At 36.5% G+C, this 72,089-nt stretch overlaps 2 protein-coding genes and 1 long non-coding RNA gene across 3 annotated transcripts in view; 2 read left to right on the plus strand and 1 right to left on the minus strand.

Moving 5' to 3' along the window:
- Positions 1–654, minus strand: part of LOC133796775 (uncharacterized) — a 5,465-nt gene extending 4,811 nt beyond the window's left edge. The window contains exon 1 of the long non-coding RNA XR_009875534.1: positions 1–654. This exon is cut by the window's left edge and continues 9 nt beyond it. This is a non-coding gene — a long non-coding RNA (uncharacterized LOC133796775).
- A 30,560-nt stretch (positions 655–31,214) lies between these two features.
- LOC133796776 (uncharacterized) lies at positions 31,215–35,270 on the plus strand. Its single transcript, XM_062234425.1, has 10 exons — positions 31,215–31,581; positions 32,027–32,163; positions 32,249–32,422; positions 32,748–32,984; positions 33,068–33,168; positions 33,268–33,340; positions 33,426–33,494; positions 33,624–33,731; positions 34,711–34,836; positions 34,986–35,270. The coding sequence occupies exons 1-10, from the start codon at positions 31,266–31,268 to the stop codon at positions 35,178–35,180; spliced, it is 1,536 nt and encodes a 511-aa protein (XP_062090409.1). The 5' UTR covers positions 31,215–31,265; the 3' UTR covers positions 35,181–35,270.
- A 2,799-nt stretch (positions 35,271–38,069) lies between these two features.
- LOC133796777 (uncharacterized) lies at positions 38,070–49,792 on the plus strand (the record flags this gene model as incomplete). Its single annotated transcript, XM_062234427.1, has 10 exons — positions 38,070–38,466; positions 38,553–38,689; positions 38,803–38,970; positions 39,223–39,459; positions 39,547–39,647; positions 39,731–39,801; positions 39,890–39,960; positions 40,116–40,223; positions 49,129–49,254; positions 49,395–49,792. Coding segments are annotated over 10 exons (1,611 nt in total), but the record flags the coding sequence as incomplete, so codon positions are not given.
- Between the last annotated feature and the right edge of the window lie 22,297 nt (positions 49,793–72,089).

The following is a 72,089-nucleotide window of genomic DNA, read 5'->3' on the forward strand; positions in this document are numbered from 1 at the left end:
CGGGTTCCACAATAAGTCAAACGATGATTTTCTGAGACTCAAAACGTACTTCGGAACCTCGAACACTAAGTTTCGACCGTCGGTCTACGGTGGATCGCGGTGGCTCGTGGTGGGCCCACCACCCAACTATGGTAGATGTAGGAACAAGTTATTGGGTTTTGAAGCCCACAACACGAGGAGCACGATGGTGGTGACGGATCGGCAAACGGATGCCCGAGGTGGCCGAATCGCAACTTTGAAGTCGCGGGGTGGCCGAACTTAAATCGAGTGGTTGAGGCGTTTAATCGGCGAGTGAGCTCTAGATTCCCGCGTGGGTCGATAGTTCGGAGGCCTCTGAATCCAACGGTCCGGCGCGTGGCTAAAAATGGTGGCCGGAAAGTACTCCTGCGTCGTCGGCAACAGTAATACGCAGAGGAGAGAGAGAGAGAGAGAGAGAGGGAGAGAGAGAGAGGTTTTCTGAGGAGAGAGAGAGAGAGGGGGGGCTCGGGTAAAATGAAAGGCTGAAGCCTTTTATTTTATTTTATTTTATTTATTTATTTATTTATTTATTTTTAAAAATTACACTTGGACCCAAAATACTAAAATTCTTTTCAAATAAGCCCTTTAGCCAAACTTTCTTAATTTTTATAAAAATCCCCAATTAAAATTATATGACATTTGGGTCCAATACTTGACTACTCAAATTTCTCTTTCTTTAATCTCATTAAAAACATAAAATCATATTTTAAACACTATTTTTCCATTACTATTTCTTAAATTTGTAAAGTTGTACATTTTATGTATTAAAACTCTGATTTATTATAAATAAATGTATTATGAAAATGTTGGATATTACAAAAAGTGTTCCTTCAAACTTTTGTACATCTTTGTTGAGCCTAGGTGTACCGTGTATGGAGTGTTATGAGCTTCATTCATAATCTTATTCTTAATGTCCTCTCTTGCAGCAAATTCTTCCGTGAAATTTTAATATTCCTGAGTCAGAAACATTAAAATTCTTCACTTTTTCTTCTTTGACTTTTGCTTTGACCTCGGCTAGGTGAGGATCTGATTCTTGACCTTCTTTTATTTCCTCCAGCAGAGTCAACTGCAACGTCAATTTGGACAATCCTCCGACTGCTACTTCTATGCCCGATCTTACTGCTTCCTCTTGTAGCGGTTTGGACAAGGCTTGAAGGAACATCAAGCTTGTCGACATCTTTCTACTTAATGCATCCGCTACTTTGTTAGCTTTACCAGTGTGGTATAAAATTTCACAGTCGTAGTCTTTGACTAATTCTAACTATAACGCCCTGGTTACCCTAGAACAGTTACGGTGATCGGTGAACCGGAAATTTGACCCGCTACCCGAGTCATTTGGTTAAAAACGTGCTCTAAGTGTGATTAACAGGTTAAGGTGGAAAATTAATAAAAAAGAATGGATACTTTTCATTACAAACTGCTCTGCAAAGCTAATCAAAATATTTACAAGTTGTTCTCAGTACAAAATGGTCATTACTGTTTCAAATTTACAATCCCGCCGACCTAAGCGGCAAAAATAGGGTAAACCCCTTAGTTCCTCTGAGAACGCCTTGGCCGTGGTGGTCAAGCGGCCGCATATGTACACATCACCACCTAAGCTCTCCACTCAAGGTTGGGTGAGCTTTTCTTTCCCTTTACCTGCACCACATAACACCCATGAGCCAAGGCCCAGCAAGAAAACACAATATAGCATGATATAATATCAACAATGATCATAATAATCATTCAGGACTATCAGTCCAAAACAGATAGGTGATAGTCGCAAAAGTCACAAAAATGGGTACAGCCCCCTCTAGCCATGTGACGATAGGGTCACCAGGGCTTAACTGATAAGTGAGCCTTTCATAAGTTTGACCAGGATAGGTGTATGGTGAATAGTCACCAACATAACCCTCCTCATGACCATATAGTCATAACCCTGGAACATCGTTCCTTAGCCATGTGACAACAGTCACTGGGCCATATGCCCTGGCTCTGAATAACTAGTCTTAGACTAGCCAAGCGCTTATAAGTTATCGACCTTAGGGTCGGTCCAGTGTTAATGCCTTAGAGCCATTCAACACTGATATCGATTAGATCCAATCTTCATTCGGCCCTGCGTTCAAGACGCTCATGTCGTTTTTGACTCTTAGGTCAGTGTCCCTGACTAGTCAGTGCCATATACAAGTAAACAACATTCACTAGCATTTAATATGCAATCCATGTCCACATTGTCAATCAACATGCCTCTATAACAATTATGCATGTCATATATACACAGGGTGCAGCTTTCTTACCTTAGGTTCGAGCGAGAAATATAATAAGGACGACCCCTGAGATCGATCGATCTTTTAGTTCCTTAGTGGTTACCTAACACAACCATTTATCTTCTACATTAATAAGAATCCACAATACTAGGGTCTTAACATAAGCACCACTCTCGGGATCTCGAAACATGCCCACACGGTGAGTAGATTTGATCCCAGGCCTTAAGGATTGAAACCCCAAGTCAAAAACCCTTACAAACACTCAAAACGGGACTTTGAAGGAACAGGGTAGCACTACAGTGCTCAACCCCTAGCACCCCAACGCTATACTCAGAACCACCAACATGCCAAAAAGCCTCCTGAGGAGCGCTGTAGCGCCCTAGGGTGGGCGCTATAGCGCTACCTCCAGACCAAAACTCCCCTAAACCGACTTTCTTCATCTCCTTCGATTCCAACCTGATTCCCAAGCTTCCAAATCCCATTCTTAATGCCAAATGAACCTAAAAACCATCCTAACACATACCAAATATCACAAGCATAGGAACCCTAGCCAAAACTCCCAACAAAACCAAGTATTCACCTTAGAAATCTCAGCTGCAAAACAAAGCTAAAACAGGACAAACCAGAGAATTCTATGGTTAGAAACTTACCCAATGCTCAGCTTATGATGCTCTTCAATGGAGGAACACATTCCCAAACTCCCAAGGCTTGCTTCCTAAGCTTGAATCCTCAAGAATGGTTCAAAAATTACAAAGAAAACTGAAGGAGAAAATGGTACGGGAGAACTTTAAAACTTGCTCTGTTTTACTCTCTTCTTCAGCCAACAATGGTTTTATCTATCCTAGGGGTGAAATGACCATTTTACCCCTAGGTCAATTTAAGATTTCTAAAGGCTCCCAAGGGCATATTTGGTACTTTCCTCCTATCTCGTTAATCATAATTAACGCTCTCCAATTCCCGCTATTCTCAATAATCTCAAACATCATTAAATCACATCCCGTTACCCTTTAATTCCCGGTAACACTCTAATCATTAACATCACCCCGGAGCTCAACCCGAGCCCCGCACTTAAACTTGTTGTGACTAGACCGCTAATCAATAATCCAAGATCGTCTCATGCCGAATAGCTGTAACAAACCCATATTATAATGTGGTCTCAACACATATCATCGACATGTTGGAAAAAACTTATACAGGATCTTTATTTATTTTCATGTATATCTAATATTAAACAAATTAATACGAGATAGCCTAAAACATGTTTCTAAAATTGAATTCAAAGAGAAACAAAAATAGAATACTTACAGTATACGCAGCAGAATTAAGAGTCCTTCCTTCAGTTTCTCTAACTCTTGAATCCTCTCTGTCGCAGAGTATTATCAAGAAACTGAACCGATTTTCTATTTTCTTCACGATCTTCCAATGTATCCTTAGAACCACCTAGACTAGTGTGGGCAATTCTCAACACATGAGATAGATATAGAGAGAAGAAGAGAAAATAAGAAAGTGGCTTAGAAAAGGACTTGTGTTTAGAGAGAATATAAAACTATCAGAAAATCTGACTTATCAAAAACCCTTGTTTTGACTTCTCTATAAGCACTCATTTTATAGACTCAATTAGGCCATTTAATTTAATTAAAAAATAATAAAATAACAGCCATTTTGAAGCCCTAGGTCGAAATTATCATGGGCTATAGGCCCGTGAAATTTCCCATTTGATTATAAGCCCATTGGACTTAAAATCAAGGCCTGTATTATTTTCTATTGATTTAATTAATTAAATAATTATTTAAATCCTTTATCAAATTAATTATTTATAATTTGAACATTGATTTAAACTTATTTATTAATTTAGATACTGATTTATCTTAATTAATAAATTTTCCATAATTTCTCTTTTCTTCTCAAAATTACACAACTCTGTGAAACTATCCAAAATTGACCTGATCAACTTTGATAATTCTAATTGATGATTAAATCAATTAATTGAGACTATCTAGATGATTTTATCCAAGGTACAATGGGGACCATGGGCCTATGAAATCAAGCTCCAATAAGTTATCATAAATCTAACAAATAAATTTACTAACTTATTAATTCCTCGTGACTCCACTATAGACTTGGAATTGCACTCTTGAATTCATAGAACGCTCTATAACAAATATAGGTACGCTATTAATTATCCATTGTTACAACCATAATTGTCACTCAATCCTCTATAGACGGTCTACAATGAGATAGGACTAAAATACCGTTTTACCCCTCATTGTATTTTATCCTTAAAACACTTAGTTCCTTGTAAATGATATTTCAGTAAACTAATTTAATTACTGAAATGAGATCTCTATCATTTAACACCTTGAACCAAACTAAAAGGAAACCATCGTTTCACTTCTTCATCAGAAGCTATAGATGTTCATATCTATGATTAACACTCCCACTCAATTATACTACCGAGTTCCCAAGATGTAAGTATGGGCTAGTCCGTAGGGTAAGCTGGTAACGAACAAGTCAAAGAACTCAAATAATACAATCAGTTTGAATACTAACCACTCAGAATTGAGATTGAATTGACCTATGGTCAACTATATGATATGACTAGAATAGATAATAACGGTATGTTTACTTATCTTATCAACTGTCAATATCGGTCCTGTCCGATGTAACAAATACATCCGATCTTATCTACTTTGCTAATGTTCTGGAAAGAACATAACACTGTAATGTGTAAGTAGATCATATCGTAGATTGGCAAGTCAGTGTAAATCCGGTGCACTGACTAATCTTAGGACTAACTTATTTTGAACATATAATCATATTTATATTCCACTGTGATTACGTCACTATAAATAAGATTAGCTATATGCTCGGGATTTAATAGAAGTTTATATTAAATAAATAATCATGAAAATAAAACATGTGAGCAAAGTGATTGACCAAGTCAAAAAATGATTTCTATTCTTTTATTGATAATAAAATGAGATTACAAAGAATTTGGGTTTTAATTAGGGCATAAAACCCCAACACGACATGCATACAAATATACAATTATACCCTCAACAGGCCAAATTACCATCACACCCCTGTAATTAAAATGTGGACTTACATGCATGCATTTAACATCATATTATAATATAATTCACATATACATGCATAATATCATTTAATGGCTTAATTAAACAAGTATGTCCCTCCCGGCCTACTAATCTCGCTATTAAACCACATCGGAGAATTCAGGGCATTACACTAACCACCTTCTTTGTCTCATATTAAGTTCCTTTTGGGTAAAGAAGTACTTCAAACTCTTGTGATCAATAAAATTTTTACACCTTACTCCGTAGAGATAATGTCTCCAAATTTTCAAGGCAAAAACTACTACAGCTAACTCCAAATCATGTGTGGGGTAGTTTTTCTCGTAATCCTTTAATTGTCTGGAGGCGTAAGCTACTACTCTCTCTTCTTGTATCAACACCGCTCCTAATCCCATCTTTGAAGCATCACAGAAAATTTCAAACCCGTCTGTACTATTCGGGATGGTGAGGATTGGAGCATTAGTTAGTCGATTCTTTAATTCCATAAAGCTCTCCTCACAAGCTTCCGTCCATATGAATTGACTATTCATTCTAGTGAGCGCCGTAAGTGGGGTTGCAATTTTGGAAAATCCTTCTATGAATCGTCGATAATATCCAGCTAAGCCCAGAAAACTTCTTACTTCAGTTGCATTCCTTGGCTGGGACCATCCTTTTACTGCTTCTACCTTAGCTAGATCCACCAAAATCCCACTTTTTGACACAACTTGTCCCAAAAAGTTAATTTTATCAAGCCAAAATTCACACTTCTTGAATAGTTGTTCCTTTTTGAGAGTTTCCAACGTACATCTTAGATGTTCCTCATGTTCTTTTTCTGACTTTGAGTATATAAGGATATCATCGATAGAAACAACGACAAATTTATCCAAGAAATCCTTAAATACTCTATTCATGAGGTCCATGAAAGCTGTAGGAGCATTAGTTAGTCCAAATGGCATCACCAGGAATTCGTAATGTCCATAACGAGTTCGAAACGCCATTTTGGGAATATCTTGTTCCTTCATCTTGAGCTGGTGGTATCCCGAACGAATGTCTACCTTTGAAAATACTGCCGCTCCTTGTAGTTGGTTGAATAAATCATCAATCCTGGGTAGCGGGTACTTATTTTTAATTGTCACTTTGTTAAGTTCCCTATAATCAATGCACATTCTCATTGTACCATCCTTCTTCTTCACGAATAGTACTGGGGCTCCCCACGATGAATGACTGGGTCTTATAAACTTCTTTTCCAAAAGTTCCTCCAGTTGAGTCTTTAGTTCCTTCAGTTCGGCAAGTGCCATGCGGTAAGGGGCCTTTGAAATTGGAGTTGTACTAGGTAACAACTCGATCTCAAACTCAATTTCACGATCGGGAGGAATTCCCTGAAGATCTTCTAGAAATACTTCCATAAATTCGCGTACAATATGAACGTCTTCAGGTCTCGCAAGATTCTCTTTCGAGATGTCACAAATCGTTGCTAGATATCCGGTGCATCCGTTTGCTAATAATTTCCTTGCCTTTGCTACATAAATCATTGGTGAAGGGGTTCGTTTCACTTTCCCTTGAAAATGAACTTCGTCTTCTCCTTCCGGTGCAAAAATGACTTCTTTCTTACTACATTCGATTCTAGCGTTATACGTTGTTAGGAAATCCATTCCTAAAATGACGTCATAGTCCTTCATGTCGATAAGGATTAGGTTAACATATAGTTCCCTGTCATTGATTGTAATTGGTATAGTCTTATACCAATGAGTTGAGTATAGCACTTCCCCGGAGGGTAGTGCTATACTAAAAATTGTATCCATCGTAACAGGTAATCCATTCAGTACCAACAAAATGCACTGATGCGAATGAGTGTGTAGCTCCAGAATCAACTAATATTGATGCAGGGATGTTATTGAAAAGGAGTTGACCTGAGTTTACTGTGGATGGACTTGCTTTCGCTTCTTCCCAAGTCAAGGCAAAGACTCTGCCATTTGTTTTCTTTTCTTCTCCTCCTTTATATTGTTAGTTACAGTTGTAACATTCCCTTGCAAAGTGCCCTGGCTTCCCACATATGTAACAAGTGTTAGTCCCAACCCGACATTCACCAGGATGATATTTGTTTCATTTTGGGCATTGAGGAAATATTTGATTTTCTTGGGACTGATCCTTTCCTCTCTTGTTGTTGTTGTTGAAACTCCACTGGTTAGGCCGCTTCTTGTCGCTATTTTTCTGACTTGGACCACCTTTCATGAAATGGTTATTTTGCCGATTTCGGATGTTCCTTGCGCCCTGTCTTTTGAATTCAGCTTCTTTCTCCCGTTCTTGCATCAATATCGCCCTTTCGATCTTCAAGGCTTTGTCAGCTACTTTGGAAAAAGAAGCTCCCTCCAAGTCTGCTACTTCAAGGTCTTTACGAATGTCAGGATGAATAGCATTTTTGAAATGCTTGATTTTTAATTCATTCGTACAGACCATGTGGGGTGCATATCTTGAGAGTTCATTAAATTTCCAAATAAACTCCTCCATCAGCATCTTTTTCTGCCTTAGGTAAGTGAATTCTCTTGCTTTTTCATCTTTCAAGGCAGTTGCAAGGTATCTCTCTTCCAATAAGTTTCGAAATTGTTCCCAAGTCATTGTGTCTACTCCATGGATGGCTGCCATAGTATCCCACCAATAGCTAGCATCCTCCCTCAACAAGTATATTGCTAGCCGCACTTTGTCTACTTGTGGGACTCGAGCTAGATCAAAAAGTCTTTCCATCGTGCGAATCCAATTCTCTGTTACTTTCGAATTAATGCTTCCATAGAATTCTGGGGGGTGGAATTTCATAAAGGTCTCCGGAGAGTAATTGGCTGTTGCATTTCTGACTTCTATTGGCGGAGTCGGAGGTGGTGCGTGTTGTTGTGCTCCATTTGTTGGTGGGTGGTCTGCGCTATCTTGTGGTGATTCTTCATTACCTTGTGATCGTCATTAATTTCTTTTTTGCCTTAGGAATTGTTCTAGTAAATCTTCTAACCGTTGGTTTTTCTCCCTTTCTTCTTGAAATTTCCGCATTAGCTCAGCAACATTTGGAGTAGTTTGCTCTGCAGTAGGCTCTCCAGCTGCATGCCCTTCCATTCTTCAACTCTAAAATGTCACGAGTTGGGATGATTACCATGAATAAAACTTTCTTGAAAATAAATGACCATATCACTTAACTACATGTCAAGTAGCGCTAGATATAACTTTGCTAAGGGATTAAGTTTAACGCCAATATATATATATTTATAAGGACTTACTTGATGAGTACCACGCTTACCATCATGCTTGTACATATGGGATTGTCTTCAAAACCAATCCGCTATGATACCACTCTGTAACGACCTCCTTTCTTAGCATACATATATAGTGTAAAAACAAAGTTTAACCTGAATACGACAATACTGAAATTCTGAATTTACAAAAAACTTTATTAAACAATACATAAACTAATGTTCATAACTTCAAACCATACAATACCCACAAACTAAATACAAACTTTATCTTACATACAAATCTTAATACTTTTATAAATAATTTTCGTGGCGTTACTACACCTTAACACAGAATTAGAGATGTATCCAATTGATAAATTTAAAAGCTTTATGTAAATTACAACGTTCATGAAATACTTTTAAAGCTTTATGTAAATTATAAAGTTCACAAAATACTTTTTATGAAATATAAATTGTTACACCCAGATTTCGAGCCATAAGGATTGTGATCTCGAAAGCTGGATTCGCAATGTATGGGCTCGTAATGTTTGGAACGTGTCCGCAACCTAGGTATCGAGCCTGCGAAGCAGAGACGACTTCGAAGATGGTAGCCTCGAGATCCTCACAAGCTCGAAAGACAGACATCGAAGTACGTCTGTTCTTGGGATGACCTCGGATCAGGGGGTCCGAGCCTGACACAAGTATGAGCTCGAAGTCGCATGATCTCGGGAAGATGCTATAGCTCAAAAGTCAATAAGAGACTTGGGTGAATATGGCATTGGCGATATAAGATAATAACTTTGAATATCTTAGTGAATCATCAATGAGAGACACGGTCTACATTGATTGCTATAAATCCCCTATAATCAAGGGATATTAATTGTTCAGTTATACGCCCCCTGATCTTCAGGGGACGTTTCCTTGTATATAGGATTGCATGCTTTTAATGCCATTTAATTTATTTGCATACACAGAATAACTTCCCGAAAGATGTGGGATAGTATTCTGAAATCTTCTCTATAAATAGAGAGGTCATGCACCATTGTAAGGGACGAAATTTTTGTGATCTTGAGAGAAACTCTGGAGAATTCATTCTTAAAGAATTTCCAGAAATCATCTTAAGTTGAATAACAAAGACTCGTGGACTAGGCAGAGTTAACTGTTGAACCACGTAAAAAATCGCACTTGTGTTATCATTTTATTTTTATTGGCCATAACCGATTATTGTTTTCGTGCTCTTATTTCACTGTTGACGAAAAACGGCGTTAACAGTTTGGTGCTTTCATTGAGATCCTTAAGCATTCAGTCACTGAACAAGTTATGGCCGCTAATAATCAGAATGTTCCTGAAGAAAATTATCCAAGACGTCCTGGGAAACAACCGATGGAAAACCCAGATGTCGAAGAGAGAAGCGGATCCTCCGACTCTCGGGGACCACCCGCTCCACCAAGAGATGAGGATATGTATTACAATCCTCAGTGATATGTTCCCATTGTGGAACTTGAGAACCGGCAGCTGAAACAACAGTTGGCAGAAGCCAACAAGCGGAATGAGGAGTTAGCAAGGATAGCCACAGAGGCGCAGGTGGCTCAGCCCTCGCCTCTGCGTGAAAACCAAGCTCCTCCTCCTAGGGACGTGCATGTTCCTCCCCGCAGGCCTCGTGGGCGTCCACGAAAGAATGTTGCCACAAGAAGGCTGGCACAACCTCCGGTACCAGCAGAGCCATCCGCTCCCCCTAGGCCCCAGAGAAGTACCCGGGCTAGGGCCCCAGTTAATCCACCTGTGGAAGTAACTGCGGGAACTGAGAACAACCGAGCCCCTGCAGAGGCTTGGACTCAAGTCCCTGGGAGCGCACCAAATGCAACCAACCCATCTCGGGCAAACTCCGGACTATCTAGGCCGCGAAGTGGGTGGCAGCCACCGTCACCCATACGGTTCCCTCCATCGCCTATAAGATATCCTTCACCTCCTCGCAGGAATACTCAACCAGTTCGAGATCAGGACGAAAGGCGTGCGGAGAAGAGACAAGGAAACATGGGAGCTTTTCAGGAGCGGAGAGGTGCCCTATCTGAAAGAAGTCAAACGTCTCGGTCTCGCACGGTGGATACGAGGCGGCATGAAAAAGACCCATCTCGAAATAACCATGCGACAAGTTTTACTAGTGACGACTCTGGAGATACCAGATCGGTCAACATGCACGATCGAGGTCGAAAGAATACTGGGAGCCGCAGGAATCGCTCCGACCTACGAGAACACTTGAATCAAAGTCGAGGTAATGTTAACCCGATAAACCCAGACCTGAGGGATCGCTTGAATAGGCGTAAAGACCCCCTACGGAGGTGCGAGCCTGGAATTGTGATCGACGACAAATGATTCCAGACAGTACCCCTCGCGGACCCAGTCCAGGAAAGAATTGATCAGTTGGAAAAGGCCTTTAGGCTTTTGAAAAATGAACAAGGTCAGGATCGATACGAAGATTCTGATGAGGAGCTTGAACCGTTTGCTCCCCATATTTCTAACACTCCATTTCCCCAAGGATTTCGGATCCCCTCACGTCCCAACGTTTGAGGGAAAGTCTGACCCTTACAACCATTTAAGTACGTTCAACACCATAATGAGAGCAAGCAACATGGGTTACGAGCTCAGATGCATGTTATTTCCAGCATCATCAGCTGTCTAAAGACTTCAAGAAGCAGTACAGAGCCATGATGGGGGTTAGACCTGAGGCGTCAACCCTAACTAATGTTCGGCAGCAGCCAGGAGAAACATTGAAAATTTACCTTACAAGGTTCAATTTGGAAGTTGCCCGAGCTCGGAACGTGGATGACAACGGTCACCTAATGGCTATCCAGGCTGGAGTTATGCCAGGGAGTGCTCTCTGGGACGACATGCAGAGGAAACCTGTGAGGTCCCTAACCGAGTTTAACAAGCGGGCACAGAGGTTTGTCAATGTAGAGGAATAGAGGTCGACACTTAATGTGACTTCCCAGCCTGCAACTATAACGATAAACATAAACTCTGCCTCAACCTCGGCGGACCCACCAGCCTCAAAGACTGCTGCGGAAAACCCTTCCAAGAGAAAAAAGAACGAAGGGAGTAACCCCGAGGCCGAATGAGGAAAGAAAAAGAAGAGGGAGAGATATTTCTCCGTGTACAAAGTGTACACCGAGCTAAACGAGTCTCGGGAAAACATATACCTGGCTAATGAATACCAGGTCCCTTTCAGGCGTCCGGACCCAATGAGAAATCAGAAGTCCAAGAGGGACTCCAGCAAGTATTGCCAATTTCACAGAGACACCGGGCATACTACCGATGAATGTCGACAGTTGAAAGACGAGATCGAAGGATTGATCTCGAGGGGTTACTTCAGACAATATGTCAAGAACCAGAGTACTAATCAAGCAGCTGCGAGCCAGAGAGCAGCCACGTCGCAGCCCACACAAAACGATAATTCCCGAGCCAGGGAAAAGGATAGGCCTCCGCCGATAGATGGAGAAGAAGTGATAACCATCTCGGGAGGGCCTCATCCCGCAGGCACGGGCAAAAATTCCCAAAAGAGATACGTTAACGAGCTGAAGACTAGGGACGGGTCTCCCTATGAACCTGAACCTAGAGCTCCAAAATGGCAGAGGATTGAATCCCAACCAATAACCTTCACTGAGGAAGACGCGTCCCATGTTCAGTTTCCTCACCATGATCCACTGGTCATCACTCTCCAGCTGGCAAATAAAAGGGTCCACCGAGTTCTCATAGACAATGGGAGCTCAGTTAACATTCTATATAGAGCAACCCTCGAAAAGATGGGACTCTCCCTTCACGACCTGAAAGCGTGTGCGACTACTTTATACGGCTTTTCAGGAGAAGGGACCGCCTGCATGGGATCCATCAAGCTCCCCGTAACCTTGGGAGACTACCCGGTCTTAGCAACCAAGATGATGGAATTCGTGGTAGTGGATCTACCTTCAGCCTACAATGTGCTGCTCGAGAGACCCGCCCTGGTTGGGCTGGGGGCAGTCTCATCAGTAAGGCATTTGGCCATTAAGTTCTCGACCCCTAGCGACATCGGGACATTGTAGGGAGATCAGTTAGCTGGGAGGGAATGCTACAGCATTTCCTTAAGAGGAAAGAAACAAACGAGCGCACAAGCACTCGTCATTATTCAAAGTAAAGACGGGACGGTCTTAGAGATTGATGAAGAGATTGATCCACGGGTTGAGGAGAAAGCTAACCTCAAACCCTTGGAAGAGCTCAAAGAAATTCAGCTCGAGGAAACCGATCCCTCAAAAAAGGTAAAGGATGGGAAGTACCTCCAGGAAGAGACAAAATAGCAACTAATTTGCTTTTTAAAGAAAAACTAGGATGTCTTCGCATGGTCACATTCGGACATGGTAGGGATAAGTCCGAATATAGCAAGCCACGCGCTAAATATAGACAAAAGCTTCCCTCCGAAGCAACAAAAGCGAAGACAGCTGGATGACGACAGAAAGAAGGCACTGAAGGAGGAGGTTGACAGGTTAAAAGCAAACCGATTCATTAGGGATGCCTTTTACCCTGACTGGGTAGCCAATCCGGTGTTGGTCCCAAAATCTAATGGGACGTGGCAGACCTGTATTGACTATTCGGACCTCAACAAAGCTTGCCCGAAAGACTGTTTTCCATTACCAAGGATTGACCAGCTCGTGGATGCCACGGCGGGGCATGGCCTGATGTCGTTCATGGATGCCTATTCTGGATATAACCAGATTCCCATGCATGCCCCCGACCAGGAACATACGAGCTTCATAACGGATAAGGGGCTATACTGTTATAATGTCATGCCATTCAGGCTCAAAAATGCTGGGGCCACGTACCAGCGGCTCGTGAACATGATGTTTTCAGAACAGATAGGAAACAACATGGAAGTTTATGTTGACGACATGCTTGTCAAGTCTCAACTTAACAATAACCATGTTGATGACCTCGAAGAGTGCTTTGGTGTGCTCCGAAAGTATAACATGAAACTAAATCCTCAGAAGTGCACTTTTGGAGTATCTTCGGGAAAATTCCTGGGCTTTATTGTGAACGCTCATGGAATAGAAGCCAACCTCGACAAGATCCAGGCCCTGATTGACATGCCCTCACCTCGAAGACACAAGGATGTCCAAAGTTTGACCAGCAGGATGGCGGCCCTAAGTAGGTTCATTTCAAAATCTACGGACCGTTGTCTTCCGTTTTTCAACCTTTTAAGGGGAGGTAAGAAATTTGAATGGACGGAGGAGTGCGAGCTGGCTTTCCAGGAGCTTAAAAAGCACCTCGCAGAACCCCCCATCTTATCAAAACCTGTTACGGGAGAAGTGCTGTACCTATACCTTTCCACCACTGAACACGCGATAAGTGCAGTGCTCGTGCGAGAAGAAGAGAAGGTACAGAGACCCGTGTATTACATCAGCAAAAGGTTACTGGGGGCAGAGTCGAGATACCCATTGATGGAGAAGCTAGCTCTCAGCTTAATTCATTCATCTCGTAAACTTCGACCCTACTTTCAGGCGCGCCCCATCCATGTGTTGACTGATCAACCACTTAGGCAAGTCCTGTCTAAACCAGAGGCTTCAGGTCGACTTCTTAAATGGGTGGTTGAACTCGGACAGTTCGAGACCACCTACCACCCGAGGACGACCATTTGGGCACAGTCATTGGTAGACTTTATAGTGGAATGTACTGGCATGACTAATGATGAAGTTATTGTTATATTATTTCATATAATATAATATTAAATTAAATAATGTGACAAAATGTGATTTGTCACACCTTGTAACATATTATTGAGAGTCACAAAATTAGACACATGTGTGTGCCCAAATGGGACATATTTTGGAGTTACAAATTTGTAACTCCCAAATATTACCCAATAATGTGTATATTATATGTTACACATTTGAGATTGGATTTCACAAAGTCATGATGATATATGACTGTTGGAGACATGTTTTTAACTCTCAATAGGTTTTTGGAGGTTACAAAATCATGTGGGAAAGGATTTGGGACGTTTTGGAACGTTTTGGAAAAATGAATTTTTTGTGCTGAAAATGGCCTGTGGCCGCGGCCACTGAAAAGTCATGGCCGTAGCCAGTGAGGCTGACAGCCTATGTGAATTTTCAGTTTTTTCCAAATTGAACGGTTCTAACATCCCAAATAACTCCCAAATCTCCATTTTAATTCCATAAACATCCAATTAAACATTGGTAACAGTCATGGGGGTTGGTGGAATTTGAAATTCAAAGGGGTATCTCAAACTCTATAAATAGGAGCCTAATGCTCACTTGTATGACACTACCTTTTTTCATCCAAAAAGCACTTGGCTGAAAAATACACCTTGAGGCTTGATAATTCCAGAGAGCTATTTCCTTGAGAGATCCCTTAGTGCTTAGAGAATAGGGGGAAATAAGCTTTTGGACAAAGGTCTTGAACCTTGTTCAAGTTGGTGATCCCCACTACTCTACACTTTGGTTGAGTGTGAGAGTTTGTTTGTGTTTCCATTCTTTTGTTCTTCTTATTTACTTGTATTATTATAGCATTGAGTTTGTAATCTTCTTCTTCTACATCTTTCTATTTACTTGTATTTTGAGCAATTGAGTTGTAATGTTTATTTAATCAATATTATCTTGTCTGTTGTATTTTTGCATAGAGTTGTATTCGGTTTTTCCATATTTCCATTGAGTATTAAATATATTCTCTAACAGTTATAACCCCGGCCCACGAGCTGTGGAAACTTTACGTCAATGGCTCATCTAATGAAAATGAATCGGGGGCAGGGGTCATTTTGGTTACCCCCGCAAGGAGCAGATTTCATTCTGCCTTAAGATTTGACTTCAAGGCATCGAATAATGAGGTCGAATACGAGGCTTTACTGGTAGGACTTCGTATAGCCAAAGAGCTCAAAGCCAAAGCAATACATTGCTACAACGACTCTCAGCTCGTGGTTAATCAAATCTTGGGAGAATACCAGGCTTGTGGCACGAGAATGGCAGCTTATTTAGAGAAGGCAAAGTCCGCATTGGAACATTTCGAATTTTATGCAATCGAGCAGGTTCCCCGAGAACGGAATTCAAATGTAGATGCCTTAGCTCGGCTCGCCACCTCCGCTGAGAATGATGAACTAAACGTTGTGCCCATAGAACACCTCTCGGCACCTAGCATTAACGAGCCAGAGGAGGAAGACGTGTGTATGATTGAGTCTGAGCCTACCTGGATGACCCCGATAGTTGAATATCTCGAGACCGGAGTCCTTCCAAACGATCGGAACCAGGCTCGAAAGTTAATGTATCAACTTCCCCGTTACACCATTTTGGACGGAAAGCTATACAGAAGGGGGTATTCCATGCCATTACTTTGGTGTGTAACTCCACCCGAAGCTAAGAAGATCATTGAAGAAATTCATGAAGGGTTCTGCGGAGATCACACCGGGGGGCATAGCCTATCCAAGAAAATCATACGCCAAGGATATTTCTGGCCTACCATTAAAACGAATTCTTTCGAGTACGTGAAGAAATGCGACAAATGCCAGAGATTCGCCATGATTCCTCGAGCTCCACCATCCGAGCTGACCATGTTGACTTCCCCATGGCCATTCGCAGTATGCCGATATGGGATGCCGAGGAAAATTGTGTCCGACAAGGGAACCCAATTCGATAGCGACTTGTTTACCAACTTTTGTGAAAAGAATGGAATAATAAAGAGTTTTTCGTCAGTAGCTCATCCTCAGGCGAATGGCCAGGTCGAGGCTGTGAACAAAACTCTCAAGAGTTAACTAAAGAAAAAGTTGGAGGAAGCAAAAGGACGATGGCCCGAAGAATTACCCCAAGTCCTATGGGGATATAGGACTATAGCTCGAACATCAACGGGACATACCCCGTTCTCGCTAGCATACGGTTGCGAAGCTATGCTGCCTATTGAGGTCGAAATCCCAACAATACGAACTCACATTTACGACCAAAACTCGAATCACACTCAGCTCGAAGAAACCTTAGACTTGATTGAAGAAAAGAGAAACGAAGCTCAACTGAGGAACGCTGCCTACCAGCAACGAGCTACCAGGTACTTCAACAAGAGGATTCGAGATCGAAAGTTCGGTGTGGGAGACCTGGTGTTGAGACGTGTATTTTTGGCAACACGAGACCCAACAGCTGGTGTGCTCAGGCTAAATTGGGAAGGACCATACCAGATAGAGTCAGTCATCCGGCCAAGTGTTTACAAACTAGCGAGATTGGATGGGAGCCTGGTACCGCGAGCATGGAATGGCGAACACCTAAGACCTTACTACCAATAGTATAGGAAAAGTGTTGCCTGTAACCATGATTGTTTATCTGTACTATTTTGTTTACTTTTGAATTCTATCAAATAAAGATCTATTTCGTTTGATATGTTATATTTCTCTTTATTTTTGCAATCTCTCTTAATTTAATAACCTACGGTCACACTCATAGGATATTAAGGGGGCATCATTGGTATATATACCATCAGCTTGAAAAATAAAATAACATACACGAAATACATGCAAGCGTTTGGAGATAACCAAATGCGCCAGTTGGGACGGTTTGGATATAACCAAGATGTTAAAAACGTACAAGTGTTTGGATGTAACCAAATGCGCGAGTTAAGATAATTTGGATATAACCAAATTATTAAAAACATTCAAGTGAATGGATTACAAACCAATCACAACCTTAAAAGGTTTGGAGCAAACCGGCTAAAACTAATGGACAATAAGTTGGAACCTAAACCTACTTCGAGATAAGTCGAGATCAAGGCTGGAATATCTTAAGGAAAAATAGTTTCGTACTCATAACCTCGGAGAAATAACCGAGGACGAGAAAAAGTAACTAAACAATAAGATATAACTAAACCGTTTGTATTACACACCATACAAGTACTGTTGGGTTCATGGTTAAAGTAATATCCGACCTTGATAAATAACGAGATCGGAAGCGGATAATTCGAGCAAACGATGCATGAATGCGTTGAGTCTCGAGTCTAAATCCAAACTATGTTTGTATGAATAAATAAACATAAACGATTCATTAATATAAAATGTGCAAAATATTTCGAACCAAGAAATGTAAAGCATATGTATTAATATAAAAAGAAAATGTATCAGCCCTACGGGCATAAATTAAAGTAATTACAAAAATAAGGGGACGCAGCCCCATGATAAGATTTCCCCGAGATCAGATTCAAGAAGGAGCAGTCTCCTTGGCCTTCTCAGCATCAGCAGCACTGGACCCCTCAGAACGAATAGCATGACTATCCTTCTGAGCACCCTCGGAGGCGGCCTCCCGAGAAGCCTCTTCCGCCTCAAGTCGAGCATTCCACTTATCCAGAAGCTTCGCCTCATGAGGACCTAGGAAGCTGGTATCGAGGTCTTCGTTATTGGCCCACATTCTGTGAATGGCCAAATCAACCGCCTGGTCCTTCTTCTCTTTATACTCAGCAAGGAGGCAAGCCTTTTCACCCTCAATTATATCAAAAGTGGCGGCCTTGTCTTCTTCAAGCTTTTTATTAGCCTCCTGAAGTCGGGTATTCTCCTTCTCGAGCTCTGCGAGCTTGGCATTCTCCTTCTCAAGCTCCGCGAGCCTAGCATTCAGCTTCTCAAGCTCAGATGCCTTAGCCTCAAGCTCCTTGACACCTACCTCAAGCTTTGCATTTGCTGCCCTCAGGTCATCACTTGGTTTAATTTGAAGATCCTTCGCCTCCTGAGCATAAGACTTGCTCGAATGGATATCGTGGTTCAACTTATAGTTGAGCTGAGCAGTAACAGCAAGAGTCTGACAAAAGAAAAAATCGTCATTAAAACCAGGACTGTCTATAAATATAACTAAGAAGTAGAAGAAAAGTTACCGCGGCGGTAAGCTCGATACTCTTCTCGTAGAGGGCGGTGCAGTCTCGGGCGTTGTTCAAAAATTGCCATTGAGGAGCGTCAAAACTGCTAAAGCTCTGGCTGATTCGGTACATAACGTCCGAGCCCAGCATAGACCCATGGGATCCAGCCGCATTGTCAATTACATACTCCTCAACGTGAGTAGAAACTGACAGCTTGTGAGTTCGAGAAGCAGAAGGCTTTCTGGGAGGTGGACCAAGTGTCGGGTGGACCACTACAGGAGGTTGGGGCCCGGCCATAATGGAGGCACCGACCTGTGGAGTCGGCACCACCATGGAGCTCGTGACAGGCGGAGCCGGGGGAGGAGGTGTTTTTTCGGTCCTCTTGAGGACCTTGGCAGGCCGGTCAACCTTTCGCGACCCCCTGGGACGCTTGCTCCTCTTGGCACCGCTTCTCTCGAGGATGTTTTCAAGGTCGGAATCCATCTTGCCTACACAATCACGCCACAATGTGAGTCATAACAAAAAAGAAAAAAGTCTATAAAGTGATTCAGCATCGCGTAGATATACAAAGTAATGAAAGAATAAACCTAACTGGAACTCTCCTCCGAGCTCGAACTCGGAGACCATGAAATTCTCCCATCTTTAGAAGAGGCGGGGGGAGTACCTGCCCTATAGGTAGACGTCAACCTCGAAAGGTCCCTGTAACGCCCTAGCTACCCCAGAACAGTTACAGTGAACGGTGGACCGGAAATTTGACTCGCTACCCGAGTCCTTTGGTCAAAAACGTGCTCTAAGTGTAATTAACAGGTTAAGGCATAAAACCAATAAAAAGGAAATGGAGATTTTCATTACAAACTGCTCTGCATAGCTAAACAAAACATTTACAAGTGGTTCTTAGTACAAAATGGTCACTACTGCTTTAAATTTACAATCTCGTCGACCTAAGCGGCAAAAATAAGGTAAACCCCCTAGTTCCTCTGAGAACTCCTTGGCCGTGGTGGTCAAGCGGCCGCATATGTACACATCACCACATCAGCTCTCCACTCAAGGCTAGGTGAGCTTTTCTTTCCCTTTACCTGCACCACATAGCACCCATGAGCCAAAGCCCAGCAAGAAAACATAATACTTTTCATTAACATTATCAAATGATTATCATTATAATCACACTGAACATAAAGCTTTCGAACAAACGAGTGAACATCACATGATCTTAGCGAGGGAGAGTGGTTGCTAGGTAAGCCACTAGCCTCCAAGCGCTTATTTCATTCATCGACCCTCGGGGTCGGTCTGGCATTAATGCTCTTTGAGCCATTCAATGCTAATAGTCGATTAGATCTAATCTCTGTTGGCTTGCATGATCCACGCTATGGCTGTTCTGACTAATGAGTCAGCGCTAGGTGACCAGTGTCCAGTATCACTGCCGAACCTGACTAATAAGTCACAGCTTCACAGTTGATACTAACACCTTTGCCAATTCTGACTGATGAGTCAGTGCAACGTGACCAGTGCCCAGTACCACTGTCGAACCTGACTAATGAGTCACAACTTCACAGTTGATACTAGCACCTTTTGTAGAGTCCAAGAACTTTACTTAGCTAATTATTTAGTAGTATTATAGTATGTATAGTATTATCTTTGTTACTGTGGATTTTTGGTTCAGACCGGGAATTATTTGGACACTCATAGTAGTACTATAGACTTTCTAAGTTTAACCTATAGTTTAAGAATATTAATTTTAACCTAAGGTTTGATTATATAGCTGATATTAAGAATAATATTTATTATACTATAAGGTTTAGATATCAACCAATAGGATTTTAAGCACATGTTATGAATGGGTGATTAAAGATTAAGTATTTTGGAGGATTAAATTTAATAAGGAGTAAAATTTGAATGCATTAGGGTCAGTCAGCAGCTTTGAATACGTTGAAGGCTTAGTCAAGGCTGTTTACTCTATTCAAACTTAGCTAAAAATGTGTAATTTCGTGTTTAATTAATCAGCGTGTGCCGATATATCGCAGCTATAGGGGGCGATATATCGCAGCACGTAGATACAGAAAACACGAGACGATGCACGGTCGCCTCGGGCATACTGGCCCAGGCGATATATCGCCTACAGGGGGCAATATATCGCCTCCTTCAGCATAATACAAATGTTTTTGAATTCTTTTTCCTTTCAGCCATTCAACTTCTTCATAAGTCCAGCATCTTTTGAACGAGTCTTCAGCCTCTGCTGAACAATTATTCAAATTATTTTCACCTAAAAAGCTATTATTTTTATTCAAGTAAAATTAAGATTCCTTCATTCCCAAACTCTATAAATAGGACCTAGTACCCAGCCATTATTCACCTTTTTACTCTAAGTTCAGAAGCTGCAAGTGCTAGAAGAGTGTGGGAGTTAAACACCTGGGTTGGGGAAATCATAAGCTTAAACATCATAAGCTTATCAAACACTTTGGGAAGTAAGGTTCTATAATATTTTGGTTGTGGTGTAGATTGGTCTTACAAGTCTTTGAGGTAAACCAAAACTCTAGTTCATTTGTTTTATGTTATGTTTCCTTCTCTTAGTCTTCTACTCAGTCTCCTAACCTCATTCTTATTTTGGTTAGGAAATCTAAATTCTTGAGCACATAAGTTTTGGTAAGTGTGACTTTCAATGGTTTAGTCTTTCCATCCCTTTCATTTCATCTCTTTTCTTCAAATCTACTCACCCTTTATATATGGTTTTAGGAGTGTTCCAAAAGTCCCAACTCAGTCCACATATCCCGGTAACTTTGGTAAGGAAAATAGGCTAGAATCAATATGTTATATGTTTATGTTATCTTATGTTTTATGTTATTAAATGTGTTATGATATGTATGTATATATGTTTGTAGGCTTGGGCATATGACCCATATGACTAACAAGACCCCAAATGGGTTATGGGCATATGACCTACTTAGCTAGTAGGACCCCACTAACCCCATGGGCATATGACTTGTTTAGTCTATGGGACCCCAAGTAATAATGGCCATTATAATAAGTGTATGTAATAAGTGTTATGATATGTCTTTATGTTTATTATGAAATTTATGTTTATGACTATGTGTTAGATTTTCCTTGCTGGGCATTAGGCTCATTCCTTTTTGTTTTATGTGCAGGAAAATAGCTTTAAGAGGCGGTAAGATTCGTGGACGCTTAGAGAATGTGTATCGATGGTGAATGGAGTCAAGGAGCCGAGCGTTATTCGATTCGAGGATGTAGTTTTGTTTTATGTCTTTTTACATGTATTTTCCGCACTATTTATGTAATGTCTCTTTATTTTAAATCATGTTTTGTTTTTAAAGACAATGGGATCCCATATCCTTCTTGGTTTTTATTTTGTAAGTAACTCTTATTTTTACAAGTTACTTAATAAAATTATGGTATTTTCGCAAATGTAAGTTCTATTAAGGATTGTATGTATAGTTTCGATAATGGTCCAAAAAGTCTAGATTAGTGGGCCATTACATCTTTGCCAAACCTGACTAATAAGTCAGTACCATGCACAAGTGAGCAACGTATGCCCAACATTCTATATTCAATCCATGTCCATATTACACAACCAACATGCCTCACGAGTATCCATGCATGTCATACTTGGGGTGCAGTTTTCTTACCTCTGGTTCGAGCTAGAATGAATAAAAGAACGACCCTGAGAACGATCAACCTTTTACTCCTTTAGCGGTTACCTTGTCATAACCAATTATGGGATTCCATCAATAAAATGAACAATAAAAGGTTCCCAAACCAAAACCTAACCTCCGGGACATTAAACACTACTCAACCGGGTAGTAGGTTCAACCCCGAGGCCTTAGGTTTGAATCCCCATGCTAAAAACACTATTCTGGCCAAATTTTCCCTGATGGGCCGTGGCGCGCCTCCAAACAGAGGCGGCCACCCTCCTGACAGGCACCTTGGGCCGCGGCTCACCTAAGCCAGGCCGCGGCTCAATAAGCTAAAATGCCCAGAATTCAGCACGCACCAGCTAGCATCTTCCTGCGTTTTTCCTTAGAACCAGCCCTTCAAACCAACTCAAAACCTCTTCCAAACACCCATTTAAACCTCCAAACATCACCCATAACTCTCCCCCATCATAACCCAACCTAAACATCACAAAAACTCCCCTTGATTCCAACTTTCCACACCAAAATCTAGAGCTGAAATCTTAAAACGAAAACAGAGCATACATGGAAACTAGTGGCTAAAAGCTTACCTCAAGTTCAGGTTATGGTGCTCTTCCACAGTGGAACACTCTCCCAAAGTACCAAGGCCTAGCTCCTAAGCTCAAATCCTCAACAAGATCACAAAAATTCACAAGGAAGATGAAGGAAGGAGAAGGTACGGGAAGGAGAAGAAGAATTGTCTCTATTTTACTCTGTTTATTCTACAGCCTCCAAACATCATATATATCCAAGCCAAAAGACTAAAATACCCCTAGGTCTTTTAAAGCTTCTAAAACCACTTCAAGGGTAATTTTGGCACTTTCCATTTACACCGTTAATCATAATTAACGCTTCCCAATTCCCGCTAATCTCAATATACTCAAACACCAATAATCCACATCCTGTTACCCTTTAATGCCCGGTAACACTCCAATCATTAAAATGTTGGGGTTTTATGCCCTAATTAAAACCCAAATTCTTTGTAATCTCATTTTTATTATCAATAAAAGAATAGAAATCATTTTTTGACTTGGTCAATCACTTTGCTCACATGTTTTATTTTCATGATTATTTGTTTAATATAAACTTCTATTAAATCCCGAGCATATAGCTAATCTTATTTATAGTGACGTAATCACAGTGGAATATAAATATGATTATATGTTCAAAAATAAGTTAGTCCTAAGATTAGTCAGTGCACCGGATTTACACTGACTTGCCAATCTACGATATGATCTACTTACACATTATAGTGTTATGTTCTTTCCAGAACATTAGCAAAGTAGATAAGATCGGATGTATTTGTTACATCGGACAGGACCGATATTGACAGTTGATAAGATAAGTAAACATACCGTTATTATCTATTCTAGTCATATCATATAGTTGACCATAGGTCAATTCAATCTCAATTCTGAGTGCTTAGTATTCTAACTGATTGTATTATTTGAGTTCTTTGACTTGTTCGTTACCAGCTTACCCTACGGACTAGCCCATACTTACATCTTGGGAACTCGGTAGTATAATTGAGTGGGAGTGTTAATCATAGATATGAACATCTATAGCTTCTGATGAAGAAGTGAAACGATGGTTTCCTTTTAGTTTGGTTCAAGGTGTTAAATGATAGAGATCTCATTTCAGTAATTAAATTAGTTTACTGAAATATCATTTACAAGGAACTAAGTGTTTTAAGGATAAAATACAATGAGGGGTAAAACGGTATTTTAGTCCTATCTCATTGTAGGCCGTCTATAGAGGATTGAGTGACAATTATGGTTGTAACAATGGATAATTAATAGCGTATCTATATTTGTTATAGAGCGTTCTATGAATTCAAGAGTGCAATTCCAAGTCTATAGTGGAGTCACGAGGAATTAATAAGTTAGTAAATTTATTTGTTAGATTTATGATAACTTATTGGAGCTTGATTTCATAGGCCCATGGTCCCCATTGTACCTTGGATAAAATCATCTAGATAGTCTCAATTAATTGATTTAATCATCAATTAGAATTATCAAAGTTGACCAGGTCAAGTTTGGATAGTTTCACAGAGTTGTGTAATTTTGAGAAGAAAAGAGAAATTATGGTAGATTTATTAATTAAGATAAATTGGTATCTAAATTAATAAATAAATTTAAATCAAGGTTCAAATTATAAATAATAAATTTGATAAAGGATTTAAATAATTATTTAATTAATTAAATCAATAGAAAATAATACAGGCCTTGATTTTAAGTCCAATGGGCTTATAATCAAATGGGAAATTTCACGGGCCTATAGCCCATGATAATTTCGACCTAGGGCTTCAAAATGGCTGTTATTTTATTGATTTTTTAATTAAATTAAATGGCCTAATTGAGTCTATAAAAGGAGTGCTTATAGAGAAGTCAAAACAAGGGTTTTTGATAAGTCAGATTTTCTGATAGTTTTATATTCTCTCTAAACACAAGTCCTTTTCTAAGCCTCTTTGTATTTTCTCTTATTCTCTCTATATCTATCTCATGTGTTGAGAATTGCCCACACTAGTCTAGGTGGTTCTAAGGATACATTGGAAGATCGTGAAGAAAATAGAAGATTGGTTCAGTTTCTTGATAATACTCTGCGACAGAGAGGATTCAAGAGTTAGAGAAACTGAAGGAAGGACTCTTAATTCCACTGCGTATACTGTAAGTATTCTATTTTTGTTTCTCTTTGAATTCAATTTTAGAAACATGTTTTAGGCTATCTCGTATTAATTTGTTTAATATTAGATATACATGAAAATAAATAAAGATCCTGTATAAGTTTTTCTAACATAAAACACCCCAAGACTCACCCCGAGCCCCGAGCTTAAGCCTGTTATGACCAAACCGATAATTAACATTCCTTGATCGTCTCATGCCAAATGGCTCGAACAAACCCACATCATAATGTGGTCCCAGAATATATCACCAACATGTGTACAAATAATCAATTTACCCTCAACGGGCCAAATTACCATCACACCCCTGTAATTAGAAATATGGACTCACATGCATGCATTTCACATCATATCATAATATAATCGACATATACATGCATTTATCAATTAATAACATAATTAAGCAAGTATGGCCCTCCCGGCCTACTGTTCACGCTGTTAAACACAACGGAGAATTCGGGGCATTACAACCCCTATAGTCATTGGTCCCATATTGGACGGCTATTCCGTCCCACACCTCGTTCAGACTGTACATGGTGTCATACTTCCCGAGCCAACTATCAAACCTATGTACTCGATCATCTACCCACGTCCATATATAGAAATGGTCCCTATCGTCCTTGCATAATACTAACCTATCGGGTTTGTGTTTTAATAAGGAAGGGGGCCACATTTTCGAGCTTAGGATGACTGTACCTTGATCATCCGAGCCCGAGCTCGAGGCTTCGTCGTTGGCCTCGTTCCCCGACTACGGGCTCCATCGACGAACCAGAGGTGGAGGCCTCACCTCTCTCCTTGGAGGGAGGACGCCTGTTGGCAAAGGCACGAGCTCCCATAGGTCATACTTTTTGTTGGACCAGTCCGAGGTGGACTGGCCATCTCCCAAAAGCCCGCAAGCTCGGAGCTTACTCTCATGCAAAAGATATGAGAGGGACCTCCTGCCATAAGGGAGTTGGAGCAGAGCCTCTCTATGCTCCTTCATCGTGTCATCGGGAGCAGGACGGTGAAAGTTGGCTGGAAAATAAAACACATTTCAACTAAGTACAAACCTACAGATAAAAGTCCGAGCACAGAGATAAAGAAGGTTGGGGTACTTACGAATCCGTCTGAATGAGTAATATCGAGACGGGGACAGGCCATCAGTCCGGAAGAAGGCTTTCTTAAAGTCGGGTGGATGGTTAGGAAGGTCCTCAAATACCTTTTTCTCTTTGGGGTAGCTCGAGAGATAGTAGAAGCCGTCTCCTCCCCGAGCTCGGGAGGGATTGCTTTTCAAACAGAAGAGATATAAAATCTCCTTTGGTGAAGGTTATTTCCACTCCAACTCGTGGTATAACGACCTCAAGGCAGACAGAACCCTGTAAGAATTGGTGTTGAGCTGGAATGGAGCCATCCCAACAAAGTCCGTGAAGTCCTTGAAGAATGACTTCAAAGGCAGTAACGCTCTTGCCTTCATATGCTCTTGGCTCCAAGCCGCGTACCTCAGTTTGTTATCTGGATTCCCATCTCCTGGGGCACGACAGCTTCGCTCGCTGGGGGTAGGGGCTCGACACCTTAGGGTGCTTGAAAGCCTGAGACCATGGAAGGCCAGGATGTCAGTTATCTGACCTAGTTAAGTAACCGAGCTCCAGTAGTGCTCGGCCTCGAAGAAATCCCTCCTCGGTTGCGAGGTAGAAGGCTCCCCCATCAGTGAAAATTGGAGCTCTCCCGGACTGTATGCAATGGTCACTTTTAACTTAGGGTCGAGGGGGATCAGCCTGGGTCCTGAATCAGATTCCAGATAAAGGGCCTCTTGAAGGGTTCTCCTCTTCCTTTCTATGACCTCAACGATTTGGCGGCGATAGTGAGCTCGGGTCTCCTCCTGTTCGCTCGCGAGATCGTATTCGCGAATCAGACGTTGATTCTGAGCAAACAGCGACTCTGGGCTCGGGGTTTTTGGCGAGTAAGGGATTACTAGCAACGACCCCCACCGTCTTTCCAGATTCTGTGACATCTAGCGAGAAAGAAAAAATGGTGAGGGCCATGCATGCAAAGGTTCAAGAATTGCGAGCTTGACAAGACAAGCTCGGAGAATGCTTGAATACGAAACGAGCTCGATATTAAAAACCCGATTAAAGAGTCGGAACATGTATTCTACGAGAAAAAGGAGGAGAGAGGATAAATTTTTTGAAAATCCTAAAATATCAAGGAAAAAGGGTGACGGTTATTCAGAAATGGTAACCTTGGGTATCGTGCGCTCTTTAAAACCAAGATTTTGTACCCGATATCTTGGCATGCAAGACATGTCTTTTAAATTTTGAAAACCCAGAAAAAAGAGACCTGGTTCTACATCAAAACTGGGTTTGGGACCAGTGACTTAAACCTAGCATGGAGGCTTAAACGTGGAAGCCTATCGGTCAAAAGCTTCCTTGCATGTCAAACTAAGAAAATAAACTAGTGCATTCCCAGAAATAAAAGAACAACACAGACAGAAACTGGCATAAAGGAAAATAAAAAGATCATCAGATACTTACACAATGACTGCGATTGCAGAGAAATCGTTGATTGAAGGAGAGACTGCAGGTATAACCTTACGGTCTCGAGCAAACTAGTGGTCATTTGTTTCTTCGGCTGGGAAAACATACACAAGCAAAAAGCTCTCTGAAATGGCTTCTGGCTTCGTCCCTTTTCTTTTGTCTCTGATGCGTGTAAAATAAGAGGAAGGCGATGACTGGGGTCTTATATATAGATGGCAAAAAAGGGATTAATCTGAGCCATTGGCCAGAATCCTCATAAAATCCAGCGGTCAGGGATTGATGACATGATGGTACCGAAAAGGTGGCAGGCAAACGATCGTGGGCGGATTTCCAAGGTACTCGAGTACCTTGAATAAGCAATACCCAACTGACACGTGTCCATTTTCAAGTGTGTGACGGTGTGGTTCCCGAAGAAATTAGTTCAAAAGTTTCATTCTCATAGGATTCGAACAAATACTTTTGATGGGGCAAAATGTTACACCCAGATTTCGAGCCATAAGGATTGTGATCTCGAAAGCTGGATTTGCAATGAATGGACTCGTAATGTTTGGAACGTGTCCGCAACCTAGGCATCGAGCCTGCGAAGCAGAGACGACTTCGAAGATGGTAGCCTCGAGATCCTCACAAACTCGAAAGACAGACATTGAAGTACGTCTGTTCTTGGGATGACCTCGGATCAGGGGGTCCGAGCCTGACACAAGTATGAGCTCGAAGTCGCATGATCTCGGGAAGATGCTATAGCTCAAAAGTCAATAAGAGACCTGGGTGAATATGACATTGGCGATATAAGATAATAACTTTGAATATCTTAGTGAGTCATCAATGAGAGACACGGTCTACATTGATTGCTATAAATCCCCTATAATCAAGGGATATTAATTGTTCAGTTATACGCCCCCTGATCTTCAGGGGACATTTCCTTGTATATAGGATTGCAGGCTTTTAATGCCATTTAATTTATTTGCATACACCGAATAACTTCCCGAAAGATGTGGGATAGTATTATGAAATCTTCTCTATAAATAGAGAGGTCCTGCACCATTGTAAGGGACGAAATTTTTGTGATCTTGAGACAAACTCTAGAGAATTCATTCTTAAAGAATTTCCAGAAATCATCTTAAGTTGAATAACAAAGACTCGTTGACTAGACAGAGTTAACTGCTGAACCACGTAAAAAATCCCACTTGTGTTATCATTTTATTTTTATTGGCCATAACCGATTATTGTTTTCGTGCTCTTATTTCACTGTTGACGAAAAACGGCGTCAACATAAATATAAAATCAAGTTTCTTGTTTATTTATAGAATAACATAGCAGAACTCCACTCTCTTCAGGTCAGCCCCATATGTACAGTCATGTTGGCTCCACGTATACTCATCAACAATTTATATTTGGGGCCTCTTACCTACAACACAAACATTATCTGATGAAAAGGCTCAGTAAGCAGAATAGCTACCTCATATGCATTAAAATAAACGTGCAACATGTTATGTATATTTTCTTTCTTTCATTTTCCTTTCTTTTGGGCCCTAGAGGATGCTGGTGCCGGTATTACATAGGGAATCACATTCCCACCTGAACATAAACATGATAATAGGGAATTTCTCCCTTATAAACATTCATTACATAGGGAAGTACATCTCCCTCCTTACATTTTTGGGACGTAGGTCTCCCAAGCAGCACATCTACTTTAACGCTTTCAATAACTTGTTTGTGAACATTAAGCGTGCTTATGCATAAGAAATATAACATTCTTAAAAATAACTTATGCATAACAACATGGCAGGATAACATATAAAGCATATAAATGCACATAAGACACATAAAAGACTTGTATTGTAGATGAGGATTCTACTTACCTTACGTCTTGATAAAACAACCGAAATTGTTAGCTTCCTGATAAAAACACAAAATATTAACTTACATAAAATCTACATGATGTAATTTTAGTTTATAATTGTTGTTATTCTATTTTTCTTATTTTATTGTTTATTTTATGTCCATGGAAAGATCCTGGTCTAAAAGTCGTGGTCATGGTCATACGGAAATGTCCAGGTCATAGTATCAGTCCATAATAATAGGGAATAAGGTCATATAATAAAAGTCCATAATAGTCCAAAGTGTGACCATAGTCTATATAAGTTTAGTATTATAAAAATACATAAAAAAAATAGTTTATATTTCAATTTTGGCATTGTAAGTCATGACGACATGGTAAAATAATCTATATATAAATTTTGGCATTTTAACGGCATGGTAACATAATCTATATATATATATAAATTTTGGCATTATAATGACATAGTAACATAATCTAGATATAAATTTTGGCATTATAACGGCATAATAAAATAATCTATACATAAATTTTGGCATTATAACGGCATAGTAAAATAATCTATATATAAATTTTGGCATTATAACAGCATAGTAAAATAATCTGTATATATATAATAACTAAATAACTGAAATGAAAGGCTCGGGAAAGAGCTTACCTAAAAGGTTTTCGTAGACTAACGTTACGGACATAACTTCGGCTAGATCTTCGAGGTTTAGAACTTTAGAAGGGTGTTAAGAAGATTTTTGGGTAGAGTGAGAGAAAGAAAATGAGGTTTTGTGATTCAAAATGAGTTTTGGAAGAGCTATTTATAGGAAAAACTTGAGATACTATGCTAATAAAATATTTAAAATATCAAGCATAGTGGAATAATAAAATATTCAAAATATTAAGTATGGTGATTTGCTAAAGTCATCATTGTATCACTACTGCATCATTATGTGGGAACCATGGGGTGGACCCCGTTCTGGGACCCATGTGGACCCTACTGTGGGACCTGCTATGAATAGTACCCGGTGAATAGTAACAAAAAAATGAAAACTTCTAAATCTTCTTATATAACTTAGTCCAACATTTTTTACTCACAAATTTTTCTGAAAAAGTTTCTCTAATATCCATAAATTAATTATTCTTATGTGTTAGTTACTTCAACAACTTAAAATTGTTAAAATCCCACAATAAAATACAACTATATCCCCAACGGTCAGGTTATTGTTTCCAACGGTCGGATCACTATTCACCAACAGTCATAACGACTAGTTTTTGTCCTATAAATACTTGTTCCTTCAACCATTTACTTGCACAACTTCTTCATCTCTTAACCTTCTAGATAAAATTCATCATCAAATCATGAATTTCTCTTTATTGTTCATAACTTTAGTGATTGTTTGCTTGTATTTAGTATCATTCTATGAGTATTATACTAATAAAATGCCTATGAATATTATAGTTGCATATTCATTAGTTATTCTTCTACTTTACTTAATAGCTCTAACATTCGATTAATATTGTAATGCACTCAAAAGTATGAATAAAAATATTTTCTCTTATTTTTCATAGTTGTTATAATGTATTTGTAGAAAAAAGTGGGAGTTACAATCATCAAGCAATGTCGATTTTCTGCAAATTTCAGAATTTCAAATCTTAAAAAAAAAATCGCAAAAAAGTCCAAAAATCATGCCAAAATGTGTTCAAAATACAGTATTTAGTGTGGTGGTGGTGTCGGTGGTGCTGTGAGATGAGAGAGAGTGAACTAAGATCGAGAGAGATGGAAGAGTAGAAAAAAAATGAGAAGTGAAAAGTGAACAAGAAAATAACAAAGATATTTTTGGGGTAGAGTACAAAAAAATAATATTATTTTGAAATCTTCTGAATAACATTTTTTTTAATAGATATACATTATAAAGCATCACACTCCGATGGAATCAAATGGTTCCATAATGGTGAACATTCTCTACAGTGTGGGCCATACCAGATATATCCATCTATTAAACTATGCACGTGTCACTTTTCTATAACGGCAACAACCCACACTCGTGCTCTCAACAAGTCACGCCCTTTCTTTCACTTTCTGTGTGCCGTGTAACGTTTCTTAATCCATAATTATTAAAAAAAAATAAAAAAATTTATCGTACCCAGTCCAAAACATGTTGGCCGCGCTACAACCCCCACCCTTCTCTTTTATAAGCACACTCATTCGTCTTCACTCGCCATCCTTATCGGCGACAGCGACCGTTTCGCAGCTTCATTTCTATTTCCACTCTCCCCGTAGATCTTTCCGTACTGGCACTGCTATGGCTGCTGGAAGTCACAACGACGTCGCCGGTCGGGATCAACTCGTCGGAAACTGGTTCTCGGTGCCTGACCTCCGGCTTCGTGACCACCGATTCACTGTTCCTCTTGACTACTCACGCAGGGATTCCTCTCCTAAAATCTCTGTCTTCGCTCGCGAAGTGGTTGCAGGTTCGTTGTGTTTGACTTAGATTCAATGTTTTCTTAGATTCGTGCTATTGATTTATGTTGATGCGAATATTTACTTTCGATAAAATCAATCTGGTTTTGTTGCTACTACAAGTTTTTGAATGTTAGAAATGTTAAAGGGCTCTGCTATTATTATTGTTGTTGTAGACTTCTAATGTTTTTTCATTTTTTTAATTTAACTATAGTTATGTATATATTGTGATAGCAATCATATGTGAATTTTTATTCGATAATTCCAAGTTTTTTTGTAGATTTATTACTCATAGAACCAAACTATGTCTTCCAGAGTATAATTATATTAATTGCTTGACTTGTCTGTAAATAGATATACATTATTACTATACGCAGGACTACGATGAAGTATGAAACATTATATATATATTTTTAGTCTGTTAGCTCCATTGCTAAAGTTGAATTCGCCTTGCAGCTGGGAAAGAAGAGCAGCCGTTGCCATACTTGTTATTCCTACAAGGTGGACCTGGATTTGAGAGTCCGCGGCCAACTGAAGCCAGTGGTTGGATACAGAAAGCATGTGAAGACTATCGTGTTGTATTGATGGATCAGGTGTTGTTTTCTGGGCATTGTCTTAAGATATCTGCTATGATATTTGATAAACGAATATTTATTGATCTTTTCATTTTACTTGCAGCGAGGTACAGGGTTGTCAACTCCTTTGACATCTTCATCCATGTTACAATTGAAGTCTGCTGAAGATTTGGTTGATTACGTAAAACACTTTCGAGCTGACAGTATAGTATATGATGCTGAATTTATACGAGTTCGCCTTGTTCCTGATGCTGGACCTTGGACAGTTTTGGGTCAGGTAATAGTGTTACTATTCTTGGTTGGAGTCTGTGTGTGTGTTAATCGAGCCTCTGGATAGAGTCATGTTCCTACCTATCCGCGCTGGTGCTTTATTCAAGTAGCACATTTTAACATTCACATCAGAGATTACTGTTAATGCTTTGAAGTTTCCTTGTTTTTGAACATTTCTCCTTGTACACTTGTACTTTTTTCTCTTATGCTTATTTTTTTTTCCTCCCTTTCATGAGAATGCTCAGCGTTGAATAATGTTTCCGTGTTGCTTGTGGTCCACTGAAGAGTCTGAGTCATAAATTGAATGACAGCTTGTTCTTTTTGTTGTATAGAGCTATGGTGGCTTTTGTGCGGTGACCTATTTGTGCTTTGCACAAGAGGGACTTAAACAAGTCCTCCTAACTGGAGGGATCCCTCCAATTGGAAGTCATTGCACCGCAGATGCAGTGTACCAAGCGTGCTATGAACAGATTAAACTTCAGAATGAGAAGTACTACCAGAGGTACCCTGAGGATATTAAGATTGTTCAAGAAGTTGTCAAATATTTGTCAGAGTCTGAAGGAGGAGGGGTAAGGATCTTGTATGTTTGGTCCTTGTAATTCTTTCTAACACTGATAGTTAAGCTTATTCTCAGCAATCCTGAAATCTGTAGGTTGATCTTCCATCTGGGGGCATCTTAACCCCGAGAGGCCTGCAAACTCTTGGTCTCTCATGTTTAGGCTCCTCTGCTGGTTTTGAGCGTTTGCACTACATGTAGGTTTTAACTTTTAAGGATATGTGTCACGGATTTTAAGTACTTATGGGTTTATTATTTTTTGTTTTTTTTTTTTCAATTTTTTTGACAACCTGTAGGTTTGAGACAGTCTGGGATCCTGTATTAGTTCCAGGAGCACCGAAACGAATCAGTTGCAACTTCTTGGACAGTGTAAGAATTATTGCTCCTTCATCTTTGCTGACCTTAAGTTGAAACTTATTCTTCACATCAAACTGGATCCATTGTACATGTGCAGTTTGAGAAGTCCAATGCTTTCAAGACAAATCCACTCTATGCTCTTTTGCATGAATCCATATACTGTGAGGTAGAGTACTTAAATTAATAAATAAACTCTCTGGTACCTTGATTGGCTAATTTATCACCTATTTGTTAGATTAACTTTTTCTGTTAATTTACTAATTTGTTTTGGTTTTATTTTCACTCTCTTTTGAAGGGTGCTTCGTCCCGGTGGTCTGCTCACAGGATACGGGCTGACCATGACAGCAAATTCGATGCAATCAGGGCTGCTAAAGAATCTCGTCCTGTACTTTTCACTGGAGAGGTTAGCATAGTCTCAGAATCTTTACGAATTGACTTAGCCACAAACAAGCATGAGATTCATATGCACTGACTTTTCTGTCTAATTCATCAAGAACTAATTCTATAGTGTAGGATCTTTTGTGAATGGAAGTGTTCTGGTATAGTGTATGGAATATTTAGGACACATGCATTCTAAAGCCTACTCTGCATAATATAAATGCACATGCAAGTGAATCTTATACCAACATCCTGATATGAATACGTGTAGCTTGGATATATCACTGCACATGTAAGTAAATCCATGCTCTTTTGCTTCCCTTCTCAACAAGCATTACCTGATTTTTGTACTATAATCTCTGTGCTGTTGGACATTTCTCATTATTTATGTTTTCAAACATCAAATTAAATCAAATAATGTTGTTAATCAGAGCTAGTTTAACTCGTGGAATCAGTTAATGTGTACAACTGTATAACTGTGACATTTGGTTACTGCTGATTTTTAATCAGAGCTAGTATTTGATTTTTAAATTTTTGAGAAATCCAACAATCTACAAGGTACATATTACTACTGAACAAGGTACATATATCTGCTAATTCTTTTCTTATATGTTTATTAGCGCATTATATTATTCTGGCCTTTGTTTGGTGGCATATAAAATTTTATGAATTCTTTAATATCTAATAAGAGTAATATGTTTAATGTATATTGGTAATATACTTAATTGATGTTGTCTTAGAGCATTTACAGGGTGGGTACTTGCTAATGTGCATAAGTAATTTTTACTTGCATGTTATTCTCTGTTTCCTTTACCTTTCAAAAGAGCTTCGCTGAAAATGTCCAATCTTATGAGGGATTGAAATACAGTAGGTCTAAGAGAAAGAAGTTTGTTTTCTGCAAATTCTCAAATTTGATCAAATCTGCTTGTCTCCTTATATCACTGCTTACAACTTCTAAAATTTACACAAGGAATTTAATTAGTATTAATTTTTTGCTACCACAGATGATCTTCCCTTGGATGTTTGATGAGTTTCATGCCTTAAAGAAACTAAAAGATGCTGCTCATATACTAGCCGAGAAGGAGGATTGGCCTCCATTATACAACATCAATGCGCTACATAATAACAAGGTATATGCTGCAGCTGCTCTGAATACGAAGTTAATGCTCTTAAAATTTCAGCATTGGTATTTGGTAGCATCATTTTTTGTAGTTGTAAACACTTAAGTGAGTATTCAATAATTTTTTAGTTTTAAATTAGTTATTTCAACATTGAACAGGTTCCAGTTGCAGCTGCTGTTTATTACGATGATATGTATGTTAACTTCAAGCTGGCCATGCAAACAGCTTCTCAGATAGCTGGGATTCGGTTGTGGATAAATAATGAGTTCATGCATTCTGGTCTGCGAGACTCAGGAAGCCGGGTTTTTTCTTATTTGATGGGTTTGCTTAATGGAAAGAAGCCTTTGTTTTGATTTTATTTAAATTTCAGCTCCCACTTATTTTAAATGTTCTCCTTTGTCATTTATTTGTTTTCTTTTAAATATATATATTTTCATGATTCATTTTGTTGATTTTTTTCCCCTTTCCAAATCACATATATTTTCTTAATGGAGAAAGCTTACTAGGTTTAGTGAAATGGATAGTGATTTCTATAATATAATTTGTACAAAGAGCTGTATTAGGTGTGTTTAGAAAAGAAGTGTGTTAAGAAACTAGAAATTTATCATAATTTGAGATGAGCATCGAGGCACTATGGACAAATGCGTACGTGAAGAATTTTTTTTAGGATGAAGAGTTATTAAAGGCAACTCGGTGTAGATGTGCATATTATTATTTTGAGTAATGATATGTGTTCCTAAATCTTATATATAGAGCATTATTATTAGGCACCATATGAGGTGACGCCTTACAAGTGGTTAATAGTTTCACATACTGCTTATTAAATCAAAATATATAGAATCTGATAGTGAATTATACGTATGACAACATCATATAGTGTTATTGGTGCTCTTTAGTAATAAGTGATGAGACAATTAGCCTAACTAATTATATTTATCAAAATTATTCCTGTTTTAAAAATCAATACCACATCACTTATTAGGTGCATATTTCTTGGTGCACATATCATTAATTTATTATTTTAGCCCAATTAGAGGTATTGACCTCTAAGATGACATAAGTTGAGACGAGTATTGAGTTGTAATGCATCACTTCATCTAAGTTAGTGTACTTGTATATGGAGTTTTATATAATTTAAATTAGAATATTTAAAAATATAATATTAAATTGTACCATAATATTAAGTGATGTTGGACATTAATAGTACCCATAATAATTCTCAAATTTAATATTAAGTTAACCAATAGCTATATAAAGCATCATTTAAAATAATTAATTATTGAATTAGTTTATCAACTTTAATATTTAAAAAATGTAGTATATATTATACATAAAATATACGAGGATATTGATTCTTCTCATTTTTTTTAAAGATTTTTCTCACTTCAAATTTCTTTAAATAAATAATTTAAACCCGAAATTAAGGAAGCATCTTGACACATCACATATCTTTTTTACTTAAAATATTAATTAGTCATTTTGTCCCTCACTTTTACTAATAGTATGTACTTTGACACTGTTCAAATGCCCCTAAATGCTAAAACTGGTTTTCTTTTACCCATAACTACTTCTCTTAATATGAATTTACCCTCAAACATTTTGTGTATCATTAAATTTTACTTACATAATAAATTTATTTCAATGTTACCCTTAAATTTTATTTATATAATAAATTTGACCATACAATTAATTATATTTTTATTCAATTGTTACATAAGTTAAAACAAAAAGAAGATTTATCAATTTTTACCTATAAATTATAGGATTTGACTATGTAATTTTTTGTTAGATTATATAATTGATGAAATGGTTAGAAAAAAATTAAATAAATATAAATTTATTGAGAGTTTATACATTTTTGGACCCTATGTTTTGTCCCATTATCTGTTTGGACTCTGTGTTTTGACAAATTATTTTTTGGACCCTATGTTTTATAAAATGATTAAAATATAACCCTAAACTCAATTTTGATGAAGAAAAAATTAAATATAACAATACAGTTTTTAAGCATAATGATTTTATTTTTGTTCCGAATTATTAGTTTGGTAAATTATTTGTGATTTTAGTTGAAAAAACATTGATCAAAATTAGGTTTAGGATTTTATTTTAACAATTTTACAAAACACAAGATCTAAAAAGTAATTTGTCAAAACACAGGGTCCAAACAGGTCATGGAAAAAAATACAGGGTCCAAAAAAATATAAATCCATTTATTAATAATGTTATTAATATATTTGTTAGTTATAAGTAAATAAAAAAAAGATTTGGGAAAATGTTGATTTGGAAAAAACTAATTTTTTTTCTTTCGAATTTATATAGTTTTGTTATGGTTTTGTGTTATTCATTTATTTATTAACAATATGGTAAGTATCATTTTAGTACCCTGTGTTTTTGCAAAGTATCATTTTAGTACCCTGTGTTTACAATAATGCTAATTTGGTACTCTGTATTTTGAAATCGTATATATTTGATACCCTAAATTCAAATTTAATTAATAAAATTTTAAATTTTAATCAAAATGCTCTCAATTATATAAGTTCCAAATTTATATTTAATTACTTAATTACATATAACTGATGACAGCTTGGTCATATTGATAAATTTTTATATATCAAATCCAAGTCTAGGGTACCAAATATATACTATTTTAAAATATATGGTACCATATGAGCATTATTGAAAATAGATGGTACCAAAATGATACTTTGTAAAATCACAGGGTACCAAATGAGTAAATTCCCTTAACAATAAAACTAAATAAAAGTTTGTTAAAATATTTATTTTTTTCAAAAGAAATGTATACATTAATTATATAAATAAGATTAAAAAAACTTAAGCAACTTACAAAATTTTATATTATTTATTAATTTAATTTTATAAGGTAAATTAAATTTTATGATGGTTGATAAAATTATAATTAGTTTAATATGTTTCGTATTTTTAATTAATTTTACTTAGTCATATATTATAACATAAATTTATAGATATTCATATAAATATTTTTTAATAGTATATTTAATAGGGGTAAAAAATAAAAAAAATCTTACTAAAATTAAATTCACAAGAAGAGTTAGATTCAAGGATAAAAATAAAACAATTTTATTAATGTATATGATGTTTAATGATAAATAAAATTTTTAGGGAATAAATTCATATTAAGAGTAGTTATTAGGGGATAAAAGAAGACTAATGACATTTGAAGAGAATGACAAAGGCAAAATAACTAAGGGAAACTACACTAATTAACTGTTGTACTTAAAATAGTAACCAAAATCCAAAGCACACGCGTCCTTGCATGCCCTGCTTCTAAATTTAAAATTATCAAAAAATACCAGACAACACGACAAAAAAAAAAAAAAAAAACAAACACAAAAAGCGGGTCAACTTGTTGTTATGCTCGCAACACTCAACACACTAGTAATCCTTCACTTCGCTCTACTACTTCCATGGCGGGAATATTTGATGCCCTCGCCGCCGATTACAATTCCGATCACGTCCTCGGAAAATGGCACTCAGTTCCCGACCTCCGGCTTCGTGACCACCGATTCACTGTTCCTCTGTTCTACTCTGCTGATCCTGCTACTGCTGCTGCTTCTTGTTCTCCTAAGATCTCTATCTTTGCTCGCGAAGTGGTTTCAGGTGTGACGACGTTGTACTATAATACCAATACTACTTAAAATGAAATTCACGAACGATTTTGATCTATTGCTGTTGTACTCTTGCAGTTGGAAACGAAGAGCAGCCATTGCCGTACTTATTATACCTACAAGGTGGACCTGGATTCGAGTGTCCACGCCCAACAGAAGCCGGTGGATGGTTACAGCAAGCATGTGAAACGTTTCGTGTTATATTAATGGATCAAGTACTGTGGTTTTCTGGTCGCTAAAGAATCTTTTATGATCATTTCATATTTGATCAATTGTACTAGTAGTAATTTATTTTCTTCTTCTTCTTGCTGGACTATTTTCTTTGCAGCGAGGTACAGGTTTGTCAACTCCATTGACATACTCATCTCTGCTCCAATTTAAGTCTGCAGAGGATTTGGCTGAATACGCAAAATATTTTCGAGCGGACAATATAGTAAATGATGCGGAGTTTATTCGTATGTGCCTTGATGCTGGACCTTGGACAGTTTTGGGTCAGGTATTAATGTTTTCAATTCTTCGTTGGTTATCTGTGCCTATATTTAAGCTTTTGGGTATAATATGTCATGGTCTTACCCTTGTTCAGGTGCTTTCTTCAACTAGCAAATAGACGTACTATGTTTCTTTGTGTAATTGCCAACCAACATTTTCTCTTTGTACAAATTTATATGTTTCTCTTATGTTGGGTTTTCTATTTTCCTCTCCTGAATGAGATTGAGTTGAACGACAACTTGTTCTTTTTGCGATGTAGAGCTATGGTGGTTTTTGTGCGGTAACCTATTTGAGTTTTGCACAAGAAGGATTGAGACAAGTCCTTCTGACTGGAGGAATCCCTCCAATTGGAAATGGATGCACTGCTGATGCTGTGAATAGAGCGTGCTTTGAACAGGTTATACTTCAGAATGAAAAGTACTACAAGAGGTACCCTGAGGATGTTAAGACTGTTCGAGAAGTTGTTAAGTTTTTGTCAGAATCTGAAGGAGGAGGAGTAAGGAACTACTTACCATATATTGTCTTAGTAAATTTTCAAATCTGTTAATGAAGTTTTGGTCTTTGGAATCTCAATTTTCTGTAGGTTGATCTTCCTTCTGGGGGCATCTTAACTCCACAAGGCCTGCAAACTCTAGGTGTCTCATTTCTGGGGTGCTATGCTGGTTTTGAGCGTTTGCACTACATGTAGGTGTTCACTTATACTTGTCACAGTTTATAAGAACTTAAATTGTACAACAGTTTGGATTTATTTTTCCCACATCCCTTAGATTGGAGAGAGTTTGGGATCCTGTAACAGTTCCAGGAGCACCAAAGACAATTAGTTACAACTTCTTGGATACTGTAAGGAAATCATAACTTCCTTACTAATCTTTAGTTAAACTGTGAATACTATTCTTCACATCATCTCTAATCTATCTTACATTTACCGTTTGAGAAGCTCATAGCTTTCAAGACAAATCCACTTTCCGTTCTGTTAAGTGAATCCATATTCTGTCAGGTAGAGTACTCTATTTTCTTTCTTTCTATCTGGGCAGATAAGAGTTATATAGGTATTATTTGGTTCTTTGACCGACTAATCAATGGCCTATTTATTTGTTAGATTAAATATGCTTATTTGTTTGTTTTGATTGGATGTTTGTTTTCTTTTTGAAGGGTGCTTCGTCCCAGTGGTCTGCTCATAGGATAAGGGCTGAATTCAATAACACATTTGATGCAATCAGGGCTGCAGAAGAAGGTCGCTCTGCACTTTTTACTGGAGAGGTTAGCTTATTATAAGCTCAGAATCTTAGAAACGACAAGAAACAAATCTCACATAAGTTTCAGTTTCACATTTACTTGAATATACCTGGTTTATTATTTATGTTTTGTATACTGTAAGATCTTTGGTGGATGAGACCGGTCTGCTTATAACGCTTGACAATAGTGGGACATCATGCAATATAAGACTTTCTTCATATATCCTTATCCTGATATGAATACGTATCAATAAATAGCCTATGAGTATCTCTACAACCTTCACTTCTCTTTTATCCTTTCCCCAGTTAGTTGGTATGATCTGATGTTCTTTGATTCTATGATGTTGAAATTCTCTCACCTTATCTATACCGAGCACATGTTAAAAAGTAACTAGGGCTAGTTTCCTTCACTTGTCAAAATTGTCTTGTAAAGCATTGTTAGAAATATTGTTAAGGGTAGTTAATAAGGGGTTAGTTAAGCTGCTAATGACTGTTTAGTTACTCTGTTTTTAGTGCTTCCAGCTGTCCGCAGCTCAGCCTAACTGTCTCCCTTCGGTTGTAACAGATTTCTGTTACACTCTCTCAATATATATCAGCTAAGCTTATCTCAACATCACGTTGAGATCATTTCACTCATTTCATTCTTTATTCACTCATCTCTCTCACTTCAGAATTATCACATGGTATCAGAGCCAGGTTGATTTCTGTGAAATGTAAACAAGTTGATTTCTGTGATGCATGCCAATTAGGCAAACTTCATCAATTCACTTTCAAGAGTACATCTCATAAAACCACTCTCCCTTTTCAATTAGTTCACTCTGATGTATGGGGCCCCTCTTTTTACACTTCAAATGATGGATATAAATACTATTTGAGCTTTATAGATGATTACTCAAAACATGTATGGCTGTATCCAATGAAAGCTAAATCTGATGTACCATCTCTATTCAAACATTTCATTGCATTTATAGAGCGTTCATTTCAAACAAAGATACAGAGTGTTCAAACAGATTTAGGGGGTGAGTATCGTTCATTATATCAACTCTTTCATGACCTTGGCATCTCACGTAGACACTCATGTCCCCATACACATCAGCAACAAGGCCGAATAGAGCGGAAACATCGGCATGTTGTCGATATGGGGCTCACTCTCTTAGCACATGCTAACATGCCACTAAAGTTCTGGTGGGAAGCTTTTTCCACAGCTGCACACTTAATCAATAGGCTACCAACACCAACTCTAGACTTCATTTCACCATATGAAACTCTCTTCAAAACAAAACCAGATTATACTCTGTTCAAAGCATTTGGGTGTGCATGTTTTCCACTTCTACGTCCATACCAAAACCACAAAGTCTCATTTCGATCTTCTAAGTGTGTTTTTGTCGGGTATAGCTCACACCATCGAGGATACAAGTGTCTACATCCCTCAGGTAGGCTTTATGTTGCTCGTAGTGTCACATTCAATGAAGTAGAATTTCCCTATGATAGCCTCTTTGTCCAAGGTCCAGCATCCTCTTTGCCTACCCTAAATACATCTAATACTGGTTTTGCACTTCCATTAGTCTCACTTCATAAGCCAAAATCACCATCACAAGTATCTCGCCCAGACTCCCCTGTTCAGTCTCACTCCCCAGTGTCTACATCTCAGTCTCCAAATAACACCACTCTTCCTTCCTTGTCCCCTGTAACCTCTCATATTTCCCCAACACAACCAACTAATTCTGTGTCTCCACCACATGATTCTCCAAATCTCCCACCATTTGTACCCATCTCAGATTCACATTTTAACTTGCCTATACCACCCAACCCCACAAATACACACTCCATGGTAACTCGGTCAAAAACTGGCACATTTAAACCAAAGACTTACTTGGCAAATCTTACACCTGAATTGGAACCTCTAAATGTGAAAAGTGCTCTCACTAACCAATGCTGGAAACAAGCTATGTTATCTGAATTTCAGGCACTGCAGGCCAATCAAACGTGGAGCTTGGTACCCTTCACTCCAGACATGGCTGTGATCAACAACAAATGGATCTTCCGAATTAAATATAACAGTGATGGGACTATCAATCGACACAAGGCCCGTTTAGTTGCAAAGGGCTTCCAGCAAACACCGGGGATCGACTTCCTTGAGACATACAGCCCAGTTGTCAAGCCATGCACTATACGGGTCATTTTCTCTCTAGCTGCAATCAACAAGTGGGAAATACAACAAATCGACATAAATAATGCTTTTCTGAACGGCAAACTTCATGAAACTGTTTACATGGACCAGCCAGAGGGATTCATCAACACCTCCTTTCCCAATCATGTCTGTAAACTCCACAAGGCGATTTATGGACTACGCCAAGCACCTCGTGCGTGGTTTGACCAGTTGAAATCGTCTCTTCTCAGTTGGGGCCTCAAGGACTCAAAAGCAGACACTAGCCTCTTTTACTCAGTCAGTGGTCCGAAGCAACTCTTTGTCTTGGTCTATGTCGACGATATTTTAATAACAGGCAATGACAATGCTCAAATTCACCGTCTTATTGTCGATCTTAACGTTCGTTTTGCCTTGAAGAAGCTTGGTCCAGTGCAATACTTCCTCGGCTTCGAAGTCACTCGCACGTCTGATCACATTCTCCTGAGTCAAACAAAGTATACGAGAGACTTGCTGAGTAAAACCAAAATGCTGGACTCCCACCCTCAACCGACCCCTATGTGCCCAAGCTTTAAGCTCACTCTTGATACAGGCGTCCCATTAGCTAATCCAACAATGTATCGATCAGTCATAGGTGCACTACAGTACTTGACCCTCACAAGGCCAGACATCTCCTTCGCTGTCAACAGACTTAGCCAGTACCTAAAAGCTCCAACTACGGCTCATTGGACAGCATGCAAGAGAATCCTTCGCTACTTGGCTGGCACATTGTCTCAAGCTCTCCGATTCACAAGCAGCTCCTCCCTTGATCTTCACGCATTCTCAGACGCCGACTGGGCTGGCAATCTAGACGACAGAAAGTCCACTTCAGGATATGTAGTATACCTTGGTGGCAACTTGATAAGTTGGTGTTCAAAGAAGCAGTCTGTCATAGCAAGATCCAGCACGGAGTCAGAGTATCGTGCGTTAGCTCTAGCAACGGCTGAACTCGTATGGCTGCAGTCTCTCTTTGCCGAGTTGGGATTGTCCACGTCTCCATGCCCGATTATATGGTGTGACAACCTGGGAGCTGCCTCATTAGCTTCAAATCCAGTGTACCACGCTCGTACAAAGCATATCGAAATCGACTTACATTTTGTTCGTGACAGAGTCTTAGACAAACTTCTGGATGTTCGATATGTCGACTCAGCAAACCAAGTAGCTGATAGATTAACCAAACCCTTACCAATAACTCATTTTTCTAGTCTTTGTAACAAGTTAGGACTTCACAATACGTCCAACTTGAGGGGGGGTGTTAGAAATATTGTTAAGGGTAGTTAATAAGGGGTTAGTTAAGCTGCTAATGACTGTTTAGTTACTCTGTTTTTAGTGCTTCCAGCTGTCCGCAGCTCAGCCTAACTGTCTCCCTTCGGTTGTAACAGATTTCTGTTACACTCTCTCAATATATATCAGCTAAGCTTATCTCAACATCACGTTGAGATCATTTCACTCATTTCATTCTTTATTCACTCATCTCTCTCACTTCAGAATTATCACAAGCATGAATTTTTTGGAACGTTACAACTATGGTTATGATTTATTGCTGTTCAAAGAACCTATAGACTACAAGATGGTACTTTGTGTCTATAATTTCCTTCTCTTTGTCCTGCCAACAAAATAGAAGGTAACATGAAGCTATATTGAAAGAAAATGTCTAAAATACAGATGTCAAGCAAAAACATATTAGCTACAAGTTCCATTGCTGTTTGTTTCCCTACAACGGCAAACCTTTTCTAAAAACTTTTTGAGGGGATGGCCTTTGTGGCATTGAAATTTTTTTGACTTTTTTAAATCTAACATTTGTAGAGCATTATTGGTTGTTTATTTTTATTTTTTTACTTATGCTACCAGTAAGCATTCATAGGTTTGTGAATATATTAATCTGTAGGTATGTTACCTGTAATTAGTTTTGTTAGTTACATTGTTTGTTGTTTCTGTTTAGAGTCTGTTGGCTGTCCTAGTGTAGTTAGGCTGTCCTAGTGTAGTTAGTTTCATGTTAAGCTACACTATATAAGGTTGTAATTCTTCCTTCTGTTCATACAATTCATTCATCAATTCTGTTATCACTAACATGGTATCAGAACCACTCTACTTTTCATAGCTCGTTTTTCGTTTTTCTTCGTGCTTTTGCTCATAATGGCTACTTTTGATCCAACTGGAACGTCCAATCCTTCGACTCAATCTTCTCCAACTCGACGACTCTTCCCGGAGATGTGTCCACCTCGTCATTCTCGCTGATTGTCTTCACGCACAACCTCTTAGTCAAACTCGATCAGAACAACTACTTACTATGGAAGCCAACGTGCTAGGAGCAATCAAAGGCCATAAACTACAGAAATACATTGCATCTGATGCTCAACCACCATTACAATTTCTTTCAGATGCAAATCGTCTCTCTTCAATGGTGAATCCGTTGTATGTGGACTGGAAGCAACAAGATCAACTTTTGTACACTTGGCTTCTCTCATTGATGTCTGAATCTATTTTGACCAGAGTTGTTGGGTGTAATGCGTCCTCACAGGTATGGAAAATCTTGGAAGAATACTTTGTTATTCACACTAATGCAAAGGTTGATCAATTTCAGACTCAACTCAAGAATTTCAAGAAAGTTGCCCTATCCATACATGACTATCTTCTGCGACTGAAAGTCATTGTCGATAAGCTCGGATCAATGAGTCATGTGATTACGTCGAAGGAGCATGTAGCTGCAATTTTCAATTGATTACCATCTGACTAAGACGTGTTCATCATCTCCGTCAATTCGCGATCTCAACCCTACACTGTTGGTGAGATTGAATCCCTACTACTCGCCCAAGAATCAAGACTTGAAAAGCATCACAAGAACTTGATTCAGCTATGCCTGTGGCTCATTTGGCTCAATTGTCAGGGTATCGTACAAGAAGTGGTCCCCAAAACTACACACGCCCAATGCCTGTATCTGCTGTTAGACCATCCTGGGATCCGTATGCCACAATCAATAGAGGACGTGCACCCAGACCCTATTCTCCCGGTCCAAGAACCTCATCTTCCAGTGGCTCTCTTAATGGTAATGCTACACAATCAGGGGGTTGACCAACATGTGAACTCTGTCTTCGTCCAGGGCACCTAGCATCTAAGTGTTATCAGCAGTTCAATCAAGAATTACCAGGTTTTGGAGCCTCTGCAATTGATAAGAATCCCACTTCTATGGCTGCTATGGTGGCAACAGCAGCAGCTGTCAATGACAGCTCTTGGTATCTTGACATCGAAGCCAGAAATCACTGCACAAATGATGGTGTCAGCATCATCCAAAAGTAATAACACCGTGGTAATGAGCAACTTCATGTAGGAGATGGCACAGGTCTACCCATTTCAAATGTTGGTAAGTCTTTCTTTCATAGTTATTTTTCCCCAAATCTGTTTGTTCTCAGTGATGTTCTTCATGTCACAACCATAACCAATAATTTAATCAGTGTCTCACAGTTCACCAAAGACAATAACGTTTCTTTTGAATTCTTTTCTGATCACTGTATTGTCAAGCATCAGGTCACCAAGGATGTGTTGATGTGCGGTCAACTCGTTAATGGTCTTTATGCTCTACCTTCTAAAGATGTCAATCTCGTCAAGTCCTCTGCTAAAAAATCCTCAACTCAATCATTGTCTTCCCAGTCTGTCAATATTGTTGTTTCGGATTCTCAGTGCAATTGTAGTCCTAGTATTCAATATGTTTCTTGTAATCATTCCAATGTTCATTTGTGGCATACTAAATTAGGGCACTCGTCTGCCAAAATTGTAAAAGATGTACTGAAAAATTGTAATCTTCCTATTGTGAATAAAACTGTGAGTGATTTTTGTAATGCTTGGTGCCAAGGGAAAATCCATAAATTTCCTTTTCCATCTTAACTACTGAATATTCGTACCACTTTCAATTGATCCATTCCGATTTATGGGGTCCTGCCCTACCACTTCTACAAATGGATATAAATATTTTATCCATTTCATTGATGCTTACTCTCGACATACCTGGGTATATCTTTTAAGAGCCAAATCTGAAGCTTTACAAACTTTCCTTAATTTCAAAGCACAAGTTGAAAGGTCATGTCCCACAGCACATGAACAAAATGGTGTTGTCGAAAGGAAACACTGTCATATCATTGAAACTGCTTTGACACTTTTAGCCAATGCTTCCATGCCTTTTATTTATTGGGATGAGGTTGTACGCACAACAATTTACTTGATTAACAGATTACCTTCTGCTATGCTTTTTGGGCAGACTCCATATTAGATGTTGTTTCAAAAGACACCTGATTATTCAAAGTTGAAAGTGTTTGGATGTTCATGTTTTCCAAATACAAGACCCTATAATATTAATAAGTTCACATATAGGTTCCTAGAGTGCATTTTTCTGGGTTATAGCCTTAAACACAAAGGCTACAAGTGTCTTGCCCCCACTTGTCGTTTATACATCTCAATAGATGTAATTTTCAATGAACATATTTTTCCTTGTGCCAATCAAGTGTCTTCTGTGTCGGTCCAAACTAATCCACTACATGTGTCTAAAACCTCCAATCGTATTCATGTGTCTTTTGTCCAACCCGTACACCCTGTCCATTCTGTGAGTGTCACTCCTATTTCTGTACTTGTGTTCACAAGCTCTCCTGTCATAAGTGAGTCTCTTTCTGTCCCTTCTAATCCATCTCCTATACACCACAATAATGATACAACTGCTCCTGCTACATCTCACTCTTCTGCTGCTACTGAGGAACAAATACAGGCCCCTGTCAATACTCATTCCATGATAACCAGATCAAAAGTGGGAACATATAAACCGAAAGTGTATATTGCTTCTAAGGAGCCAAATTCGGTCAATGATGCACTGCAAGATGATTGTTGGAAAGCTGCTATGAATGATGAGATTAAGGCTTTAATAAAAAATGAAACGTGGACGCTGGTTGATTTGCTAAAAATTAAGATACCAATTGGCTGTAGATGGCTGTTTAAAATAAAGGAAAATCCTGGTGGTAGTATACTTAAGCACAAGGCCAGATTAGTTGCTCAGGGACTCAAGCAAAGGTTTGGTCTTGATTATACTGTGACTTTTAGCCCTGTTATAAAGCCTTCAACAATCAGAGTAATACTAACTATAGCTATCTCTCGAGGTTGGCCTATACAACATCTAGATGTTAACAATGCTTTTCTTAATGGCATGCTTGAGGAAGAGGTTTATATGAGGCAATCCCCTGGATTTCAGGATTCCAATCATCCACAGATCTATGCCAGTTACACAAGGCCATTTATGGTCTTAAACAAGCTCCTCAAACTTGGTTTCAAACACTAAAAGACACTCTATTGGCTCTTGGTTTCATTAGTGCTCGTTCTGATCATTCTCTTTTTGTTAGACAAACAGCTGCTCATATGACTTATATACTCATTTATGTAGATGATTTACTTTTGATTGATAGCAACATTACTTAGATGCAAAAGTTAGTTGGTCAACTCAATAATTCCTTTTCTTTAAAGGATCTTGGAGATGCATCCTACTTTCTGGGAATTGAGCTAACCTATATAGATTATGGAATCTATATATCCCAAAGAAGATACATCATTGATTCGCTTTGCAGGACTAAGCTATAATATGCAAACTCACTACCAACAGCAATGACAGGAGGAGAAAAGTTTGCTTTTGGGAGTGATCCTTTTGAAGACCCTACTCTTTACAGAAGTCTTGTGGGTGCATTGCAATATGCTACTATAACAAGACTAGGAATATCATTTGCAGTCAATAAAGTATCTCAATATATGCAAAATCCACTTCAAGCACACTAGAAATAGTAAAGAGATTGCTGAGGTACTTAAAAGTGACGTGGAATCTTGGTCTTCAACTTATGAAATGTTCTGAGTTCAGGTTGGTTGGATTTTGTGATGCTGATTGGGCCTCAGACCCTAATGATCGCATGTCTACCTCAGGCTACTGTGTTTACTTCTGTCCTAGTCTAGTTTCATGGTCATCGAAGAAGCAACATACAGTTTCATGTTCCAGCACTGAAGTTGAATATAGAAGCTTTGGCAAATCTATCTGCTGAAGTCACTTGGCTGCAATCCCTAGTTTCTGAGTTAGCTGTTTCACTTCATGGTATTCCTACACTGTGGTGTGACAATCTCGGTACAGTTCTCATGTCAACTAGCCCAATTCAACATGCTCGCATAAAACATGTTGAATTGAATCTGCATTTTGTTAGGGAAAAGGTGGTCAGCAAATGTTTACAAGACAAGCATGTTCCTTCATTGGATCAGACAGCAGATATATTCACAAAGGCTCTCTCCTCTTCTCGTTTTCTACTTCTAAAGAACAAACTTACAGTGGATTCATCACCCACTTAAGTTTGAGGGGATGTTAGATATGACTGTATTAACAACTTACCTGTAATTAGTTTTGTTAGTTACATTGTTTGTTGTTTCTGTTTGGAGTCTGTTGGCTGTCCTAGTGTAGCTATTTTCATGTTAAGCTAGACTATATAAGGTTGTAAATCCTTCTGTTCATTAATGAGAATCATACTGTTCATTCATCAATTCTGTTATCACTAACAAGGTACGAGTGTTTGACTCATACTAACATGATTACATGCATGCTTCTGGTGCATTGTCAGGATATGACCACTGGCCAATTTGTTGGCAATTGAGACCCATTAGGCCTATGGGAAAACATTTTGTTTGATGCAAATCCATAAAAATTCGATTTACCATACTTGATTGTTTGCTCCCGCAGGCAATTTTCCCATGGATGTTTGATGAGTTTAATATCTCAAAGAAATTGAAAGATGCTACTGATATACTAGCTCAGAAGAAGGATTGGCCTCCACTATACAACATTGCTGCTCTAAATAACAACAAGGTCTGTTTTTCTTGATATAAAGGTTAATTAATATTAGGTACCCAAATGATGTCTTCTAATTGAAAAACAGTTTACATGAGTTGAGTTTGAGCATTTAATCATTTAAGTCTGTCTTTGGTTTTCCTTTTCAACATTGACAGGTTCCTGTTGCAGCATCTGCTTATTATGATGATATGAATGTTAACTTCAAGCAAGCCATGGAAACAGCTTCTGAGATTGCAGGAATTCGGTTGTTGATAACAAATGAGTACCTCCATTCGGGTCTGGACGATCCCGGGAGCCGAGTTTTTGAATATTTGATGGGAATGCTTAACGGAAAGAAGCCTTTGTTCTGATCTGCATTTCATCTCCAACATAGTGCATACTTTCCACGTTACTTCCCCACCCTCTTTTTATTTTTCTTAATGTAATTTTTTTTTCAATAAAAATGTGCCATTCCCAACAAGTTAAGTCTCTAATCTTTTATGCTAATTAAAAATTAAGGAGAAAAACAAGGAGTTAATAAAAAAATTAAGAAAAAACTGTTTTTAGTAACAAATTGAGCATGTTGTCTTTTAAATAATAAACATACAATTGAGCTAGTTGTCATTTTTTTTAAAAGTGGTTATTTTAGGTTAGTATAAGACAATAAAAGGTAAAAAAAAATTAAGAGTCTCATAAATTCAAGACAATAAAAGCAATCATTTTATAAAATATTAAGCGAAAACCACGTCCTTTATCTCTAGTTTTAATTTTATTGTTGTTTTTTTAGCCAAACTATTTTTCGTTTAAATTTGTTGCTTGTCAACTATAACATGTCGTTTGCGTAATTGCTTTTTTTTTTTTTTTAATTTTTTGTTAGAAAAGGACCATTTACTAACATTGAAGTTTATTATCAATGTCCATCGAATTATGATGATTATACAATTTTTGGTCGGTAATAACTTAGATATTTATTCTGAATTTTGATGTCGCATCTTTAGTCATTCCATTTACTTAAAAGATACAAAAGGATCAATTTAGGACAAAAAGTTGTATAAAAATCACAATTTCGTTGACCAAATTGAAATTAACGATTACTCAACAGTCAATACCCCGCCAATGTAATTAATTGTTTAAGTTGATAAATTATGTTGATAACTGATAACAATAATGAACTAAATTGATAGTTTGATCAACCGAATTAATAAATATACAAGAATTAATGAATCAAGTTCATATATATATATTTGACAAATTAATCAAGTTCATATATGCTCATTATCTAGTCAAGAATGCTTTGAGTTGTACTAGGAATGGGGATTTACCCGTTCTCAAGCTTTGGCTTTTGACTTGCCAATTCCTTGTTAATCTGTTGTTGTTTAATGAATAATTCCCTTTCAAAAAATAAAAATAAATCAAGTTCATATATAGGAATCAAGTTCATTATTTGATGAACTGATTTTTTTTTGTGGAAATTAGATTGGGTGCCCAGTTTTATAGTGTGTTATTAGTTTTTACTCATGTTTCAACTTTTATATATTTTTACCCAGTTTTTTAATCAGTTTCCCCATAATACCCTTTTATTATAAATTGAGTACTCTCCATTTTTTTCCCACGTTTCCCTCTCACCTTCATTCTATTTTCAAAGTTTTCGTTTACCATCTTCAACATTCCTCTCTCTGCCGAGCCCCCCCGATCACCATCTTCAACATTCCTCTGTCTCTAGCACCAAAACTCACCCCCATCCTAACTGCAACGCCAGAGCTGATTGCAGTAACAGTCCTCTGTCTTGATTTTGTGGATCGTTTGAAGTTCTTCTCCAAGTTCAGAGCCGATCTTCCTTTTTCAAGTGATTGTTGAAGCTTGCTTCTCTTGAGGTATGTAATTGAGGTTTGTTTGATTCTTTGCTCCCCATTTGTTTGATGAAAGTTTCATTGATTTTTGTATGAATAATTTATGTTCTTATATAGTGTTTTTATTGTTTGTTTTGATGAAAGTCATCATTGTCTGAGGCCATCCCCCTGTGCAATTGATTTTTGAAGCTTGCTTTTCTTGAGGTATGCAAATGAGTTTTGTTTAATTCTTTTGCACTCCATTTGTTTGATGAAAGTTCCATTAAATTTTTTATGAATATTTTATACTCTTATATAGTTTGAACCTAGTAGTGAGGTATGTAAAATAAGTTGTTTAATATATTGCACTCTATTTGTTTGATGAAATTCCTCATTAATCATCAAATGAAAAATTTCCCTTCTTATCTAGTGTTTTCATTGCTTGTGTTTATTTTGATGAAAATACTCGTTGATGTTCATTTTTTTTCTTTAAATTTGTCTCTTGGTTTTGTATTATGTATATTCATTTATGTGTATGGGAATGTATAGGAGTCGTACTACTCATTGTTGAAGTTTTCCCAAATCTAACATCACTTACTATAGGCAATTGTCGGAGACTCAATGGAGAGTTACTTGACCTCCTACCATCTCTAACACAGCTTCATATTTTTCACTGTTCAGAGCTTGCTTCCTCACTCCCAGTGATGACAACTGTCACTAGTGTAAGAATTGACCAGTGTTAGATTGTGTGCCCAGTTTGTATTGGTATTTTGTTTCCCATAGAGTAGTCAGCATCTTTAGATAAACAAGACCAATATATCGTCAACTTAAAGACAATGTAGGTAATGCACCCCAAAAATTGCTCAAACTTATGGCCTTCCAATAACAATGAAACCTCCTAGTGGAGCTTCTGATCCTATTTGCAATGAAACTTCCAGCTTCTGTTCTGTTTTGATTTCTGCAATAATAAACCATTTTTCATCCTTTTAAACAAATAATAAACAATTTTTCATGAGGGTGCTAGCTAGTGTGGCCAGTGATCTGATCATTATCAAAGTACTTAACACTTCTAAGTTTAGGATGAACTTATGGTTCACTTTGTTTTCAAATCAAAATCTTAAGTTAGTAATGAGTCATGAGTTATTGGTTTAATATGTGTTAGTCTCAATATGCATACATAGTATAGGGCTTGCATGTCAGTTGGTGTTTTACTAATGAGTCATATGGTTCACATTGAAAATGCAACAAAGCATAGTTAAAAGTGATTTTTCAAAATTCCTAGTTAATTAGTTAGAATGGTTGATATTGGATAATGAATAAATTTTTGCATAAATTTGAAAACCTAATAACACGATTACATATTTGATAAAAGTTTATAAATTTAAATCTCTCATTTCAACGGTTGAAGTTATTGTCTACACTATATATTCAAAACCTTTTCAATATACTTTTTCGAGATATAAAGGTAATAATAAGAAGGTGCCACCGGAAATGCACTCTTAAAATTATACTAAGAGTTATACACTCTTAGTTTTGAAAGTAAAATTATCTGGAAAAGTTCCAGGAAATGCACACCAGATACCATCTGTACCATCTAACTCAAGTGTCTTTCCAATCTTTTCAACCAATATGTGAGCATTTCGAATAATTTTCTCCCTAGTTTATGTAACCACTCCAGCCATTTCCATATAGTACCATATTGCACTTCTATAAGACCAAGAAAATCACTAGCAAAAAGTATATATATTTTGTAGTTGGGAAACAAAGAAAATCGCAAAAACTCACTTACTCATGACATATCCATAAAAGGAATTAAGAATGCCCTTTTGAGTGAGTTGTAAAGAATGACATATCCGATGCAGCTGGGTTTAGAAACTGATTTAAAGTGAAGAGTTTTTTTTTTACACTAAACTCCTTAGTAGTGTTTTTAAGGGTAGAATGAGAAATGTGACTAATAACCTGCGTAATATTGAACTAAATAGAATTAGTAGCTAAGTTTGATTAACTATCCTACAAGTAGGTATTTTTCAAGTTATATTAAAAAATTTGTTTCTGAAATTTTTTAAGGACCCTATTACCTGTAGAGATTCTGTAAATAGATTTATGTAGGCAAGGCCTAGTTGAGTAAAGTTGAATGTATAAACATTTTAAATGTTTGTTAGCATTTCAATAAGGCATAGTCTGAGGGGGAAAAAAGCGAGCATTCTCTAGAAAATCGTAAGGATGAATACCAATTTTTAAAAGAAAAAATTTTGCAAATCGAAATGAAGAGAAACAAAATGAATGTCAAGTAGAAAATCATACCAGATTTGAGTGTAAAGGATTTGAAAGGCATGATAGAAGGTCTGATGTGTCCATCAGTATGGTCAGATACATGGTGGGATGAGATTTTGGACCATAAAAGTCCATTGCCTTTTGCCAGTTCCTTTCAGCAACAGATGCATACTACTTGCCTCGTACGAGAGTGTTGCCTTCACATTTAGCAAAGTTTCTTTTCTTGTGACCAGTCTCTATAAACTTCAAACTACAATCCCTCTGGTAGCAGGCTAGCTAAAAATAAACATATGCAGCCTCTTGTTTGTCTAATTCTCCTAGTGATTCATACACGGACAATGCTTCCCTAATGGCATCATTAGCTAGCCTTGTAAAATAAAGATTGAACTTCAAAATGGTCAATGAGTTTCAAAATAAAGAAATTGAAATTCTGAAAAGCTCATTGACTTGTAAAAGGGCATGCAAAGTTGAGTGGCTAAAAAGTTAAGCGATTAATATGAGATAGAGTTTTTAAACCTTATGCTTTATAGGTCGTGTTTTAGATTTTTAGCCAAGTGTTTTTCATTTTAAGTTTTGTAGTTTACATTTTGAAGAGTTGTAGTTTAGATTTTAAGCGTTGCAGTTTACATTTTAAAGGGACATGATTTGGACTTTAAGTCTTGTAGTTTAAATTTTAAGCATTATTTTAAATTTAAACCACTAAGCTTTAAATTTAAACAATAAGGCTTAAAATTTAAACCACTTGCCTTAAAATTTAAACCGCAAGCCTTAAATGACTTAAAATATGAATCACTAAACTTAAATGGCATCAAAATTTAATCCACAAGGTTTAAGTTTTAATTCTTTAGGCTTACATCATAAAAATACTCTTTTAATCTATATATTGTAATGTGTGAATCTAATACAAAACCTTTATAATTTTAAAACAAATGACTTAAAATTTAAACCACAATTTATAAATTTGAACCATAAGGCTTAAATGGCATCAAATTTAAACTACAATATATAAATTTTTATCCATTTAGGCTTAAATTATAGATCAAGTATATTTAAACCCCTAGTTTTGAAATTTTAACCACTAAGCTTTAAATTTAAACCACAAGGCTTAAAATTTAAACCACTTGCCTTAAAATTTAAACCGCAAGCCTTAAATAGCTTAAAATATGAACCCCTAAACTTAAATGACATCAAAATTTAATCCCCAAGGTTTAAGTTTTAAATTTAATCCACTAAACTTTGAGTGCTCTCTGGTAAGTCTGTTTCATTGCTTCCTGGAGATTGCCAAACAAATGGGATCAGAAATCATAAAACATATAAACCAGTTCAAGTTCAAATCTGACAGACACACTCCAAGGATGATTTTTGCTGTGTAATCATGTTTAGTTGAAAAGCTCCATAGCTTGTCAATAGAATATCACTTGCAACTTAGATTCAAAGTCCTCAGGTGACCAATTCATTGAATTGCACTCGTGGTTTAACTCAAGTTCTCCAGCAACAACCTGCAGCCAAGTAGACAGCATATCTTTAACACTCAGAAAATAATGGGCAAAACCAAAAGCCATGTAGATGAGGATGAGTGTCACTACATCCCTACTATGTTAGCTGTTCCAAACACTTTCAGGTTAATCACACAGTGACAGTTTTGAGATAATAGTCTAGATCGGACATCCCACTGAGAAATTTTGCTTTGCATGTCATAGTCCATGGTTATCCAAGTTATTGATTTGGTACCTTCTTTGGACTTGGGTTTGTTGAATTCGGTTTATGTATGATTCAGTGACTGTTGTCTTGACTCAGGCTCAGCTAGTTGTGAATTTAGTCATACGAGTCAAAAACAATAAACTTAATTGCAAGTTTGGGACCCAATGAAGAATCTTCAACTATTAAATCATGCTAACATATACATCATCTCACATTAATTTTTTAATTAATTATTTAATGAATTGGGCATGCTAACATATATATATGATCCAACATCCTCTAAAATGAATATTGGTAACTTGCTTAATTAATTCACCTTGTAAAGCGTACAACAAGTTTTAAATAAAACAAGTGCAATTATATATAACTAAAATAGAAAAACCTGTTGTCGTTTTTCTTTTTTGATTTTTTTAAAAATATATATTTTCAATGATTGGAAAGTATTTTTATAATAGTTATTAATGAGAAAAGGATAAAATAAATAAAAAAATAATGCTACCTATAAATATGTATCATGTATGTCCCATCATCTTCGATTCCTTGCAACATTTATAGCCCTTAATTTATATAGGCAATGCATGAATCAAAATGTAAACCATAATCATTAAATTGTAAATCACACGTATGTATTCACCTCAAGACTTTAATACTAACGGTTTACATTTCAAATTATCATTTAAGGCTATATGGTGCCAAAAGTGGCCAATAGGTACCAAGTACCTAGTTAAGTGATTACAGGTGTTTGCTTTAGCAATGCAAGTCTCAAGAGATGATGCGTTCAACAAACAAGTTCTAAAGAGGAAGAAGTGAGGTCAAAAGCAAGGAATGATCATCCTTTCTTCTTCATAATTGACAGAATAAAGAATAAAATAGCTCAGCCAATCAAAATAAAGAATATAGCCAACTAAATACAAGGTTTAAAATACAAAAAATATCATATTAAACTAAAGTCAATAGTTCTTAATTCTTTCCTAATTTTTTCTGTTCTCCTCTGGTATACACATAGGACAGTTTTATAATTATGGTTCCTGCCATAAGCTGTTGAGTGCACATATCCATTCTGTTGCTTGCACTGCTTCTACTGCTTGCCCTATCACTCTTGCAGCTGCAGTTTACCAGAGAACATGAACTTCAGTTCTTCATATACTGCCCGAGCTTCTTTTTGAGCCTTTTAACTTCTTTAACAACCTCAGATGCTACTTTCAACTCTCTAGTAGAAGATTTTGACTCAGAGTTTTGTCCCACCAACAATGTGTCTGTTGGTTCCTTAAAACTTTGCAAAGATTAGTAGATTAGTAATATTTTTTTGGTAGTGATGGAGGGGTTTGGGGTGAGGCTTTTTAGACTAGATTAGTAGGTATTGGACATATGGAGGTGGAGATTACACAAGTCATTTTCCAACTTCTATTTCCAACTTTAGGTGGGAAACAAACATAATAAAATGGCTGATGTGACTTTCAACTCCTCATTTTATTCAGTCCTTGTTTTGCTCATGTCAGAAGTGGAGCTTTATTGTCATCCATGTTTGACTGTTAATGCCTCTATGGAATGGAATCTAGACCTAGCCACACACTCAATCTCCTTCTGCTTCTTGCTTTGCCAGTGTCAAAAAAAACTCTCTCAATCTCATGAAAAATAAAATAAAACCCCTAAAAACCCTTCCCTCAATACTGTCTAATAGATGGAGCCATACTTGAATGAAACCAACAGAATAAGAAGAAGAAAATGAAAAGGGAGAGGCATATATTAAGTTATTAGAACAAATATTAATACTGTACTTAAATTGATTGTTCAGTTGTTAGTGATCATGCTCATGATTTGGTGGTTAATCTCCACGACAAGATAGAGACTTCATTTTGGATGTTTTGTTATTCCAATATTTGTATTGGATGCACATTTTCTTTTGAACTCTATTATTTGCTTTTGAATACACACTAAAATTAATTCTAAGTCTTTGACCATAAGTGTTGTTTTTTTTATTACCTTTCGAGATTGAATGGTCAAGTTGAGGTCTTGAAAAATATGAACATCTTGTCTATGAATACTTGTTTCTTTCTGTTCATCTGTTCAAGTACTTTTATTATGCAAAATAAAGAATAATTGAGTAGCTCAAATCATTGTATGTCCTTCTATATGTGCTTTAATTTTGATATTTTTCTACTAACAAATTTTTTATTATTGTTTATGTTTCATGGCATCTGTTTTGATTGAGCATTATTTATTCAGTAATGTTAGATACATTTTTATTATTATTGTTATTTTTTTATTAATTGTTTCTTTTTGTTTATGCATATTTCAGAAATGTCTTCCAAATCTTCAATTAACATAGATAAGAAATCATTATCAATTGTTCATCCAAAATCAAACGAAATGTTTCAAGTAAGTATTTTTTTTTTTGGTTTTTTACGTATTTAAAAGTTTTATCATCTGTAAATTTATTTATTTTTTAAAAAAATTTTGTTGCTATTAATACTTCTTTCTATAATTAACATATGTTTTTTCATTTTCATTTATTTGTGCAGTATTTAAACGAAGATAAATTGCTTTTTGTTCATTCCAATATTCGAGCTCAATGCTATTGGAGTGATATTGGATGCATACAAAGTTTTCTCAGTAATGAAGAAGTACAACTGCTAAAACAATCTTGCCTTGGGTTCATTCTAGATTTGGATGCATTGCTTGAACCATCGCATATGATATTGCATTCTCTTCTTCTACATGAGGATGGCAGCTCTAATGGGAATGAGCTTCATCTAAATTTTGGAGGTAACAAAACAAAATTTGGCATTGAAGAATTCGGAATTATAACAAGTTTAAATTGCAATGAAATTCATGTTGACATGGGGGTTAGCAATGATAATAATCGATTACTTGTTAAATATTTCAGTGGAAAATCATCAATATCTAGAAATGAGTTGAAAGATTTCGTTAAATCTAGAAAAATAGATATTGATGCTGAGGATGCTGTGAAATTAGTGAAAGTATATATTGTGGAAAATATATTAGGTAGTAAAAGAGGAGATAGGTTAGTAGACAATTTTGTCATGAGTTTAGTTGATGATGATCAAAAGTTTGAGGCATATCCTTGGGGTCGCCGATCTTTTAACGAAACTATAAAATATCTCACAAGCGCCCTAGATTCATCAAAGACAGGATATGAGCTATGTGGCTTCCCTATAGCCTTCCAAGTTTGGGGTTTTGAGGTTATTCCTTTGTTGGCCTCATCATTTGCAATTCATGTTGGTTCAAAGTTCCCCAGAATTTTGAACTGGAAGACATGGAAGAAGAGTTGTCATTTAAAGACAATTTGGAATAAAGTTTTTAAAAAATCAAAGGTAAAAATTTGTTTTTATTTCTTATTGTTTTTAACTTTCTCTCTTATTTTTTAGAATTGTTGTATTAATTTTTTTATTTTGTTTTATGTATAGGTTTATGCTCCTTTAAACTTTTCTAATGATGAAAGAAATTCATTTCATCATGCTATGCTTTGTGTCTCTTCAACTTCTAAAAGAGGGAGAGAAGGAAATGATCATAATTCGAAAACCAAAAAGACAAAAAGTTATAGTTCAAGTAGTTCTAATGAAGAAATTATTTCTTTGTTGAAGGTTCGTTTTTTTTTTTTGTCTAGTTTGCATTTTGAAAATATGTTGTTTGCAATTTCTTATATATTTTAGTTTTTTCTGTGTTATTTATTATATATTTTTGCCCTTCTAATTTTTTTCAGGAAATGAAAGAAGATAATATTTCTATGTTTAAGGTTCGTTTTTTATTGTTTCCAACTTATGTCCTTATTTTTGTTTTTTGTCTAGTTTGCATTTGAAAATATGTTGTTTACAATTTCTTATATATTTTAATTTTTCCTGTGTTGTTCATTATATATTTTTGCCCTTCTAATTTTTTTCAGGAAATGAAAGAAGAAAATATTTATTTGTTGAAAGTTCATTTTTTATTGTTTTCAGCTTATGTCTTTGTTTTTGTTTTTTGTATTGTTTGCTTTTTGAAAATATGTTGTTTACAATTTCTTATATATTTTAGTTTTTCATGTGTTGTTCATTATATATTTTTGCCCTTCTAATTTTTTTCAGGAAATGAAAGAAGAAAATATTTCTTTGTTGAAGGTTTGTTTTTTACTGTTTCCAGCTTATGTCTTTGTTTTTGTTTTTTTGTATAGTTTACATTTTGAAAATATGTTGTTTACAATTCCTTATATATTTTAGTTTTTCCTGTGTTGTTCAATATATATGTTTGCCCTTCTAATTTTTTTCAGGAAATGAAAAAAGAAAATATTTGTTTGTTGAAGGTTCGTTTTTTACTGTTTCCAGTTTATGTCTTTGTTTTTGTTTTTTGTATAGTTTTCATTTTGAAAATATGTTCTTTACAATTCCTTATATATTTTAGTATTTTATGTCTTGTTCATTATATATTTTTGCCCTTCTAATTTTTTTTCAGGAAATCAAAGAAGATCATATTGTAATGAAAAAATATATTGCTGATATGAAAACAAAGGTGAATGACATTGAGGAGGGAATGAAACATTTCTTTGATTTTATGGAGGTTTTTATGAAGAAACATGATGCAAACAAGGAAGTTCCTGGTGAAGGGCGAGGAGAAGGAGAAGAGGAGAATGTGAAGAACAAAGATCAGAAGTCTTCTTCTCAAGAGGAGAAATTCTTATTTGAAGATGATTTGCATCAAAGTATGAATGACTTCAACACTGTACAATGTGTTGCTCCTTTAGCAATTATCCCGGTATGATTTTTAATCTATCTTTCAATGGAAAAACCTTTTATTATTTTGTGTTTTATCTTTTTACAAAATGTTTGTTTATTTTTCTTAAGTTGTCTGTCTAATTCTTATTTTTAGGTTTCCAATGTCGAACCAATACAAAATGATCTTGAAGAATTTTCAACAAATAAATTTGATATTGGCCATGACAAAGATTTTGAGACCACTCCAACTTTCAATATTTTATCCCAATCATCAAATGACAATCATGAGGTTAAGAAATTATACTCAAGAAAGAAAAAGGAAAGGAAACCAAATAAATTTGTTTCTTCTCCATATACTCATAATTTGTCAGCAATTGTTTTTGGTTTGTCCAATGAACGAAGAAAAAAGAAAGAACATTTCATTGGACGATTTCCTTTTGAGAGCGAATTTGATGATATGCCTTCAACGGAGTTGGAAGAAAGATTCATGTCATGGTATAAGCTTGGCCTTAAGAAGTATAGGTAAATTGGTTTACTTATTGAGTATTTACGTTAATTATATTGCTTTATATATTAATACCATTTGTTTTTGTTTTGTTTTTTTTAGGTCTAAAAAAGAACCCTTATATCCATTTTATGCAACAATGCCTGGGTTTGTATATGGCGATCAATACATTAATTATAAGAAGTGGTTCTATGATCTATATGACAAGAATGGCCTCCTTGATGATAGTGTAAGATTAATTTTTTTTTTATCCTGTTTTATACTTTATGAAAATTTGTATTCTTTTTTATACTTTTTATGATTTTTCTTGTCCTTTGTTTTTTCTTATTGCAGCATATTTCAATATCACTTTATTATTTGAGAAGGAAGGCTATTTGTCATACTTGCTTGCCTTCATTTCAAAACTGTACTACATCGGACTATATTTTTGATGCATTTCTTAGGCAAGTAACAGTTAGTGAAGCTGAAATAGAAAATTTTAATTGGAATAAGGAAGTGACTATAATAGATAGAATATTTGGCAAATCAATCCCGTGTGGGAAGTCATGGTTAGATGTCGATTTTGTATATCTGCCATTTTTTATTTTAGGTGGAACTCACCTAAATCATTGGTGCTTAGGTGTTCTTGAGATTGATAAAAGAAAAATTTGTATTTATGATTCTTACTACCAAGATGGTGATGAAAGCGTAAGAAATCATGTAAAGAAATATTGCCAACTTCTTCCGTATATTTTCGACTTCTTACGTTTCCATGAAAAAAGAAAAGGATATACTTCAAGTTGTGAGGAGTTCGAGTATTCATGGGAACAATGTCCATTTCAAGTTAATATGTAAGTTTTAAAATATTAATTACTTTTATTAATTGTGGTTTTTATTTATTATTAAAAATCTTCTGATATGATTTTATTTTTTATGTTTGCAGGACTGATTGTGGGATTTATCTCATAAAGTTCGTTGAATTACTGATGGCGGGGAAATCAGTTTTTGAAATTGAACCAGATAATGCATTTTCTATGCGGAAGAAAATGGCAATAGAATTGTGGGTTCATGGTAACGTCAAGCACATGAATGAAGGATATGAAACTCCCACTAAAGATGTATGCATACATTAATTATAGAAATGCACCATTGGTTTTAATTTCAAAGATTATAGATTTTAGAGTTTTTCATTTTGCTAAAACTTAGAGCTTTGTAACTACAAAATGTAAATAAACAAAACAAAAAATTCTTATAGTAATTCAATGGAAATTTTTGCCTATTTATCTTTCATTGAAAAGTATAATTGATGTATAATAATTGTTTCTGAAAAAAGATAATTATCTATTATAATTAAAGTATAATGTTTGAAATTTAAACCACTAAGCTTTAAATGTTGAACCACACGGCTAAATGACATCAAATTTTGAACCACAAGGCTAAATGACATCAAATTTAATCCAAGATTTATAATTTTTTATCAATTAAGCTCCTTTTGTAATCCAAGTATCTTTTAACCCCAATGTTTTTCATTTAAACCCCTAAGCTTTAAGTTTAAACCACTTGCCTAAAAATGTTGAAACACAAGGCTAAATGGCTTCAAATTTTGAACCATAATTTATAAAAAAAAAAAAATCCATTAAGCTCTAATTATAATTCAAGTCTATTTTAAACCACAATGTCTTAAATTTAAATCATTAAGCTTTAAATTGAAACCCCTAAGCTTTAAATTTAAACCACTTGCCTAAATATTTAAACCGCAAGCCTTAAATGACTTAAACTATGAACCATTAATCTTAAATAGCAATTAAAATTTAATCCACAAGGTTTAAGTTTTAATCCTTTAGGCTTAAATCATAATAATAATCTAATTAACAGTTTCATTCAAAGTTTAAATCCTTAGCCTTTAAATTTAAGTAAATAGGCTTAAATTTTAATCCAAGTTTCTTTATTTGTCAAAAATTTAGAGCTCATGTTCTGATTGGCAAGAAAAAAAATGTATATACATATTTTTATGTTAATGTAAATGTTTGATCTGTGCGTCGCGGCCCTATTAAAATAGTATCGCGGCGCGCAGAGAAAACAAAATTCCACATGTCCTTTTTCCCTGCGCGCCGCGGCCCTTTTGTTTCATAGTGTCTGTGCGCCACGGCGCCACCCCGAGCCAGTTTTTTAATATATATCCCTATTATACTCCTCTAGTTTTACGATTCAAACACTCACACATTCTGAACTCACTCACTCCCGCTGCTCAAACTCACTCATCTCCTCAAACTCACTCACTCACTCACGCTGCTCCTCAAACTCAAGCCATATCCCTTTCATCTTCTTCCCCCAAGAAATAGCCGAACTCCAGCCAATTTTGAAGCTCTCTTTCCCTCTCCACCCCTTGCTCTCCTCAAACTCAAGTCATATCCCTTCCATCTTCTTCCCCCACGTCTTTGATTTTATTGCAATCTTCGACATCCTCGCAAAGATTTCGGCGGTGCTCCACTGTTCCAGTGCCTATTCGAACCACCTATTTAGTGAGGTATGTTAATTTTGATTGTTTAATATATTGCATTCCATTTGTTTGATGAAATTCCTCATTAAACATCAAATGAAATATTTCCATTTCTTATCTAGTATTTATATTATTGGTTGTGTTTGTTTCGATGAAAGTACTCATTGATGTTCATTTTTTTTCTTTAAATTTGTCTCTTGGTTTAGTATTATGTATACACATTTATGTGTATGGAAATGTATAGGAGTAGTTCTACTCATTGTGTCTTTCATTTGAGCTAGATATCGCATTCTTTCCAATCAACAAACGTTTGAGTAGCAACATAAATAAAGTATTCTCAAAATGTCTAGGAAGTAGTTTTAGAGTTAACTATGCTAGAAATGTGTAGCATCTTCTAACAGTGGCTTTAGTTTTGCTCTAAGATTTATTGACAATGCAGCTCATTCTATTTCCAAATATATGATACATTTGAGTAATGAAGCTGAATTTGTCCTTCTTTAGTTTCTGGTCTAATTTGCATTCCCCCATTTGACGAAAAATGAATATTATCTTCCATGAATTCCTATGACAGCAACTAATTGTGTGGAAAAATATCAATAGGATTTTTAATGATCATAATCTTATATGGATATCAAGCTGAGAATTACAACCACACGTTTTTAGATATCTCATTATTATGCTCATCAACCTACACAACCAAAATATTTCAATTACCCAAAATGCAAAATTTGTTAAAACTTCCAACTTTTTCAAGAGAACATAGTTACAACTTACAAGCCATCGTATCGTATAATCTGTGGTGAGACATTTCTTTTGACTTTCAATATTTGATATGCCTTACCCTTGCTCCTCCTCTATTAGCTAAGTCATGTTTTCTATGACACCTGAAAGGTTTGTGATTTAGGTGGAAGATTCTTAGTTTAGTTTTCTTACTGATTTGTACAAATGATTTAAATATGGTGTTCATTTTTTGCTACATTTAGGAACATGTTATGGGGTTCTTAATGCATTGCTACAGATGCACACGAAAAACTAGCTAGTAAATGCATTAGGGGATGGAGTTTCTTGCTGCATTTCTAGTGTTAATTTGCTGGTTCTTTTTTTTTTCCACAACAGAGAGGACAATTTTGGTTTAAAAAATACGTCTTAGAGCCTGCAATTCTAGCTGCTTTATTTCATGTTATGGCTATTAATTTATTCATATAGTTTCCTTACCAAACATTTGTAGTGAGAATATTAAGTACTCAGATACCAAACCATGAGAGAAAAAGTGGAAAGTGAGATGGATTATTCTTCTTTATGCCATCATAGATTATAGATAGCATAGACAAAATCCAAGCTGCACTATTTATAAATATAAATATATGCCTAGTTGATGATTATACAATGTTTTGACATCATTGTTTTTGGTATTGTATTTTTTAGGTAATTTTGAAGAAATATTTTTTGTGTCTTATCTTGTGCAAATGGCTCCTAAAAATAAATCAAAGGTATCTACTGAAGCTTCTACTTCTAGGGATAAAAATCCAAAGTTTAACTCAGATAAGTTTGTTAGTGAAGAAGCTGAGAAGAGATTTGATAGTATGCGAGCAAAGAAAGTATTGGGTGAACGAGGCATGGAATTCGATTCTAGGCTAAAAGATGATCCAATTTACAATAGTATTCTTGTTAATATTGAGCAGAGGGGGTGGAAGACTTTAGTTCAAGTACCTTATGGAGGAAGAAAACAATTGGTAATAGAATTTTATGCTAATCTTCCGGAGTCTCGCAAAAATAAATGTTTTGTTCATGGAACATGGGTGCCTTTCGATATTAATACTATAAATGGTATTTTCAAGTTGGTTACCTTAGATCCTGAGGAGGACGAGTATGTAAAATTTATAGAAAGAAAAATTGATTTTGATGCAGTGATAAATCGCTTGTGTAAACCAGGCTCTCAATGGGTTATGTCTAATGGGAAACCTCGACATTTGATGAAAGCAGATATGACAAAAGAAGCCACTGCTTGGACTTATTTTGTGTGTGAAAATCTTCTTCCAGTTTCTCATGTATCCTCTATTACTGTTGAGCGTGTACTACTTATTTATGCCATTATGGAGGGGTACACAATTGACATTGGCAAAGTGATCAATAGTAGCCTCAAATGTTTTGGACGGGGAGGCACAACAGGAGGTTTGGGACATGCATCCACTGTTACAACGTTGTGTCAAAATGCTGACACTCCATCATGGACAGATGTCCTCTATGTTAGGGCTCTTCCTACTATTACTGCTGCTATGGTGAATGCATATGGTGAACAAACTGTTAAACGATTAGCAAGAGCTAATTTAGCAGGTGCCATACCAGAGGAGAATGAGGAAGAAGAGATTGAACCTATGGCAGAGGATGCACATGTTCGTATCACTCCCCCTACAGATCCATATATGCAGTTCTTAGCTCAACAAAACTCTCATATCATTCAACAAAATGATTTTATATATCGGCAAAATTCGCATTTGATGTAGTACTATGCCCAACGTAGTCAATATGATGCGGATCACACTACCCATATCAATTCTTTGCTTGGGCGTTGGGACCAAAATCAACAAGATCCTATCTTCTTTCAGCAGCCACCACTTTTCCCACCATTTGATTCCCAGCCACCATATCCTCAACATCCACCGCAACCCCCATACTAGTTTATTTGTCAGCTCGTTGATTTGTTTTATTTACTTTTTATAACTAACGTAGGTCTCTCACTTTAGATGCCTAGGAGGGCAGAAGCTAATGTAATGACCTGAATTTAATATTTATGATATGTACAATTTATGCTTGTTCTTAAATATCCTTTTTAACTGTCTAGTAACGGTTGGTCCAAAATTCTCTTTCTATTTTTATCAGTTGCCAAGAAGATCAATTCCCAGAGACCCCTGAGATTTTTGCCATTCACATGCTGTGTTATTATTTTACTTCTCTTGTTAGGCCAATTCATTTTCAACTTTCTTTTTCTCTTATCTAGTAGTACTACTATACCCTTTTGTTTCAAGATTAATTAGAGTTTTGAGATACCTACATAAACTTAATATGAATCCCAATACCAAGAGTATAGACTTATCGGTACTATGTTTTTGCTTACATAGCAAACCCGAGAACCCCTTTTTCAACCACACTCAATGCTCTCAAAAGTCTCAACTAAACAATGAAGATATATGAACTAAAATCCACTAAAGATCAATGAACATACCATTGTAAAACAAAATACAAAAGACAAGAAAGATCAAACTAGTTGTTCTTGAACTTGTTATTACCTAAACAACAAACATGAGTTTGGGGGGATCTTCATGTAGTGGACTGATTTGAAGTCACCAAGGAACATAAGAGCTTCTGACATGCTGATATAACGACTGACAGGTCTTGAAGGCCACATTACAAAGAGTCCTCCCAGGGTATATATATGTAACCAATGATCCACTATGTAATGAATAACAAGTTATATACAAAACCAAATCCATGGTTAATTTTTTCAAGTCAAGAGTTTGAGCATGACTTTACCATGTTTGTTGTGGCTTGAATAATCCCAATCTGTTAAGTGAATAAAAAAGCAATTCCACAAGCTATTAAAAAATCTACCACCATGGGAGTTGAAAGCAAAGATTGAAAGACCAAATGTATCAGTAAACAAGACAAATCCTCTACAGCAACCCCAGCAGTTGTGGGACTCATTCTTGGCCAGAGTGCAGTGATTATCAGCATCCAAACCTCACCAGATTGGGCCAAAGGCATCATAGGATTATCATGAAGACAAAACCAACATCAAGTATATACCAATATATAGCTCCCAATATGATGTAGTTCACTGCTTTAACAATTATAAAACAAAACAATTAAAGTTATAATTTACCATATTTGATGGAGTTGTCAATACCCAAGATAACCTAATTTGTATAAACATTTGTACAAAGGCAAGTTGATCAGAAACTCTTGCAGCATATGTAGTAGGAGCAGCAAATTTTTTGAGTTGAAATGATTAATTTAAGAAAAAACAAAAACAAATTATACTGAATGTATGGTTTTATCTGATTTCATTTATATATGAAACAGAGAAGAAAGATTAAAAACCCTGACATTCTCAGTGACCAAATACTCTACAGACCAAAAAGATATAATTACAATAAAACCGTACATTTATGCTTGTTCTTAAATATCCTTATACATTTATGCATGGTTGGAAGCATCATGTCATGGGGTTAGTATTCTTGGAAGATTTTTGAGTAATCTAGGAATTGAGCATTTTTAAAGTTGTCAAGTGGCTAATGAGATATTTAAAGAGTTGTTCTACTACAAGTTTAGTATTGGTCCCCAAACTGATGCATCAAGTGTGATTGGCTGTAGAGTCCAAGAACTTTACTTAGCTAATTATTTAGTAGTATTATAGTATGTATAGTATTATCTTTGTAACTGTGGATTTTTGGTTCAGACCGGGAATTATTTGGACACTCATAGTAGCACTTATAGATTTTCTAAGTTTAACCTAAGGTTTGATTATATGACTGATATTAAGGATAATATTTGTTATACTATAAGGTTTAGATGTGGACCAATAGGATTTTAAGCACATGTTATGAATGGATGATTAAGAATTAAGTATTTTGAGGATTAAATTTAATAAGGAGTAAAGTTTGAATGCTATAAGGTCAGTCAGCAGCTTTGAATACGTTGAGGGCTTAGTCAAGGCTGTTTACTCCATTCAGACTTAGCTAAAAATGTGTAATTTCGTGTTTAATTAATCAGCGTGTACCGATATATCGCAGCCATAGGGGGCGATATATCGCAGCACGTAGATACGGAAAACACGAGACGATGCACGACAGCCTCGGGCATACTGGCCCAGGCGATATATCGCCTACAGGGGGCGATATATCGCCTCCTTCAGTGTATTTTCAAAAGTTTTTGAATTCCTTTCCTTTCATCCATTCAACCTCTTGATAAGTCCAGCATCTTTTTGAACGAGTCTTCAGTCTCTGCTGAACGATTATTCAAATATTTTTCACCTAAAAAGCTATTATTTTTATTCAAGTAAAATCAAGATCCTTTCATTCCTAAACTCTATAAATAGGACCTAGTACCCAGCCATTATTCATCTTTTGCTCTAAGTTCAGAGGCTGCAAGTGCTAAGTGAGTGTGAGAGTATAAACACCTGGGTTTGGGAATCATAAGCTTGAACATCATAAGCTTATCAAACACTTTGGGAAGTAAGGTTTTAGAGTATTTCGGTTTGAGGAGTAGATTGGTCTTACAAGTCTTCAAGGTAACCCAAAACTCTAGTTCAATTCTGTATTTGTTCTTTTAAGTTCTCATAATCTTCTACTCAGCCTCTAACCTTAATCTTCATTTTGGTTAGGAAATCTAAGTTCTTGAGCACATAAGTTTTGGTAAGTATGTGTCTCAATGGTTTAGTCTTCCCATTCCTTTTCATCTCTTTTTCTTCATTAGACTCACTCTTTTTCATTATGATTATTAGGAGTGTTCCAAAGTCCCAGCACTGTCCACATATCCCGGTAACTTTGGTAAGGAAAATAGGATAGAAATGCATATGTTATATGTTTTTATGTTATCTTATGTTCTTATGTTATGATAAGTGTTATGTTATGTATGTTGTAGGCTTGGGCATATGACCCATATGACTAACAAGACCCCAAATAGATTATGGGCATATGACCTACTTAGCTAGTAGGACCCCACTAATCTCATGGGCATATGACTTGTTTAGTCTATGGGACCCCAAGTAATAATGGCCATTATAATAAGTGTTATGATATGTCTTTATGATTATTATGAAATTTATGTTTATGACTATGTGTTAGATTTTCCTTGTTGGGCATTAGGCTCATTCCTTTTTGTTTTATGTGTAGGAAAATAGCTTTAGAGGCGGTAAGATTCGTGGACGCTTAGAGAATGTGTATCGATGGTGAATGGAGTCAAGGAGTCGAGAGTTCGATTTCTCGAGGATGTAGTCTTGTTTTACTTTTTATGGTTTTACATGTATTTTCCGCACTTCTTATGTAATTCCTTTCATTTTAAATCATGTTTTGTTTTTAAAGACAATGGGATCCCATATCCTTCTTGGTATTTATGTAAGTAACTCTTATTTCTATAAGTTTTCTAATAAAATTATGGTATTTTTGCAAATGTAAGTTTTAGTAAGAATTTGTATGTATAGTTTCGTTAATGGTCCAAAAGTCTAGAGTAGTGGGTCATTACATTGGCTTTGTTGAATCTGACTATGCAGCAGATTTAGACTCAAGAAGAATTCAATCTGGTTTTGTATTTCATTAAATGGCTGCACTATAGGTTAGAAAGCTAATCTTTTCAATCTACTGTTGCTTTATCAGATATTTTTTGGGCCAACTTGGCCTGATGTTCTTAGCTTGGTTGTTTCTGTGTAGAGCAATAAAAGGTTGGATAACTCTTGCTTGATTGGCATGTGTTTGTTGGATGTTTTGGAAAGCTAGAAATGAAGTGGTGTGCGTGGAAAGAAGGATGACAGCAGAGGAGATAATGGCTTCTGCTAGAGCTTATTTTGATTATTGGAAGACTGCCCAACACAAGATTGAGATGGATATGTTTGGTAGTGTCAGTGAATCTCATAAATTGGTGCAATCGATTAAAGCAGGACAAGGAAGAATCAAAATCACTGTTGATGCTGCTTTGTTTGGTTTTGTTGGCTGTTTCGGTATAGGTTGGATAGCAAGGAATGAAGATGGTGAGCTGATTGAGGGTGCTAAAGAAGTGTTCAAAGGAGTTGAATCTCCCCTTATTGCTGAAGTCATTTGGCTAAAGGAAGTTCTTCACATGAAGATGATGAGCTCATCTTCTTCACATGAAGATTCATTTGAAAACGAGTTCATTTGAAAACGACAAGCATTAGTTAATTGTATGAATGCAATTGTGGTCATTTTTACATGATTTGTTTTATTTACTTTTTATAACTAACCTAGGTCTCTCACTTTAGATGCCTAGGAGGGCAGAAGCTAATGTAATGACATGAATTTAATATTTATGATATGATCTGGAATAGCCAGAGAAGTTCATTTGTCCAATATGTGTGGTGTTCTCTCATGACAAAACAACTAAATTCTGCTCCAAGTTAGGTCTGATATGGTGGAGTATATTGAAAAATGCCATGCCTGCAACCCCAGATTTCAAATTTCCTAATACAAGTTAGCTGTCAGCATCCCAAAAGCTCAAGTGGTTGTCCAGAAACTGAGTTATATATTTATGTTATGTAGATTTTATTCATCCTCTTGAATCTGCTTTCACTTCAGCTTTATATCAATTCAGAATAAAGGTTTCAAATCAATTTCAGAACATAAAATTTCTTGAAGCTTGATAATTACTAAAAAATGAAAGAAAGAAAGAAAAATAATTTGAAGTGAATTTGAACTGTTTTGTTATTTACCAGCATACAATACCATGCTTCGATTTTAGATTCAAAAAGGTAAAAAAGCAGTTAAACCCTAAAACCACAAACCAAATGGCATCAAATTTTGAACCACAAGGTTAAATGGTATATAATTTTTATTCATTAAGCTCTTTTAATAATCCAAGTTTCTTTAAACCACAATGATTTAACTTTAAACCCCTAAGATTTAAATTTAAACCACTTGCCTAAAAATTTAAACCATAAACCAAATGACATCAAATTTTGAACCACAAGGCTAAATGACATCAAATTTAAATTACAATTTATAAATTTTTATCCATTAAGCTATATTTATAATCCAAGTCTCTTTAAACCACAACCTTTTAAATTTAAACCCCTAACTTTAGATTTAAACCAATTGCTTAAAAATTTTGAACCACAAGGCTAAATGCATCAAATTTTGAATTACAAGGCTAAATGGAATCAAATTTTGAACCATAATTTATAAATTTTTATCCATTAAGCTCTATTTATAGTCCAAGTCTCTTTAAACCAAAATGTTTTAAATTTGAACGCCTAAGCTTTAAATTTAAACCACTCGCCTAAAAATTTAAACCCCAGACCAAAATGACATCAAATTTTGAACCCCAAGGCTAAATGGCATCACATTTAAACCACAAATTTATAAATTTTTATCCATTAAGTCTTAATTATAAATTAAGACCACTTAATCCACAATATTTTAAATTTAAAGCACTAAGATTTAAATGTATACCACAAGGTTTAAAATTTAAACCACTTGAATGAAAATTTAAATCACAAGCCTTGGATGGCTTTAAACATGAGCCTAATGGTTTAAAATTTAGACAACAATTTTTAAATTTAAATATCAAGGCTTCAATGTCTTCAAATTTTAACTACAAATTACAATTTTTTTATCCTTTTAAGCTTAAATTATAAACCTTGTATCTTTAAACCCCTAAGTTTGAAATTTAAACCACGAGGTTTGAAATTTGAACCACTTGCCTTAAAATTTAAACCCCTAATCTTAAATGGCATCCAAATTTAATCCTAAAAGTTTAGGCTTATATCATAAACATTGTCTTTTCAACCATTATGTTTAAAATTTAAACCAACACCCTTTAAATTTAAAACATATTGTTTTATTGGTTAAAAATTTAGACCCCAAGTTGTGGTTGGCAAAAAAAAAAAAAATTTGTTATATGTGTTCACTGTGCGCCGCGGCCCATATATTTTCGAGCCGCGGCGCACAGCTACATAAAATTGCTTTATTTTTAACCCACCGGCGCGCCGCGGCGCGATGATTAGATCAAAAACCCGCGGCACATTCTTCACATGCCCAAAGTGTGTTGTATTATAACCCCTTACGTATTTGTATTATTTTTATATTTTCAGTGTTTTCACAAACCAAAGTTCAGTGTTTTCACAAATCATTCATAGCTCTAAACTCATTATCTTCTTCTCCATTTTCAACATTTCATTTATAGCTTTGGTTTGACCCTCCCTTTATGAGGACAACCATTCTTTTTTTGATCGTCCATATTCGAAGCTATTAGAGGATTTTGAGCTGAAGTTGAGCTTCTAACAAGGTATTTTCAATGTTTTCTTGCAAATTTATTCTGTGTTTTTTTTTGCAGTCTTAACTGAAAATTAAAATTTAACAATGTTAACAGATGCAACTAACTGTAAAATATATTATGTATTCTTTTCGTTGTATATATATATATATGTATTCATTGTTTCACTTAACTTATCCATGCATCCAATAATGATTATTTTAATGCTTTGGTTTTAGTTCATTATCATGCATTGTATCTGTTTGACAAAATACTTCAACTAAAATTCAATTGTATAGTATTAAGAATAAGGATTTTATTATTCTTTTATTGAATTGATTTTCATGCCTTGTAAGTGTTTGACAAAATGTCTTAACTAAATTGCAGTTTGTATA

This window comes from Humulus lupulus, chromosome 8 (genome assembly GCF_963169125.1).
Source record: "Humulus lupulus chromosome 8, drHumLupu1.1, whole genome shotgun sequence".
NCBI classification, from domain to species: domain Eukaryota; kingdom Viridiplantae; phylum Streptophyta; class Magnoliopsida; order Rosales; family Cannabaceae; genus Humulus; species Humulus lupulus.

What these genes read in the sequence shown, in the direction of transcription:
- LOC133796776 (XM_062234425.1), top strand. Translation starts at nt 31,266, where the DNA reads ATGTTGGCCGCGCTACAACCCCCACCCTTCTCTTTTATAAGCACACTC. An exon ending in TTTGAGCGTTTGCACTACAT is followed by an intron (nt 33,169 to 33,267) that starts GTAGGTTTTAAC and finishes GACAACCTGTAG; the next exon opens with GTTTGAGACAGTCTGGGATC. An exon ending in CTGTACTTTTCACTGGAGAG is followed by an intron (nt 33,732 to 34,710) that starts GTTAGCATAGTC and finishes TTGCTACCACAG; the next exon opens with ATGATCTTCCCTTGGATGTT.